At 42.1% G+C, this 72,089-nt stretch overlaps 3 protein-coding genes across 8 annotated transcripts in view; 2 read left to right on the forward strand and 1 right to left on the reverse strand.

Moving 5' to 3' along the window:
* Positions 1 to 271: 271 nt before the first annotated feature.
* LOC117559332 (sodium/hydrogen exchanger 3-like) lies at positions 272 to 26,575 on the forward strand. The gene is made up of 16 exons (XM_034236054.1): positions 272 to 717; positions 6,915 to 7,217; positions 11,367 to 11,527; positions 12,299 to 12,377; positions 18,897 to 19,074; positions 19,383 to 19,603; positions 19,690 to 19,892; positions 21,071 to 21,160; positions 21,248 to 21,318; positions 21,407 to 21,536; positions 22,967 to 23,112; positions 23,510 to 23,633; positions 24,040 to 24,213; positions 24,455 to 24,509; positions 24,620 to 24,706; positions 25,257 to 26,575. Exons 1-16 carry the CDS (start codon positions 435 to 437, stop codon positions 25,535 to 25,537), a joined length of 2,586 nt encoding a protein of 861 aa, XP_034091945.1. The 5' UTR covers positions 272 to 434; the 3' UTR covers positions 25,538 to 26,575.
* Positions 26,576 to 31,100: 4,525 nt separating this feature from the next.
* Positions 31,101 to 56,238, reverse strand: olah (oleoyl-ACP hydrolase). Of its 3 annotated transcripts, none has more exons than XM_034235974.1 (7): positions 56,085 to 56,238; positions 55,248 to 55,381; positions 54,440 to 54,578; positions 54,260 to 54,359; positions 53,837 to 54,006; positions 31,933 to 32,015; positions 31,101 to 31,382 (listed from the first exon to the last, which is right to left on the reverse strand). In XM_034235974.1, exons 1-7 carry the CDS (start codon positions 56,105 to 56,107, stop codon positions 31,240 to 31,242), a joined length of 792 nt encoding a protein of 263 aa, XP_034091865.1. In that variant the 5' UTR covers positions 56,108 to 56,238; the 3' UTR covers positions 31,101 to 31,239. The 3 variants fall into 3 exon arrangements, with proteins under 3 accessions (XP_034091865.1, XP_034091866.1, XP_034091867.1); XM_034235975.1 differs by having other exon boundaries at positions 55,248 to 55,378; positions 56,085 to 56,157; XM_034235976.1 differs by having other exon boundaries at positions 55,248 to 55,425; positions 56,085 to 56,126.
* Positions 56,239 to 57,466: 1,228 nt separating this feature from the next.
* Positions 57,467 to 72,089, forward strand: part of ago3b (argonaute RISC catalytic component 3b) — a 31,253-nt gene continuing 16,630 nt past the window's right edge. For all 4 annotated transcript variants that reach the window (XM_034235984.1, XM_034235985.1, XM_034235986.1 and 1 more), the window contains exons 1-4: positions 57,467 to 57,637; positions 57,809 to 58,098; positions 71,219 to 71,402; positions 71,543 to 71,663. In XM_034235984.1, coding sequence (XP_034091875.1) covers positions 58,080 to 58,098; positions 71,219 to 71,402; positions 71,543 to 71,663 — 324 coding nt within the window. In that variant the 5' untranslated portion in view covers positions 57,467 to 57,637; positions 57,809 to 58,079. The remainder of the gene's footprint in view (positions 57,638 to 57,808; positions 58,099 to 71,218; positions 71,403 to 71,542; positions 71,664 to 72,089) is intronic.

Raw genomic sequence — 72,089 nt, forward strand, 5'->3', positions numbered from 1 at the left:
TTGTTTGTAAAAAGGACTATTCACATAATACAAAGTTTCATAAGTTATGGTGTTTTTCAATACATTTTGTAGAAAAAGTGTAAAATTGGTGAAAACCTGCAATCACAGCCAATAGAGAAAGGATAAGAGCATCAAATCTTCCATTGAGTAATGTGGCCAAACTAGCTGACCTGGGTACAGAGTGGGAGGAGACAGAGGAGCATCAGAATGGGCTGAGCCTCACCTGCTGTATAACTGTATCTTCAGCAGAGGAGAGCACAGAGAGGCCACAGTGCTCAGGTCAGAGAAGGATGTGGATGTAAGACTGAACAAAAGTGACCTGAGAGGGAAGGAGGAGACACATGAGAGGAGTGAAAGACTGAGGTTGACCATAGCACCTGTGTCTATAGTCTAAATAACCTTTTCAGTAAGTGTTTTTGCAACTTCCCCCAAACATGGGAGCTACATGGCGATTTGCTCTTCTTCTCTGCATTGTCCTGATGTTGTCCAGAAGCCTCGCCAATGAAGTCACAGGATTCAATGCTGGGACCACCTCGAGCCCCGGGCACCAGACGGACTCCGGTCATGGGACTGGAGAAGAGGACAGTAGTCATGGAGAGAGTGGACACGAAGGAGAGCCCATCACTACTCTACCCATCGTGAGCTGGAAGTGGCACCATGTCTCCACTCCGTACATCGTGGTCCTGTGGGTCCTGGTCAGCTGGCTCTGCAAAATCGGTCAGTCCCAGCAAATATTGTCCATGGAGGGGTTCGAACCACAAACTGTTATTAGCATATTTAGTGTGGTTGTGATTTAATTCGAGTGATATTGGATGATAGATTAGTCTGTCAGTGGAGAATGAACATTTTCAAGGTTAGGGTGGTTGATGGTAGCTGTGGGAGAAATACTTCTTTCAAGGAGATCCTTAAATTAAAGGGACAGTTCCAACTTAAATTAAAAATAAATGTTAATATGTACTCTAACCTGAGTATTTCTCACTTGCTTTATGTGAGTTGCCGATTGTTTGAGATCTGGCCGGAGAGATGTTTGCCTTCTTTCAAATATAATAGAACTATATAGCATTCGGCCAGTTGGGCTCAAAGCAAGCAGGTCTCACATCACAACCTGGTTACTCAAGATAAATCATTGACCTCATTGTGATCACTTTCATAGGAACTTCTTTTCTTCCACCAAACTACGCCCGCCCACTGTGTATTTATTCAATATTACCATTTTAAAATGGATACAATTATATATAAATCAATATTTTGGTTTCAAAGAAAACCCTCTTGCATTTTGGCTGAGGTGTTTCAAATTAAAATGCTTTGAAGAGACATGGACGAAATCCATTTCTGAAATAATGAATTGGACGAGAAAAAGCTTGACCTCTATTAAACTTCTCAGCAGGTGAAGCCAAAGTACTTGTGTGTCTAGAACACTGTCATTAGCATTTCATGTGTTCACAACAGAGGCAAATGGGTTGTTGCAGTGTGGACAATGTAAATGCCGTTATGTTGACTTGTGTGTTTGTGTACACCTTCACTGACATAAATATGGGACTGTGGTCGTCTGTAAAAGTTGCAGGAAATGAATGGTGTTGATAACCAAACAATGATATCTGACACTGTCTTCTTTTTTAGTTCGCAAGTAGTTACAGTCGTTAAGTCTGTGTTGGAAGATTCTGTGTTGCAGCACCTCTTTTCACCCTCTGTCTGAAATCAGAGCCCAGCCTGCTCTGATTGGTTAGCTGGCCGGCTCTGTTGTGATTGGTCAACCGCTTAGAGATGTCCCGCCTCACGTATGTGTTAGAGCGCTAGCTAATAGAGTGTTACACAGTGTGGGAGACTATTTACATGCACACAAACCTATATAACACAGTACAGGAAAGGAAAAAAAACAAAAGAATAATAGGGCTATTTTCTCAAAACTTTAATTATGTTTAGAACTTTGACATGCACATTTGGTTTTAAGCGTGCTGTGAATTTCCAGAAGAGCATAGTTGTTGATGTTTGAGGAACTTTTTTTGAAAGGCACTTTAAAAAGAAAGAGAAACTTTCATAAAGTACATTTGTGTAAACTCAAACAATATGTGCACAGTATAAATGTTGACTTTATACTTACTCACACAAGGGCACACAATGGAATCAGCTTTCTTCAGATCTTATTTCCTCTTTCCAGAGTCACAATGTTGGCTTTCTTTCATCCTCCGCATTGCTCTGTACTCATCCAAGAACAATGGACACTAAACGCAGGTTTGTTTATCTGTTATAGATTGGAAGTTTCCTCCTTACTTTCACTATCTGCTCTGATCTCATTTGACTCATTATACAACATCATTAAATCCTCTTTCTAAAACATTTTTGCTTTAACTTAAAAATAATTACACATTTGACATTCCTTAAATGGAATAGCATCACACTAAATCACACATACACTTAAGCTTTTGCTTTGTCCCAAATAACACATTTTCATAACAGCCCAACAAACAATAGCACAATGATCCTTTACTCTAGCTTTACGTACAGATTACAAATGTTGATCCCTTTTGTGCTCAGTGAATTTCTAGTTGAAGTGTTGAGAAAACTATTCTCCTTTTTAAATCTAAATGAACACTTTAAAAAACCTCTTCAGATGGAAAAGGCACAATGCTGAAAACAGGGCAGTTTGTTTTACTAACTTGTGAAAATATATATTATATTTCTCAAATATTTCCATATGAGAAACTTGAGATGTTTTCAGATAAACTCATTCACACCTGTTTCTGTGTGAGAGCTTATATCAAATCATCAAACCAGTCCATCTAACCAATGAGACTATTGTCCTTTGTCCTCAAACAGGATGGGACACCTGGCCTAAAAAAACATCCAGTAAAGTAATAAATGCTTGGGAATTCTGGGAATTAGCACAGTATGTACTTGTACTGTATGTAGTAGTTTTAGTAAACTAATATACCTTGACTTTGGAGAGGGTCATTGGAATTTATAGGAAAATGCTGTTGGTATTCTATAGGTTTCTTATAGTCTGCTCTAATCTCATGAAAAGATGAAAACCAACAATGTCCATCTCTTCATACTTTACACCTTCCTCCCCCGTGTGTGTTTCTCAGCACCAAGCCCACTGAGTTCTGCTGAAGACATAGATCTTTAATAATTTCTCTCTAATAGTTACATTGGATATGTAGCAGTAGACAAAAGTTCCTCCTTTAATATTTTATTATGAAGTGGTGCACAATAGCACAATGTAATGACCACCAGTGTTAACATTGGTTCCCTATGTGCCGCCACATTACTCACCCAGTAGAGCTGGTAACCCATGTGGGGCTCACTCCACACCGTGGGGGCCAGTGTTTTGATTCCATTCTGGGGACCATTTGTGTGTTTCCCCCCTCTAGTGGCTTAAAAAATATAATAAATAAATATTGGTTACCTATTTATATATTACGCCTTGCTTTCTCTTTGCAATTCTCCCTTCTGCCAGGTAGGAATTGCCAGTAAAAGATATTATGGATAGTTATTTTGTATTCCCTGTTACCTTTTACCGTTGCCGAAGAGTATTAATGCAAATGCAGTTGAAATAAAAATAAGGAGGAAAAAAACAAATTGAGTTTGCCCTTCGTTGTGGTTTGTGCAGTGGTGAACCGTCAGGGCCTTCAAGGTATTCAGTGAATACCCTGGAACACTCAGATAAAACAAACAAAAAATCGATTTAATTATATAAATCAAATGTAATAAAATGTATATAAAATGAATAAATGAGAATCGTATCTGCGTTGTTGATCTGTAATATTACAGTGTTACGTTGATTTGTTTGTCCTTCTCGGACCATGCACTACGCATTGCAGTGGTTTTGTGTTAGAAAAGAAAGCAACCAATCAGATCTTGTTCTGGGTCTCTGGGTAGAATATCCTTCAACCAAGTTATTCTATATCCTTGATAGAAGTGGCGAACCGTGTCTATCACAACTGGACCTTCTGTAGACACACACACCCCCCGCCGGAAAAAAAAAATGCAGCCAATCAGCGTCGTCAGATCTGATGGTCCAAGGTGTGTGTGTCTAGAGAAGGTCCAGTTGTGATAGACACGGTTCGCCACTGGGTTTGGGGAAGTTAAAAAGGTCATCTGTTTCCACCTTAAACAGCTGGGTACAAGTAATGTGCGGGGTCAACCCACATCTGGCTGCTCCTGCTGTTTCAGGTGAGCTTAAGTCTTGGATAGAAATCGATAGAATCGTAGCTCCATTAAATCATAGACTCTCACGTCAAGAACTGGGAGTCTTTAACCAGGATTGAGTAACATCAGCGTCAATCATTGCTTGAGATGAAGCCCATGGAAATGTTACTAAACACAAACACACACACAGACAGGTGTTGGCTTAACATCAAATGACCTCTGCTCCATGACTAACTCCCTCAATGCCAGTGAGACACACACATGACAAACTTGAGTTTATCTGAGACCGGAAAGACCAAACAGAGTAATGACTAAATGTTCCAAACGTGACTGAATAACCAGAAACCTTTCTTGGACATCCGTTACTCATCCCTTAACCTTCCAGCCTAAACACACACACACACACACACACACACACACACACACACACACACACACACACACACACACACACACACACACACACACACACACACACACACACACACACACACACACACACACACACACACCACACACACACACACACACACACACACACACACACAACCTTGGTCATAGAGGCTTCTGCACTCTTCTGAACTGCCTGCACACTGCTGACCACAGACTGTGGAAGGACACAAAGTCACAGTCTGAGATAGAAGGATAGAGCACTAGAGTAGTGAAAAGATAATAACTGATAGTAAACTAGAGTGAGTGAGACAGAGGAAGCAGAAAAAAAGGAGGAATCAGAGGTGTGACACACTTCAGTCTGGCCTTGGGACAGACAGTTCCCCTCCCTGACATCAGAGATAAAGGACTCATTTGTTTTGGTTCTCTGTTTTTTTATTAAATTGGTCAAATGCAACGCTGTGGATATGTACACCTCTGGCTGCTGGGGCCAGTGTTGCTCATCTTCCTCATCTCAGGAGTCACAAAGGTGAAGGGGGACGTGGCGCATCAAGAACCCCATCCAAAGCCGCCATCTGAGTTCAAATCAAATCAGACTGAACACGGCCATGGATCCAGCGTCATCACAGGAATTCCCGTCGTGACTTTTAAATGGCACCATGTGGAGACTCCTTATGTTATTGCGTTATGGATATTGGTGGCTGGTGTGGGTAAATTGGGTATGTAAGAAACAGTTGAAATGTGCTAGAAAGTGTTTTTTTATGCAGGCTGGTAAATATGGACTACAAGTAACCGATTTCCAGCTTTGTAAGAAATCTTCTTCTCCTTTACTTTAGTAAAAGTAGTAATACCACATTGTAGAAATACTCTGTTAAGTAAAGGTTTTCTTCATATAGAGTGGATGACATTGCCTTAAATGTTCCTCTATACCACTGAGCTGGACTGTAATACATTTATTTTAAACTTTATTGACTTTCACTTCAACATTGTACTTAAGTACAGTATTTGAGTACATGTACTAAATGACATTCCACCACTGCCAGTTCCTGATATTTTCTCATCTCACAAACATAACAATGAAATAGAAAGCAAAGCTTCAAACTTAATATCATACATAGTTTAAATGTTGCAGTTTGACAGATTCCTTTGAAACAAGATGATGTTGAGCTATTTTTAACCAGCATAATGTCAAATAACTACAATGTTCCTTTTGTAACATACTGTACCCTGTAATACTCGGTTCTTCTGCATGTTAGCCTAAGTTTTAATTATTTGTATCATCTCGTCATGGAATTTTGTTTTGTAACTTTCTATATAAGGAGCAAATATGTTTTTGCCTTTAAGTGCCATAAAAATGTTTTAACTTAACGGTTTCTTTATGACAAATTCCTGACATGATATGTCAGGTATCAATCAAAGCTATTTGTATTCACAGTAACACTTAGCATAATAAGGGCTATATGTGAATGCGTGTGAGTGGATTAACAAAACCAAAACGTCTAACTTTAGTTTTATTTCATGTTCATTTAGAACGCCATTGTTAATAATTAAAATATGATTGAGAAATTGTTTATTAGGATCTTTAACAATGAGAAAGGATGTCTTGGGTAAGTGTATTTTTTGTAATTGCAGCATGATATGTCTCTAATATTGTAACGAACAGTGTCCCTTCCTGCAGAGTGAACATGAGTGTGTGTTATCAAAGCAGCAGGTTGTTCCTGAGAACACAAGAGTTCTGTTTTTACTGCAATAGAAATTCCACAGATTGCCAGGAAGAGTGTTACACCTTTTATAACCACCTCATTGTATACTATTTGCTCTTATTGAACACCACAAACTGTATCTAAGCTGTATCATGTTTACACAGATCTCACTTGCTCTGTAGGCTCAAGCACAAATACAAACACTGCATCATGTTAGACCTTCATCCAAATGTTCCATAACTTCAAATACTTTTGAATGGAACATATTGGCACAACAAAACCGGAGCTCTGTGGACTGGAAGCAGAAATCGTTTTGAAATGGGTCTCCTTTTATGCTTCAGTTAGTTTGATTATTAAATAAGCTTTAGTGACACTTTGACAGACCATTAAGTTTACCTTAAGCAAAAGTCTGTGTTTAGTTACTTAGAGGGATTAAGAAACCTTCATACGCGCCACCATGATGGTTAATCATATGCCCAGAACTAAAAGTGGACCCTTCTCAGTCGAGTGCAACAGTTGATCATTTGCAAATATTGAAACCTCACAAACCGTTGTGTTTTTATGGTGTATTTATGATGCAATGAAAGAACCGAGAATCAATTCTATTCATTTTTCTTGTCAATAATTCATGTCTTCTCTTTCCTTCTTTTCTCTTTTCTTCTCTTCTCTCAGTGATTGAGTCCAACCACCATGTGACCAACATCATCCCTGAGAGCGCCCTGCTCATCTGCTTCGGCTTCGTCCTGGGGGGGATTATTTGGGGTGCAGACGGGGTGCAGACCTTCACGCTGACCCCGAACGTGTTCTTCTTCTACCTGCTGCCTCAAATCATCCTGGACGCAGGCTACTCCATGCCCAACAAGCTGTTCTTCAGCAACATGGGGGCCATCCTGATCTACGCCGTCATCGGGACCTGCTGGAACGCTGCCAGCTTGGGGCTGTCGCTGTGGGGGTGTCACATGGGAGGAGCCATGGGTAAGAGACACTCCAGCTGTTAACATGTAGGGGCCTCAAATGCTTTAAGTCACACTGAGTTTCATTTTAAGTGGGGTGGAAGATAGGAAGTGGTTATTGATAGTGACACAATAAGCTAAAGAGGCAAGAGTTGTCCTCTGGGGAGGGGCGGGGGAACAGAGGGGGATACATGATGCAAAGATACTGTACGAGGGGAAATGGATAGATGCATGCTGGTGTTATGAAAACAACAGGAAGTTAGCAATTAGCAATTCAATGACCATACATCTGCTTCCAAGTTTTGGACTCCAGAACTTACTGGAGGATCATCACATTTTCAACTTGGATCAAGTATCATAGTATAGATATGAATAATTAGGTGTGCTACTTGCTAATTAGGGACAGGAGGGTAGTTAGGAAAGATTACAAGAGGAAAGGGAAAACACTAAACAGAAAACACCAAGCATGTGCCACGAAGAAAGAACAGTGACACAAATAATCTGAAATAGTGTTGTAATAGTTAGTAACACACCTTGTGAACCACATTTAATTGCAATCCATCAAATAGTTATTGAGATGTTACAATCTGGATGAAAACTGTGGACTGTCAGACCTACTGTACTTAGCCATCCATAGAGCCTTGCTGCTTGTATGACTATGAACATTGAATTAATAGAGGGCAGGGATTGATTCAACAAGCCCCGTCATTGGATTTTAAGGCAAAAAACAGTTTGCAGGCATGGATGGAGTCCTGAATGGGCACCTAGGGGCCAAAGAAGCAACATGGATAAAGACATTGGGAAAATAACCACGAAGTCACACAAAACTACAAAAAGATGCATAAGAACTACAAAGACACACTAAAAGATCTCCGTAAATTGTAGGTATCTTGCTCCTATGTAGGACCCAGAGGCCAAGTGTCTCACAGTAGGCCCAGGAATGTAAGGCAAGGCAAGGCAAGTTTATTTATATAGCACTTTTAACACAAGGCAATTCAAAGTGCTTTACAAAAAATGAAAGACATTAAGAAAAGGGCATTTAAAATCAGTCATTTAAAAGAAAAGCTAATAAAATAAACATTAAAAGAAAAAATACATGGATAAAAGTTACAGTACAGTTTAAGATATGAATAGTTCAATTAAAAGCAGCGACAAAAAGAAAAGTCTTTAGTCTGGATTTAAAAGTAGTCAGAGTTGCAGCGGACCTGCAGGTTTCTGGGAGTTTGTTCCAGATATTTGGAGCATAATAACTGAACGCTGCTTTACCGTGTTTAGTTCTGACTCTGGGGACAGAAAGCTGATCAGTCCCTGAAGACCTGAGAGATCTGGATGGTTCATAATTTAGCAGGAGGTCAGTAATGTATTTTGGGCCTAAACCATTCAGTGCTTTATAAACCAGTAGCAATATTTTTGAAATCTATTCTTTGACACACAGGAAGCCAGTGTAAAGACTTCAGAACAGGAGTGATGTGATCCACTTTCTTAGTGTTAGTGAGGACTCGAGCAGCGGCGTTCTGAATCAGCTGCAGCTTTCTAATAGATTTGTTAGTGAGACCTGTGAAGACACCATTGCAGTAGTCGAGTCTACTGAAGATAAAAGCATGGACAAGTTTTTCCAAATCCTGCTGTGACATTAGTCTTTTAATCCTAGATATATTCTTTAGGTGATAGTAGGCTGATTTAGTAACTGTTTTAATAGGACAGTTGAAACTCAGGTCAGAGTCCATGACTACACCTAGATTTCTGGCTTTATCTGTTGTTTTGAACATTGCACACTGAAGCTCAGCGCTAACTTTTATACGTTCTGACTTGGCTCCAAAAACCATTACCTCAGTTTTATCTTTGTTTAATTGGAGAAAATTCTGACACATCCAGTCATTGATTTGTTCAATGCACTTACTCAGTGTTTGAATTGGAGCATAGTCTCCTGGTGAAATTGTTATGTACATTTGTGTGTCATCTGCATAGCTATGGTAACTTATTTTGTTGTTTTTCATTATCTGAGCCAGTGGTAGCATGTAGATGTTAAAGAGAAGAGGCCCCAAGATGGAGCCTTGAGGAACCCCACATGTCATATTTGTCAACTCAGATGTGTATTTACCTATAGAAACAAAGTTGTTTCTGTCCTTTAAGTAGGATTCAAACCAATTTAGAACTGTTTCCGAAAGTCCCACCCAGTTTTCCAGTCGGTCTAGTAATATGTTGTGGTCAACAGTGTCAAACGCAGCACTGAGATCTAATAATACTAACACTGAAGTTCTGCCACTGTCTGTGTTTAAGTGGATGTCATTAAAGACCTTTACAAGAGCAGTCTCAGTGCTGTGGTTTGGACGAAAGCCTGACTGGAACACATCGAAACAGTTATTTAAATGCAAGAAATTACTCAACTGTTGAAAAAACAACTTTTTCAATGATTTTACCTAGAAATGGGAGGTTTGATATGGGCCTGTAATTGTTCATTACTGAAGCATCTAGATTATTCTTTTTTAAGAGCGGTTTAATGACTGCAGTTTTCAGGGCCTGTAGAAAAATACCTGAGTGAAGAGATTTGTTTACTATATGAAGTAGATCTGAGGCCATGCAAGGCAAAACATCTTTGAAAAATCCTGTTGGAATAATATCAAGGCAGCAAGAGGAGGATTTCAGAAGTTGTATAATGTCCTCTAGGTTTTTATCATTAATCTGATGGAATTGTGTCATGGTGTTTGAATTGATGTTAGGTGGACATAGGGACAACACATTTGCTGTTCCTGATGCAGAGGCACTGACTGCTTGTCTGATTTTCTGAATTTTGTCAGTGAAAAAGGCAAAATCATTGCACGCCCTGGTGGATAGAAATTCAGAGGCTACTGACACTGGGGGGTTAGTTAGTCTGTCGACGGTAGCAAACAAGGCACGTGCGCTGTTTTTGTTTTTGGTAATGATGTCAGAGAAGAACGATTGTCGTGCGTTTTTCAATTCCAAATTATAAAGGCCAAGTCTCTCTTTATAAATGTCAAAGTGAACCTGGAGATTTGTTTTTCGCCACCTGCGTTCAGCTTTTCGACATTCTCTTTTTTCTGCTCTCACGGTCATGGCCTTTCTCCATGGAGATATTTTCTTGCCAGACACTTCCTTTACCTTAGTTGGAGCAATGGCATCTATAACATTTTTAATTTTTGAATTAAAATGATCTACTAGCTCATTTACTGAGATGTTAGCAGGGGCAAGTGTGGTAGAAAAATTCTGAGTAAACATTTCCCTAGTATTTTCAGTTAAATATCGCTTTGTGGTTACCTCTTTTTGAACATTTTTGTGAACAGAAATAGAGCTCTCAAAGAAAACACAGGAATGGTCAGACAGTGCAACATCAGTCACCACAACCTTAGAGATATTCAGACCCTTTGAGATAATTAAGTCCAGAGTGTGCCCCTTATTGTGCGTGGGCTCCGTCACATGCTGAGTCAGTCCATAGCTATCAAGAACACAAAACAGTTCTTTAGCCCCTCTGTCCTGGGGGTTGTCAACATGGATGTTAAAATCACCAACAATGACTAGACGGTCAAAGTCAATACACACTATAGACAGCAGTTCAGTAAAGTCATCAAAAAAGCTTGCACAGTATTTGGGTGGTCTATAGATATTTAGGAACAGAGCTCGAGAGGAGCATTTCAGCTGAAGGGCCACATATTCAAAAGAATCAAAGTTTCCATACGATGTCTTCCTGCATTGAAGGGAATCATTGAACAGAATAGCAACTCCACCCCCTTTCTTATGCATTCTTTCCTGACTCATAAAACTAAAGTTGGGAGGGGTTGATTCGATAAGTACAGCTGCACTGTTATTTTGTTCAATCCAAGTTTCTGTTAAAAACATAAAATCGAGATTGTGCTCAGTGATAAAATCATTGATTAAAAATGTTTTTCCTGCCAAAGACCTGACATTTAATAAAGCTTGTTTAAGTTTGTTAAACACACTATCAGTCATGTTTTTTGTAACAAGCTGTGGCTGACATGGAATCACTGCTAAATTAGATAAACTCACACAAACGTTTGAGCGCTTCCTGTTTCTAAGATGATTCACCGCTCTTAATCTATTACCTATCAACACAGATATCGGCAATATTGTAGGGCAATTAAAGAACCTGATTTCTTACATATAAAGCCACATGTGGTGTATCTCTGTGCTGCAGGCGACCTGGACATCGGCCTGCTGCAGTACCTTCTCTTCGGCAGTCTGATCGCGGCCGTGGACCCCGTGGCCGTAATCGCCGTGTTCGAGCAGGTCCACGTCAACGAGGTGCTCTTCATCTTGGTGTTCGGAGAGTCGCTGCTCAACGACGGCGTGACCGTGGTTCGTATGCTATACGCTTTAGTTTTGTATTGTTTCTTGTGAGTTGTTGAGGTTGTGAGTTTGCTGAGACATTCATCATTGGAAAGTACACTTCTCAGATTTGAATGCAAACAGTGTGCACTTCAGAGTGAGGACCTTTACCCTGACTGAGGTCTTGTCACCTCGCCTGAATCACTCTGCTCTTTAAGGAGGTTGATCTAATAGGACATTTTGCTTGTATGCGTTATAAATCATTAAGTTCCTTTCTATACATTGCTTAAACTACAATTAGAACTGAAAAAGAATAACATAGTGTTACTTTAAACTTAACACACCTTACTGTCAATAATCCGAACCAAAATACGAGGAAATACCAGCAAACTACTGTTTTTTCCCCCAGTTCTTCAAAGATTAAATTATATTATATGGACATTATTACTCAGGAGTGTAAACACACCTTTATTTGAAGAAAATACGGAACACAATCTGTGAATTGGGAGGGACAATATCATCTCATTTCAAAACACTATTATTTCTTAACTTTTAAAACAAGGAGTCTGGTAAATGTATCTGCATAGAATAATATCACACAAGTACAATAAGAAGGGCTCAAATCACAGAAAACAAGGAAACCATGTGTACAGCAATTCAAAGACAGACCATTATAAACAAATTGCATATAAATAAGAGGAATAAATAAGGACAAGTAAAAGCATTTCAAATGAATAGACGTGGATCAGTCCGGTAATTATTCTATCATTGATTTTCCTCATTTCCTTCTTCTTCTCCTAGGTGCTCTTTAATGTCTTTGATGCGTTTGTGTCGCTGGGAGGACCACAAATTGATGCAGTGGAGATCATTAAAGGAATAAGTAAGGAGTGACATTTACTTACCGTTTAGTATGGAATAATGTATGTGGGTGTGTGGTGTGTAGATGGTCCTAAAAAATGTAATTAAATGTATTTAATTGATCTAAAAATGAGGCCTTAATTGATATTAACTTAAATTCTAAGATTGAATTGTTTATTTCTGACATTCATTCATTCATCTGACAAATCATTTACAAAATGCCTCTCACATTAATGTCACACAGATTAGTTTAGCCAACACATTTTCTGCTATGTCCAATTCTTTTTACCATTTGAAGTAGATTTTTTGGACCAACAAAGTCATGATTTACATTAAGTGTGTAAACAAAGAGAGTCACACACAGCTGATCACCTGAGAGCTGCCGAGTTTCATAAAGACTATTTCAAAAAACAATGGTCTGATTTTATCATTGCACAACAATGAACTCAATGGTTATAGGTTATATATAGTAATATTAAACAGTAATAATACAGTAAACTATTAACACTGTACATATTCTTGTTTGCCCGTGGTGAGATGACGAGGCTCCATTAAAAATAAACCTATTGTTAGTGAATTACTGAGTTTCGGCACGTTAATAACGTTTTAGTGAAGTTGACTACAGCAAATTCATATTTGTTAGTGCTTTCATGTCAATTTGGCGAACATATGATACATTAAATGATCGTGAGGATCAGGGCCGGCCCTAGACTTTTGGGGGCCCTAAGCGAGCTTTGGCTTGGGGCCCCCCTCACTCTAGCGCGTTCTCACTACACACAACACGGAACCAACTTTTGTCTTATGATGTTAGCATAAGCACACATATTGTATAAATAAGCATGTAAACACCGTGGACCTAATACTCCCCCGGGAAGATTTTTTTTTAAATATTGAAGTTAAAAGCATCAATCTGGTGCACTTTGAGAGCAAAATTAAGAGATCTATGCATACATCTCTCAACACCCATATGAAACATTATTTTTATTTATTTTTGCTAGGGGGCCCCTAGTGGCTGTGGGGCCCTAAGCGGCCGCTTATGTCGCTTAATGGGTCGGGTCGGCTCTGGTGAGGATGTTTGTTTAAGCCGGGCTGCATTTCCTGATGAAAAAACAAACCGATTGTTTTTGTAGTTTGTAGTTGTAGTGGTGTGGATTAAACAACATTATTTTGTTAAATACAAACATGGGGATGTTTTGTAAATGATTACATGCAGAGCCGGCCCGACCCATTAAGCGACATAAGCGGCCGCTTAAGGCCCCACAGCCACTAGGGGCCCCCTAGCAAAAATAAATAAAAATAATAATAATAATAATCTCAGCACACTGTCGCCGTGATAATTATGTTTAATTAATTTTGTTAATATGCCTAGATTGCCTACTCTCAAAGTCATGTATTATATTATAGAGTCAATAATATAATACATTAACTGTGCTTTACCTGAACCTCATCATGACAATAGAGAGGACGGCAGGATTGTAATTTCCCGTGTTCAGTGAATGCAACAGAGGCAAGACACCAGACCAACCAGAGAGTTGCATGGAAATAAACATCTGTCTCATTGGCTGACTAGCTGTGACAATGTTTAAACTGTCAGTCAGACTCAGAGTTTTTGAAGATGGACATAAGAAAACAATTTCTTAAAAAAGACGACAATTCTCAAGTGGTGGTTCACACAACAACCCCAGAGCCACCACTTGAGCCAGGTAAACAAGGTATGTAAATGTCAGTAAACTTCCAAGTTATGCGAACATATAAGCAAAGCATAAATTACAGCTACGTTGACGTTACTTTGAATCGCGGGGTTAAGCTAAACCGTTAGCAAGTAGCTATAGCTAGCCAGATATATTAAATAAACAATTTGTCATACAATCTAAATTTAATGTTTTTTAGCGTTACCTGGTGATTTCAAAGAAAGCTCTCTCGGAAATGTTGACTTACTGTTCGACATGAAGCTAGAAGCTACCTTACAGTACACAGTTGATCCTGAGTCCTGTCAGTTAAAGTGTTTCATCGTTAGTTTAGCTAAGCATCAACCTAGCACTGAAATAAATGGATGTTATGTGACAGTATTTCTGAGAAAAGGCAGCTGAAATGGTGGCATAGTTGCCACTACTTTACGTGTCGACAGCATGTTTGAACGTATTTCAGGGTTGCCAACTTTGGGTACCTGGCTGGAGTGAGATTTTGATATCATGGGTTTAATCAGTGGCGGCCGGCCCATAGGGGCGCTAGGGGCGCCGCCCCACCTCTTCCCACATTCCAAAAAAATAATTAAAAAATATATTAAATTAAAAAATATATATTTAAAAAATATATATATTTTATATTTTTATTTTTAATGAACAAGGTAAATATCATACAATTGGTATCAGTAAAATGTATAATCTACAATAAAATCTCGTTTAAAATTGTGTTACGATGTCTAAAGTAACCGATAAGTCACATGTTTCCTGCCTGGCCTTGCCCATGGCATTAGTTTATCATTACCGGGCGGAGCCCCCGAGACAAACAGCATCAACCAGCACGTTGCAAAAGTCTCAATAGTAAACTGTGCCGCCGAAACATAATTTCAGCCAATCAGCGCCATCAAATATTTTGGTCACGAGGGCGCTCACGTTGGCGCCCACGTTGCTTATGTGACGTGAGTTGTTTTTTAGACTCGTGAGTGACCAAGGTGATGCAGTATTTGGATGAGAATGGTGTGCAGGTGGAGTCGCCGGACCTCGGTCCGCACCCAATTCCGTGCAAGAGCTACTCTCCAATCCTTTCCAAAGGAGAAGTTTGGGAGATAAATTGATACTTAAAGACCTTGGACCGGACCAACCCGATTTGTATATATCACAGCAAGCTCGTGAAAAAGACAAAACGTATCAACGAGGCTAGCTGGATGCAAACGATGCAAACAGGTAAATACTATCTTTTGTTTCCCATGCTTGCTCTTCAAACAGCCGATACGATCTGTTCAGAAACTAGACAAAAGTTAAACAAGTACAAACCACAGACTGTCTGTGTCATGGAGAATACAGTCGCTGGTTTATTTATGTCTGTATAGGCCGTTGTGGTGAGTGTGGACGTTCGGAGCATATATAACGTTAGTTTAGCCAAGCTCCATTCAGAAAACAAGCATTCTAAAAGGTTTTTCGCCTGCCGTCTGTCTTCAGACTTGTCAAAGCATTAATTTATGGTTTTTACTAACCGGTATCAGTATGTTGTTACGTCGGCATCATTTAGAAACGTGTATTACAATTTAATCACGGTAAAATATGTTCATTTTGTTGTAGTTGTAGCTCCCGAGCCAGCGCGTCTTGTTTGAATGATGCGAGTAAACACAGCTGGCAGCCGCGGTGAAACTCGAGCGACTAGAGCGATGCGATAGGAGCGTTTAGAGCGAAGCGAATATTCGCATCGCGTCCGGTCTGAACGCAGCATTACGGAGCGTCCACACAGCAGCGTGCATTGACGCTTGGAGATGGGCGTGTCTGAAGCTTGGGGATTTTTTGCGAGCAACGCGACCAACAACCAATCACATGAATCTCCCGCCCCCCGACATACAAAGCAATAGCAATGTTAAAACGAAGTAAACTGGATATAAAATCCCCAAACAGGCGAAAACCTACCAGTTTCATCCACTGTCTCTGCCACCTCCCTCCATGCCTCGCTCCTCCGGTTTGTATCCCGGTAGATGAACAGAGACTGATCATTCAGCACCGGGTGATTCACTACCGCTATAATGAATTTTCCCTCCATTTTTTGGAATATGAGGAAATGACCTGCGTAGTCTCTCCCAGCATACACGCGGTTTGATTGGCTAGCGCTTGTACTGGTAGATTTGCATAAACGGGATTTCATTGGCTGACGCCTCCGTCGAGGCGTCAAAAGTTGAACATTGCTCAACTTTTGAAGCGAGCAACGCCAGCAACGCTCCACGTCGCTTCCCAAAATGCAGTTCGGCTAAAAGTGACGTCACCCCATTCAAAGTGAATGGGCAGAAGCGTTGTAAGCTTCAACGCACGCCTCTGTGTGGACGGGCCGTTAAAGCGAGCTCCGCGCTGCATTGGAAACGCGCCATTACATCACCAGAAGTCCTAATTTAAGGGGTCATTTCTCCCAAAAAAAAATGTTTTACTCACTATATCAAAAGCCCCACCAACATTTTTTTCCACCAGCCGCCACTGGGTTTAATTACACATATGCGCACTAAATGACTGCTATCGTGTCAGTAGCGGGACCTTAGCATATATATAGGATATACAAATACACAATATTGGACACAGACCATAAAGGGCACAAAGTTTCATTCACTAATGAAAGTCAAACACATGTTTGTTTCCACTGTTTTATTGTGTGCATACTGCCTGTCGCGATAAGCAATTAATTGACTTATCGTAGGCTACGATAAATAAAAATGAATTCGATAACTTTTCTGACCTCGATAAATTGCCATTTACATGAGGATGTGACTAGCAGTTTGAAAGGATGTACTTGAATTATTGTTATATATTATCATTATGTCAGTGGTCTAAAATGGTCATACAACGGTGCCGACAATATTATCGTTTATCGCAATAATTTCCGGGAAAATGTATCCAACACAATTAATTATCGTGAGAGGCCTATACATGAAACACACACACACAAACAAATCTACAGACTTACTCCAAACTGCATATTATGCCCTGAGTCCCCTGCAGTTTTGCTTGCAGAAAGGACTGCTCCACCCCCAGACAAAATGCCACACCCATATAATTCCCTCATTTTATTGGACACCAGCATGTCAGGTGACATTGTGTATATTTAAAAAAATTAAAATATTTAGAGGGCCAGTGTGAGGTCGAAAAAAGTGGTTGGTTGCCTGAGGGCAACAGTATGCCATAGATAGAGGGTTAACACACTCTCACTCTCATATACTCTTTGACTCTATTTTGGCCTAGTAGAACGTGTAGTAATGCACGAGTCAACACGTTCCATGCTCTCTTGATAAATCTGATGTACAAATTAATCTGTCGATTGAATGTTTCTCATAACTCTGTCATTATGCTGCTTTCAAATCCGTGTCTCAGTGCTATACGATACCAGTCACCTCTGTGGAAACATTGGTATAACTGCCTTTTTTAATTTATATTTGAGTGTTGTATGTCTTTTAATAATGGACCAAGAGTCTCTTTAAATAAAGCTGATGATGATGAATAAGCAGCAGACTTTTACTTTTTTATCATTTCTACTGGATCTTAGTATGTAGTAGTATCATGCGCAATACGGGTCCGGGATTGACCAACCGGCTCCCACTGCTCTGCTGTCTGTTAACGTTGTTAAGAGTGGTGGGGGCGGGGAGGGAGCGGATCTAAAGCTTGAGCAGCTGTCAACTCAACATTGTAAATAACCAACCAAAAACGATCGCCGGTTCATCTTGTTTTTGGCGTGAGAATAGTTTGGGCAGCGTGAGAGCGTGACATTGAGAGTGAAAGCGTGTGTCACACGCCAGATGCGTGAGAGTTGGCAACCCTGCGTATTTGCAGCAATAAATGTGGCTGTTTGGCCACTGACGTTGCCATAACAACACCTGAATTTAAATGTGCAACCTCTTTTTGTGACAGATTTTTGCATGAAATTATAATTCTTCTGAATGATATTCCTATTGACAGCTAGTTTCTATGTGAACATTATGAGATGGACAGCCAGAGAGAATAAATGAAAAACAGTTATGAAATACTATATGACAGTAAAACAAGAATACAGTTTAAAAGGGGAGTGATTTGTAAAATATCCATAAAGAAAAATCTGTTTACAGTTCTCTTTCATATGGGTGTTGAGAGATGTATCCATAGATCTCTTAATTTTGCTCTCAAAGTGCACCAGATTGATGCTTTCAACTTCAATATTTAAAAAAAAATCCCGGGGGAGTATTAGGTCCACTGTGTTTACATGCTTATTTATACAATATGTGTGCTTATGCTAACATCATAAGACAAAAGTTGGTTCCGTGTTGTGTGTAGTGAGAACGCGCTAGAGTGAGGGGGGCCCCCAAGCCAAAGCTCACTTAGGGCCCCCAAAAGTCTAGGGCCGGCCCTGATTACATGTCTCTTATTTAGCACAGAATATGATCCTATCCGTAACTTATGGATCTTAACAAAGATCCGCGGTAGATCTATCAGCTGTTTATTTCACATGAGTTCCAGTGTGGCAGCTTTCTAATCACTGCTCCCCCATGATCCATTGCCGCTGGTTTCATTATAATTTATAGAGGGGGGTATCAAGTCATGCGGGGGGGTTTCCTTTCAGCGAGGATCGAGTCTGTGCTGATCACTGCGGTAGGGACGTCCAAAATTACATCTGTATGTTATATTAAACATTTGGGCAAACGTTTCCCAACCGTATTGATGTTGTTTTTCAATATTGGTTATCGTGAAGTTGGTCGTAAATGTAATGTTGAGTGGCATTAAATAAGTCTTAACACGTTTTAAATCTAACTTTCCTTCCTTGGAACCCTGGCATGAAGACACGTTTGCAGAACATAACTTTTTACACCTCTCTCTCTCTGCAGTTTCCTTCTTCGTGGTGGCGTTTGGAGGTTCTCTCGTTGGCTTTGTGTTCGGCCTGCTGATCTCTTTTCTGACCAGAGGCACCAAAAACATCCAGATCATCGAGCCTGGCTTCGTCTTCGTGTTGGGATACCTCTCCTACCTGACCGCGGAGATGCTGTCCCTGTCGGCCATCCTTTCGTCAGTTTGTTTTATTACTTTTGTGTCCATGTTATTACACCCTCTGGGCGAATGAATCATGGTTCCCACAGGTCCTGAAAGCCCTTATATTTGTGAATTAAAAGGGAAAAATCAAGGCATTGAACCTTTTTGAAAATAGACATAGGCTTAGGTATTTTTTAGTGAAATTATTGAAATGATGCTGGGTAATCGAATTTGAGGAAATTGGGCCCATAAGAACTTATAGGAACCCTGATTTATGGAAGGAGACATTTATCCATAAAACTGTTTATTTATATTAAATGTATTCCTGTGTTTTTGGTCTGTAGGATCGTCTTCTGTGGCATGTGCTGTCAGAAGTACATCAATACGAACATGGACGAGCGGTCCGTCACCACAGTCAGATATGTGATGAAGGTGTTAGCCAACGGATCAGAAACCATCATCTTTGTATTCCTCGGCATCTCGGCCATTGATAAGACAATCTGGGTGTGGAACACGGGCTTCATCCTGCTCACGCTCTTCTTCATCTTCATTTACAGATTCATCGGTGAGATTTGTATATTTTGCTGTCAGCAAACAGTACGATATCTTATATCAGAGGTCACAACCAGTCTGTATGTGTGTGTGCTGCAGGGGTCTTTGTCCTCACCTGGATCCTGAACAGGTACCGACTGGTCCGCGTGGAGTTCATAGATCAGCTGATCATGAGCTACGGTGGCCTGCGAGGCGCTGTCGCATACGGCCTGGCTACGATGCTAGATGAGGCCAAGATAAAGGAGAAGAATCTGATGGTCTGCACTTCTCTAATCGTCGTGTACTTCACTGTAATTCTTCAGGTAACTATTTGAATTTTGTCACCAAGCTAAAGAAATGTATTGGCACCTAGTGTTCTACTTCTCTCTATCTTTTAAAATGTAATAATGGGCACTACAATTTAAATTTGCAGAACAGTTTGCGTTTAGTTGTTCCCTAAGTCAGAACTGATAGATTTTCTCAACATACTTACGGTATACGGTGGCCGACAAGTGCAAACACGCTACAACGGCCCAAAACATTTTCATTAGGACAAACGGCTGCAGTTTCAAGAACGATGCAAATATAAAAACACAAATGTGCCAAAAATCATGCAAATGAAGAAACATCTTCACCAACGGGTATTTAGAAAACAATCATCAACTTGACCAAACATGCGCAGCGTTTACTACGAGCACTGCATATAAAAAAAATCACTCAAACTTAAAATGTACGTTTTATTGGTTTATTTTAACAATGTGATCACATGATTCTTTCGATATTATTGCAGATCTGCTGTAAGCTAGCTAACTTAGCTAACCTATTCATTTCAAATATACTGACAAAACACTTACAAATTAAAGAAAGCAGACAAACTCTGCAACAGTGACAGGTGGCCAACTTTATAATTCCTGAATCCTTGCTATGCATCACTTTGTTTGTGCAGCACTTTTAGTAAATGATGCGCATGTTTCGTCAAGTTGATGAATGTTTTCTAAATGCTGCGCGCGCATGTGTTATCCATTTGGTGAAGATGTTTCTTCATTCGTATATGTTTTGGCGCATTCATGTTTTTTATTTGCATAGTTTTTAAAGGAGCAGCAAGTTTTTCCTAATGGAAGGTTTTTTGGCCGTTGTATCGTGTTTGCACTTGTAGGCCACCGTACTTACTGCATGTAAAACTGATCTTTAACTTCAAAACGTAGTAACTCTGAAGGAGTTTAAAGCAAGGGTGAAATATTTTCAGTCCAGCAGGTCTACAGTATGTGCAAATTAGTTTTTGATCATTTTAAATAAAACTTCTATGTATTTTTGGGTTAATTGTTGAAACTCGATGTTGTTTCCATTTTTTGCCTGGTGTCCCTTTTAAGTTATATATATATATACGATCTCAAAGGGACACCTGATTTAGTAAAGGCTAAATAAATAAAATAAATAAAGTGTTTTTGTAGCTTTCCTCCACAAACACAGCTTCATTTGGCAATCTCTCTTTCTGTTGCAGGGAATAACAATGAAGCCTCTGGTCAACTGGCTTAAAGTAAAGAGGGCTGCAGTGACTGACATCACACTCGTAGAAAAGCTCCAAAACAAGGTAGAGCTCAAAGTTAAACAGCAACGAGAATAATAAGTTACATGGCTGCACTCCAGCTGTTAAAGAATCTCTGCTCCTGTTGTGCAGGTGTTCGATCACATGCTTGTCGCAATAGAAGATATCTCTGGACAAATAGGACATAACTACATGAGGGACAAGTATGTAAAGACATCTGAAAATATGACATTAATAAATTAGATGAACTGTTTACGTGAAGCTTTAATCATTTCCTGTTTCTCTCTGAAGGTGGAATCACTTTGAGGAAAAGTGGATGTCGAGGATTTTGATGAAGCCGTCGGCGAGGAAGAGCCGCGACTACGTCTTCAACGTCTTCCATCAGCTGAACCTCAAGGATGCTATGAGCTACGTGGAGGAGGTGAGGAGCACAATCAGTCTCAAGCCGATTCAAGTGTAATTTGTCCAGGTGGACACATTTTATTGTCATGATCTAATAACCCATGCGACTCCATTTTTTAAAAGTTGCTCTGGAGGACAAAATGTCAAACAACAGCTATACCATTATATTTTTCAATATTTTCAATTTTCACTTAATGTGTTAAATCTTTCAACCAACTAAAGTCTTAATCAAAGCCTCCAAATAATTATACCTTTTCATAATGTTAACCTTTTAAATGCAAGTTTGTTTTCAAAATACCACTGTTGATTTTGAATCATTCTGATTTTTTCCTGCTGGAAACCAGGAAAAAGCAAACATTAGTATGCATGAATGGATTTCAGTGAAGACATCTGTTGTTATCTTTTGTAATCTTGTTGCAGTTCTGACAGCCGCGGCGTTATGGGTGGGCCTACTGGGCCTACTGGTCCTAGGCCCACCCTCTGGCAATGGGCCCACCCATTCATTGATCAAAAATGACTGGGCGAAAATATAGTTTCCAAAATGTTTGATCAAAATTAACAATTAAATAATAAAATAAGAGCAAACATGTGTTTCCCTTTAAAAAATAAATCAAATTAAAAGCAACATTAATTAACGTAATCAGGCCGAACTCATAGTCGAAGCGCGGGAGCAAACACATCGTAGAACGTCTCGCGGCCGCGCGCAGACAAAGGAGGACAGTGGACTGGACAGACACAAAAAATATACCGCGCTCACTAACGATGTCACAAGAATCGATGTTCAGGTTTTTTTTAAAGAGCAAGAACAGACACCGGAACCACCACATTCATCATCCTCACAGCAGGTGCCACTCATCTCAGAGAGATGAGTGTGTTTAATGTTGTGCCCACTTCGCTGCCCACTGGTATGACAAGTACACATTCTTGGAGTATAGCATTAGCAAGGACAGTGTGTTTTGTAAAATGTGCCAGCATTTTAGAGAGAGAGGCGGGGCCGGCGGAGAAGATACATTCAGTCGCCATGGTTACAGGGACTGGAAACACATCGACTATGCTCTCAGTACACACGAATGTCATTCTAGGCATAGCCTATTTTTATTAGATTATTAACAAAAATCGCGAGAAAACATTTGAACAGGCCCAGCCGAAATTACATTGGCCCACCCACAATTGAAATCCTGGCGCTATGGCTGAGTTCTGAGTGTCTGTATTTGTCTTCAGTTCATCATTGACAGACTTTTAATAGGAGCTGAGGTTGAACTTCCCAGGATTTGGGAAAAAATAACCTACAACATTGCAAAAATGTATGCCATATGCATTAACACAGCCGTAATGATTGGAAAATTCTAAATGAAAAAGCCAGAAATGTCCGTAGTAAGGCACAAGGGTAAAAAAAAAACAGACGTAAGCTCTAGTGCTGATCTAAGTTCTCTCCTCTCGATGTTGCAGGGTGAACGTCGAGGCTCTCTGGAGTTTATCCGCAATGAAACTGCCATCATCGACTTCAAGAAGAAGTTTGGTGATGACTTCTCAGATGTCATGCCTGACATCACAGCGGACACGTCAGACGATCACGGTGCAATGTCTCCTATGAGGTGAGCAAATAATTAGCCTGATTCACACATCAATCACATGAGAAGGCAGTCTATAAATACACCAACAAGTTCAACCAGAAAAATAACCTAATTACAAAACTCTTGAATTCCTTTCATTAGTTTTATTCAGTTTAAATACATGTAAATATAGATTATTTATAAGTTGAAAACTAGATTTGGATTGAATATCTCCTTACATAATATCTGCTTAGACACTGCTCCCTGGTGACTAAAAACAGTCACATCATCTTTTCTCACCCTTGGAAACAAACCATACACGTAGGAATGATCTTGCACAGACCATGCAGATCTAAATCTCCACCAGATTTGATGAGAACCATAAATGAGTGCTGTACTTTTGTGTGATAACAACTGACATATTTTATTCCTGCTGTAGAAGAGACCCTGTGCCATCGATAAGCCTGGAAATGCACGAGCAGACCATGAACGGTATGAGGGAGTCAGAGGACATCAACACTCACCACCTGCTGCAGCAGCACCTGTACAAGGGCAGGAAGCAGGTAGACATACTCAGTCTCATTACTATACACTGCATTCATAACAATAAAAGGATACTACAGCAATAAAGTATTGCACTTCCATATTGCTCTATGACTCACAAGAGTACATATTTAGTTTTTAAAGGAAGATTGGTCAAAATGAATGCTTCAGAGGGCAAGATATCCAGATTTTAAGTCACTGCTAGCACCAGGAATGGGGTAGCCTTAATTTCCCATAATGCAACATAATGACATGCCACTTGCCATATAATAACCCACTTTCCTACAAACCCTGCCTGAGTTTGTCATGATCAGTTATTCTTTAAAGTGAGAATGATCAAATTGTCAAGTAAACTGAACTTGTTTTTTTATTTTGTGTAAAATCCCTTCAAAAAAATCGTATTCTCTCTCAATTTCTGGCGTGCAGCACCGCCACAGATACAGCCGGAGTCACTTCAACACCAACAAAGATGAGAATGAGGTGCAGGAGATCTTCCAGAGGACCATGAGGAGCCGTTTGGAGTCCTTTAAGTCCACGAAGATGGGCGTCGCTCCACCAAAGGCGATATCCAAGTACCCAAAGAAAGACCAGCAGCAGAAGGTCATTGCATTACATACATGGGATTTTAGGCAATTGCCAAAAGGGCTAGGTATTGTTGCTGTTATTAATAAAAAAGGACAATATGATTATATTTATTAAAGAATTCCAAAAATGTACACTAAATGCAAATACACCCAGCCCTAACAGTACAAATGTGCGTTTTATTGATGTACGTTTCACATTTTGTAACTTATTTTCAAGTTGTTATTTAAAGATAAACTGATTATTCTACCTCCTGCAGATGCCAAATGGAAAATCAAGGGACAAAAGTAAAACCAACTATTCTGGTGATGAAGGTTTGTTTCTGTTTTCATTATAAAGGAACTTGTTATACGCCCTGGAGCCAAAGCCCAAGTGTTTAATGAAAACCTTCTTTTTGAAAAACTATTTTTAATGTTCTTTCTAGATTTTGAGTTCTCAGAGGGAGACAACGCCTCTGGCTACGAAGCTTCAGGCCATTCATTCCCAATGAGGGTCACCTACAGGGCAGGAGGTCAATAAATCCATTATCTATTCCACTTATCTTTAACCTGTGATGGAAGAACTACTAAGAGTACCAATACAACTTTTTATAAATAAGCTATTACATGTAAAATAAATTCAGTCAAATTCGTATATATACTGCATATATATAAATATTTAAAACAGAGCAAAGAATACTTAGAGTATTGTTTTTCAAGAGAAAATACCCCATTTGAATACAGTATATACGACAATAATAGAATTTGAATGCATCTCCAAGTCTGGAAATATGTTACTGTTGTAAGTTTGGATTAGTTTAAAATACTTGTACAGTTAGGTATTTTAGAGTTGTAAATAGTTGGATAAGAAGGAATTAATAAAGTTACACTGCATGAATGTTTAAAAAAGAAAAAAAAAGTCTTATAAGCTTTGCAATTTTTGTTACATTTTTTAGAAGTTAACCTCTTGTGGGCTTCAAACTGTTGAGGGAAATCCCTCTTTGGTAAAAGTACCATTAACTCCTTTTAAATATATCTCCCCCAAACCCTGTCAGCACTAATCAGTGTCTCTTTCTGGTGCAGCTGGAATAGAGAACCCGGCCTTCATACCGGACCTGGACCCCCTGGCCCCGGTGCAGACCCCCCCCTGGCTGTTGGAGTCGGAGCTGGACAGCAGCAGGGTGGCCCCCTCGCTGCGGGCTCAGGTCCGGCTGCCGCGGGGGCCCAGCGACCTGCGCCGCCTGGCCCCTCCGCGCATCAGCACCCGCTCAGACAACTCCTTCCTGCAGGCCGACGTTCCTCTCACGCCTCCACCCCCAGCCACGCCCCCCCCACCACCATACTATTATGATGGCTCCATGTAGCAGCCTCCAGGAGACTCAGAACCTGACCTCAGACTTTGCACCGTCTACTCTCAAATATTGACTAGGGAATGTTTTATTTTCCGGCCAGATGCTTAATCTCACTCCTGAGTGTTTATACGAAACATTCACAGTCCCACAACCTTTGTGCCCCCCCCCCCCTCAGCCCCTCAGCTCCTCAGCTCCTCCTGTTGCTCTAACTTCACCGTCCACTGAGCAAAGGGAAACTGCCTGTAAAGCACAGACCCCGTATGCACTGTGGTTATTCAGCAGCACTTCGTAAATCAGTCCCTATGGAGTATCTTATCCGTGAATGTGATGTAGAAACCTTTTTTTAAGAATATAGATATTTATAAATTGTGTGTTTATAAAGTGATCATTTCATTAGAGGGAAATTAAGGAAATTCCAGCTCTATCATTTAAAATGTAGTGTTTTTTCCAATTTATCTCAGATCTACGGAAGTCCTAAACGGCCATGGTTCAAAAATTGTATTTCCTTCGTTTTTTCTACAATCATGAATTCATTTCATTGTTCTCTCACAAGTTATTCATGTCATTATCTGGAAATAAAAAAAATAGTTTTATCAAAATAATAGGATCATTTGCAAAAAGATATCGAGATAACAATAACTTTCTCGAGAACGAAAGAAATACGTTTAATGCTACACAACATATCTCGTTATCTGGGGAAAACATTTGTTTTTTGGGGAAATTAACATAAATAACTTTCAAACTTGGGAATACAATTTATTGAATTTGTTATTACAGGAAAACATGGTTTATAAAATGTTTGAAGATGGCTGTTTAGGGCTTCCATACAGAACAGTGCCTGAGGTTGAACTTGAATAACACCATTGTAAAAATGTCACATGTATGATAAAGACATATTATATTTATTCACACATCTGTGCCTAAGCAAACTGACAAATACTGTATATTATATATTCCTCCAGCACAGAAAACTTTTACTGACTACTTTGAATTGAATGCATTTTAACTATAGATTTGAAAAAATTAAAATCAAATATTTGTATAGTCAAATTGTGTATATGTGAAATAATTTGTCAAAAATGTATCCACAGCTGATTTGGTAAATCAATAATTAGGGATGCTCCGATCGCCAATTTCGGGGCCGATCGCCGATCCGATCGAGTGGGCGGGGCCTAAATGGAAGATTTAAACATCACTTTAAATCTTCCATTTAAAGTGATGTTTAAAACTCAGTTAATGGGGCTCATTCACTGGAGCTTCCACAAACAACAATCAACTTAATTATTACATTCAAATGATGTACATTATTCAAGTTTACATTCACTTTGGATAATAACACGGGAGAAATTAGCAGAAGCGCTCTCTTTTCCTCTCTCCCTCTCTCTCTCCCCCCTCTCTCCCTCTCCTGACAGCCTGTCAGTATCTCATGCAGCTCACTGATCCAGTAATGAGTGACCCGACAATGAAGAATACATATATTTATAATAACTAGTTTAGCTTGTTCCAGAGGTAGATAAAATAGCTAAGTGTGTTAGGTCTAACTCTTACGGTACGTCCACACAGCAGCTTTTCAAAAATCTTCAAAATCTTGGAGCTGGGCGTGTCTGAAAGCTTGGAGATTTTTTGCGAGCAACGCGACCAACAACCAATCACATGAATCTCCCGCCCCCGACATACAAAGCAAAAAACCCCGGGGATTTTATGCGAGCAATATATATATAAACTCCCCAAACAGGCGAAAACTTACCAGTTTCACCCACTGTCTCTGCCACCTCCCTCCATGCCTGGTTCCTCCGGTTTGTATCCCGTTAATAGTTCTGGTCGTAAAGAACCGGGTGATTTGCTACCGTAATTTCTCGTTTGGAATATGAGGAAATGAACTGCGGTCTGGTTCTCCCTGTGTGTGTGTTTCGCTGCGCTTACCTGTCCGGCGGGCGGAGCTGCAGGATTTCTGCTTCACACACGTTGCATACCGCTATTTTACTGTCTTTTTTCGGACACCTTAAAATAATGCCAGACCGGTGAAGCCATTTTGGCGAGCTTGTTTTGCCGCACACAGAGAAAAGTGTCATGTATTTTACGTCATGCGATCGGCTCTCGCGATCGGCATGTTTAGAGAGCACCGATCGATCGGTAGAGAGTGAGTATCGGCCGATATCGATCGGTGACCGATCGATCGGAGCATCCCTATCAATAATCATTGATTCATTCATTTATCAATACAAAAGCAAAACATGGGCTGCTATTCTCTTGATAGGGCCCGAGCACGGAGCGCTAGGACCCGACGGCGTCCTAGCACGAAGTGCGAGGCACCTATTGTTATTGGTGGTATTATTATTTTTAGTCGCCATCTTTCCTGTTTTTGAGGCCTTTAGGATACTTCAAAAGTTGTATAATTTTTCACGCCAGAACCGGTAAAAATTGCATCATTCTGGAGTCAATGGGTTAATATATTCCAACTTGCTCGCTAGCGCCACCTATCAAAATCCCATTTTGGAATACATTTACAAAGTCGCACCGTAACTCCGAATGACCTGAAATTTCGCACACATATCCGGGTGGACCTGCTCTACAAATAATCCTCTTGGAACCCTAAGCTCCGCCTACATTTTTTTAAATTTAAATTTGCATAATGTTCAAAACAGTTACATATTCACTTAAATTTCAATTTTCAGTTTTTCAACACTAAACTTCGTATACAGCATCATTGGAGGGTCAGACACATTACCCTAGGAGATGAGCATGTTCAAACGATAAATATTTCCGCCATGAATTAAAACGTGCTCGCAAAAAGGCGGGGCTTAGAAATAAATGCTCATAACTCATCAACAATGTATCCATTCACCACAGATTTAGGTAGAAAGGTTCAATCTGTCTTGGGAAATAGGCATACCAAATAATTTTCATTTACGACTATAGGGGGCGCCAAAAACATCACCAATTTATAACTCAAGAGCGGATGGACGAATTATTTTTTTTTTTTTACACATACTCGCAAGGTAGGAACTCAGATTTAAAGTGTCGCAACAAATTCAGAATGTGGGCGTGGCCTCTACATTATTTTTAAATTGCGATAGCATAAAATGAGCTTCGGACACAAAACTTGGGACACACGTCAGAGCCCAAGACTTTTTCGAAAATGTAAAAAAAAAACGTACATTTTCAAAAAAACTGCTCACTAGCGCCCCCTATTGTGTGGTAGTCACATAAAGTTTCTCAGAACTTCACGAATTTTGGCACAGACATTCCTCATTGAATTGCGGATATATTTGTAAATAGATTCCATTAGCCCCGCCCCCCAGGAAGTCGGCCATTTTGAAAGATGTGCGGTTTTCAGCCATTTTAAGCTTTCTTGCGAACTCCTCCTAACGGAATGATCGGAAAAATTCCAATCCAGGACACGTTCAGCCCCTATCCAATATGATACTTAATTGAGAAGAAAATGTTTGATGGCTCAATCGTGGAGGTCGTAAGCTAACAGCGAATACACCATTTTTGACGATTTACATGTCGCATATTAGTCCAAACTACTCGGATATAGTTATTCCGATATTCACGAAACACTGTATACACATTGATATTATGATTGCACACATATTTCAAATTGCCTTCCATTAGCCCCGCCCCCAAAAAAGTCGGCCATTTTGAAATATGTGCGTTTTTCAGCCATTTTAAGCACGTTCTTGCGCACTCCTAGGGGAATGATCGGAAAAATTCCAATGCAGGACAGGTTTAGCCCCTATCCAATATGATACTTAATTGCGGAGCACATTTTTGAAAAATCACTCGTGGAGGTTGTAAGCTAACAGGGAATACACCATTTTTGACGATTTACATGGCGCAAATTGCTCCAAACTGCTCGCATATAGTTTTTCCGATATTCACGAAACGCTGTATACACATTACTATTATGATTGCACACATATTTCAAATTGCCTTCCATTAGCCCCACCCCCCAGGAAGTCGGCCATTTTGAAAAATGTGCGTTTTCCATGCATTTTAAGCACATTCTTGCAAACTCCTCCTAGGGGAATGATCGGAAAAATTCAAATCCAGCACAAGTTCAGCCCCTATCCAATATGATGCTAAATTGAGAAGAACATTTTTGATAGCTCAATCGTGGAGGTCGTAAGCTAACAGCGAATACACCATTTTTTACGATTTACATGTCACAAATTACTCCAAATGACTCCAAACTACTCGCGTATACTTTTTCCAATATTCACGAAACGCTGTATACATATTGCTATTATGATTGCACACATATTTCAAATTGCCTTCCATTAGCCCCGACCCCCAGAAAGTCGGCCATTTTGAAAAATGTGCGTTTCTCATGCATTTTAAGGACATTTCTGCAAACTCCTCATAGGGGAATGATCGGAAAAATTCCAATCCAGGACAACTTCAGCGCATATCCAATGTCATGCTACATTGAGAAGGAATAGTTCTTCGCTCAAACGGGGAGCTCGTAGGCTAACGAAGAATGTACCATTTTTGACCAATTATATGTCAGATAAGCTAATGAGACCTGCCTGTCTGCCTGGCACATCAACTCTCTCACACACACACACACACACACACACACACACACACACACACACACACACACACACACACACACACACACACAAACAGACACACACACACACCTACTGTTAGTCCAACAACGCCCTTTGCTGGCGGCATATTCATTACAACAGACACCTATACACTCCCTAACTGCTCTTTATTTGTAGATATCTCCTAAAGCCTACAAATAAAGTGTGAAATGTAGGCTTGTTACATTTATTATTGAGCGATATATATTATACACACTGTTCTGCTTTCTGCACTGACCACAGCAGCTGTTCTCACTGTAAACATTGCGTCACAATGAAAGCAGTTGTATTGAAAAAGAAATAGCCTAACATCCAGGAGAGATGTGATTAGTGAGTAAACAAACGGTAAACGGCAGAAAGTCTGATGCACATTTGATCATCTCAAATAGCTTATAATCACAACGGAAACAATTTGCAGAGCTGTGCTTTGTTGATAGAAGTCCAGCCATGCGTCACACCTCTTTTAAACATCACTGTTGGCTGAAATCGTCTCCGGAGAATACTTCAGTGTACCCTCGGTTATAGCTCCTCCAGAGAGACTCCTCTCTCCGCTCTCCTCTCTCCTCTACATCTTTGTATCCTCGGTTACGGCTCCTCCAGACAGCTTCCTCGATAATCGATCCTCGACGTCTGGGACGCGAAAATTATAGAAATTAGAAACGGCTCATTTCCCAGGACTCGCGCGCGTCTGCTTGACGCCGGGACGACCGGCTGCCCTCCCCGACAGGCGCACGGACGCGAGGGCCCGCTCATCACTGCGCGCACAAGTGCGACCGCAGTTTTAATTTATATTATTATCTGTAACTGCTGATAAAAAAAGCTTTTTGAGCTTAATCTGGCATATTTAAATCCAACAGATAACTAGAATTAACACATCATATAAATACCTAATTCGTGAAATTAAGGTTATTTTCTTTTTAAACGGCGCGACTCTTACCCATACATTAACAATATTAGTAAAACACTTTACAATTACGTTTTAATGAATCACTCTTTAATATTTACCAAACATTCAGTCAAATTCATTTACCACACAATATTTCTCACTTCTCATATGTATCCAGAAATATTTTTTTATACAATTATTTAATAAAAAAAAGATTTACACAGATTTCATTATAAATAGTCCATTTCTGATGTTTCCACCTGCTTTGTGACGTAGTCTAAGATGATCTTTTCATTCCCAGAATCCTTCAGGTAGAAATGGGATCCATCCAACATCCTGATGGTGAAATCTCCTGAAGTGATGCTTTTCCACGCTGTGGATCACATTCATAACTATAATTAGTGACATAATGAACCTGGAAACAAGTACATTTACAATCAGCACATACAGCATGACATTTGTTTGCTTATTGTCTAATATGCATGCAAACAATATTAGCTTTAGTGTCACTGCAGGCTATTGTTAATGAAGATGAAGTGTATTTATTCTATTCAAAAGGGATAGTGCATAGTTATAAACCACAAAAGTGTCCATATCAGATTCTAGCTTTAATTTGCATTTCAGAAGATGTTCAGATTAAAAGGCACAATAACAAAACATAAAGAGTAAGCATAATAGAAGGTAAATAACAAAGAACACAACATATCACATCCCAAATGTATGCTCGTCAGACAGAAGCTTGTCAAGTAGACCATAAAATAGGTTTGTGTGTGATTTTAAGACTCTTGTTCTGTACATGTGAGAATTAATCAGTAATATTTCAATATTCCGATGCAGAAAACCAAAAAAATCTGCTACATTTTATAGCTAGAATGCATTCCTGAACCAAATGTTCTATTTCTGCAGGACGTGAGAGGAATGACCTTGTAAATCATGAGGAATGTCGTCCTTTCCATCAAAACAGGTGAGCGGGCAGGAGAGGAATGGATGTTCTGGCTTGTTGCACCTGCAGGAGAAATAGCAACAACACACATTACAAACATTCATTCTGCATCTGGATCTGACCTCTGAAAAGTATTTCTTATATCTCGATTAAACCTCCCCAATTGATGACGTCCAGTAAGAGCATTAGGTTTGGATCTGGCATTATATTAATTATCTTCCCATTTGCATTCCATTTGAAAACAGAAATGTAACATTGGATGAAGCCAAAATTGTTGTTAACATTTTTTTTAACATATTACAATTCAAAGGGGGTTGGGTATGGAAGCAAACAAGAGACAGAAGTATTTGAATTTTATTAGACACCAAATTTATAGCATTGGAAATAATGACTTTGAAAATCATGTATCTGAATGTTTTTGCTCCGAATTTACCTATGTGAAATAAAAATGTAAAAATTAAAGTGAAAACAATTCGAATGTTCAAATTGAGATCCCAAAACTTCAAGTGAAAAAAATTTGAAGTAAAACAATTCGGTGTATAAAATTCGATGTCCAAAATTGCAATGCAGCATCATCCGGACTACTCATACAGGATAAGCAGTGGCGGCGCCAGGGTATGGCTGGGGTAGGCTACAGCCATACCAAGAAATGGCTTAGCCCTACCTTAGCCCGACCATGAAAAATTATGTTAAAGTAAGCATGTTGAGAACACGGATTGCGAAAATCTACCGGTCGTGTCCACAACACACAAACTGATCCTGCTGTAACAACAAGTGCACGTTACTGACGCAATATGGTTGAGACCATTCGGGCTTATGCTAGAGGGGTGCAAGGAATAGTCTAAGTAGTGGGGGAGTTTTATACACTAAAGGTGTGGACCAGGGGTGCCCAACCAGTCGATCGCGATCGACCGGTCGATCGCGGGGAGATTCCCAGTCGATCGCGAGATGTGTCTAAAAATAGAACAACAACATTCTGTTGTATGTTAATGTCCTGAAACATAATCTTCCTGTCCAGAATAATGCACTTGAACGCATCAAAGCTTTGTGATTGGCCGGCGTGACCCCATGTGTCGGGGCGTGGCTGGTGGGCATTGGGCAGTATTTCGCTGACGTTGTCCGTGTCAACAGGAGTGACAGTCCGCACACACACAAGACCGCAATTATGGCAGAAGCAAAAAAGCCCAACATAGGCCTATATAATTTTCACTCCGAGTGGGAGGATGATGATTTTTGTATCTATTCCAATTCAAAGTCCATCTGTCTCATCTGCAATGCGAGCGTGGCTTTACCGAAGAAGGGTAATTTAGGAGCGGCATTTCAAAACAGTGCACAAACGCTACGAGACGGAATTCCCTCCTAATTCTGCCCTACGCTCCAAAAGGGGAGGGGCCTGAGAGCACAGCTAAATGCACAGCAGTCCATTTTCACCAGGCCCAACAACAAGAGCAAGGCTGCTACCATAGCATCTTATCGTGTCAGTCACGTTCTTGCGAAACACATGAAGTCTTTCAAAGACGGCGAAGTTGTGAAAGAAGCTTTCCTGGAGGTTGCCGACGCGCTTTTGGGGAACAGTAAAAATAACAGTAGCATTTCAACAGGTTTTTGATATAATAAAAACTCAAGTTAGATACTGTTATTAATCAGCTGTACGTTTTAGTTTGTTTGAACTTATTCATTATAATTATTGTACACAATGGTATAAGAATGCAAACATTCAGATCTGTTCTGTTTAAATTGATTATAGTCTATTATCAATTCAGGTTAAGAAACTAGTGTTGCTTGCATCCTATTTTAAAAGCATTTATTTTTATACTCTACTAAAATGCAACAAAAAAAGGGTTTGATTCTATTAATTGTGTCTTTTTTTATTGCACTTTGGCAGCAGATTCCTGTGCAGCTTCAGATCTGAGTTGTCTTATTAGTAAGCCTAATTTATACTTTTGTAGCAACACTAATTTTATATAATGGCACAGAAAGGGTTCAGTCTTTTCTTTTTTTCCTGTGTCATATGTGGCAGCACTGTTCAATGTTTCTTGAAAACATTACCCACTGTAGTATGTGACGTTTGAATAAACTCCAACTCTGTATCAACAACAATTGTGTAACTTCAGTTAAATACATGTGTAGATTAGAAAGAGGTAAGATAAAGGATCTGCAGTATTTTATGAAGTATTCATCGTACAAAGGTCAGTTTTATACAAGTAGAAGTGTGTATTTACCTGGTAGTAGGCTAGGCTGTCAGTAATGGCTATGCCTCTCTATTTGGACTGGTAGATCTCGGCAAACTGGCAACTTTAAAAGTATCTCTCGGTTCAAAAAAGGTTGGGCACCCCTGGTGTAGACATTCTCTCGCGTTATAATATCAGCGCGGCCGCGGTCAGATCAAAATGCCTCCGAATGCAATTTGAACAGACCTACAGCCAATCAGAGCAACGAAACGTTGGGTCTGCTGCGTCATGCATTACTGATTCGTCACGTTCACAGTGAAAAGTCCCCAAACTCGCGCCGAGTAAATATGCAGACAGACATCAGAACTTCTAGGATTAATTGTATATTTCGGATGGATAGATTTGTTCTTAAACGCCCTCGCATTGAGGTACAAGTCGAGCAGGTGCCAGAGTCACACGACCCACCTGAAGAGTGAATAGTGAGTTTTGAATATATTTTGTAATAATGGGTCATTTGAAAAAGTGTTGTAGTATGACAATAGAGATACAGGCTACCTGTTGTGTGCTGTGTCTGTCTCTCTCTCTGTTTACCTGTGTCTCCCTCACTCTCTCTCTCTCCCTCTCTCTCTCCCTCTCCGTGTCAATTCTATATGCCAACTTTTCTTGTTTCTGCTGCTGCGTAGCATGTTGTAACAACGTGGAATTAGCAGAATAGGCGATTGTATTGTTTTAACTCACACCTGTTGCTCTCGATGTAATTTAGCTGATAAAAGGAGACTAATAAAAGCTAATAAAAGCCTCACGCGTGCGTTTCACTGTCAAGGGGTGCGATATAGCGTGTATGTAATTACATTACAAATACTGACTTGAGCCCCACCACTGTATGGTTAGCCCTACTATAGATTACCCAACAAAAATACTCTGGCGCCGCCACTGAGGATAAGCAATCAAGCCCTAATGCAATCAAACCGACTTCTGGCCCATCAGAGCACGGCTTTTTCAGTCATGTGATCACAACAACCCAGGAGAAAAATGACAGAGAACTGAGGTTACCTACTGTAACCCCAGCTTCTAGAAGTTCTATGAGTAAATGGCGTAGCCCTCAAGGCTATCGCTATTGGGTAATCCCCCTGCGCCCCCGCGCAGCACTGAAACACTTGTAGTCCACGCCCACCCGCAAGGTGGGCCCCACCCTCGGGCTTCCTTCAGGTATAAATAGGAAGGAGGCCCGACAATCTGCTTCCATCCAAAATAACTTTTCTTCAGCTATTCGTGGAGCCAGTGGGGCCCAGCACTTAGAGGGCTACGCAATATACTCATAGAAGCTGGGGTTACAGCAGGTAACTTCAGTTCTATTTCGTATATGGCTTCGCCCTCTAAGGCTATCGCTATTGGGTTAAGGGCGAAGCATGATGTAGTCTGCGCCCCACTGGGTCCGCCCGGCACTAGAAGCACAGACACACCTGCTCAATAACACCCCCTGCCTGTTGGGCCATGCGTAATGGCCCATCACCGTCCCTGGAACATAGCAAAACATGCCTATCTTCCCTGATGGGGTGAAGGCTGGGAACAATACATACCAGCCGCTGTGAGAAAGTAGAGACGAACGTCCCACCTTGCCCAGCGATCATAGAGGGGGAACAGCAGCTCTCTGCGTGTCAGACAGGTAGGAGAGCGCTCAGCTGGATCCCTTACGTCACTCACTCTGACCAGGCACTCCGTACAAAGTGTGTCAGAGGAAAAAGGAACATCCCTCCTATAAGAGGGAAAAAGAGCCGCTCTCCGCGTGCCGAGAGGCAGGCGAGGGGCACACAGCTGGATCCCTGACGTCACTCACTCTGACAGGACACCCAGTACAGGGTGTGTCAGAGAGGAATGGGAGACATCCCTCAAATAAAAATGAATACATGAACAGGGGGAAGACCAAGATGCAGCAGTGCAAATATCTTCCACTGACATTCCTCCGTGCAAAGCCGTGGAGGAGGAAATTCCTCTGGTGGAGTGCGCTTTGATGTTCTCCGGGGGATCCACCCCAGAGGAGACATATGCCTGTGACACAGCCTCACACAGCCAGTGTGACAGCCGTTGTGCAGACAGAGGTTGCCTGATCGAGCGCTCTCTATAGTGCACAAACAGGCGCTGAGAACGGCGCCAGGCGCGCCACATAGCACGACAGAGAGCAATTCCAGCACGTTTATGTGGAAGGACATGTGAGCCGGCCACTGTCCCCCCACTGCCTGTGGTTTGGAGTCTCCTCATGTGCAGGAGACCCAGGGGAATCACCACGTGACCGGCTGCCATCATGCCGAGCAGCTGCATCACAGAGAGTGCTGTCACCACGCTGCGGGGTGTGACGCGTCGAAGGAGAGCTGTCAGTGTCTCCACTCTCTGCCGTGAGAGTCGCGCTCTCATGTGGGCTGAGTTTAATTCCACACCCAGGTAAACAATACTCTGGGAGAGAAGAGGACAGCTCTTTTTCCAGTTTATTACGAAACCCAGCTTTGACAGATGTGATATGAGCTGTACCGTCTGTAAAGCCTCCCTGGAGCGAGCCATCAGCAGCAGGTCGTCCAGGTAAAACAGTACTTCATCCCACCTATGTGTAGCGGCTGCAGTGCCGTCTCTACACACAGCCAGGGAATAACCGAACGGCAGACGGTTGTACTGGTACGATATTCCCTGGAATGAAAACCGCAGGAATTTCCTGTGTTGTGGGATGATGGGTACGTGGAAGTATGCATCCTTCAGGTCTATAGAGGTGAACCAGTCTCCCTGGTGAACGCACTCTAGCACCCTTTTTGATCGTCAGCATGTGAAAAGGCCTCGTTGAAAGCTGATGGGCTTATTGTGACCGTGTGTATGTGGCGTATCTAGGACAGAGGAATGCCGCAAGCTCTGTGGTTTAATAACTGAAAAGTTATAACCACCAGGCCTCTGCAGCGAACCCTGCTGCCTACTAATCAACAGATTGGAGGCAGCTGGCTTAGTTCTGCAGTTTATTAACCGATAGATTAAAACCTGCAGGCTTTTGTAACGAACCCTGCTGGCTATTAACCAATAGGTTATAGGCAGCTGGTTCACCCAGAGTGGGGGATATGTGAGACACATTTAAAACTGATGACTCAGACAAAAGGTTGGGAAATGCTTTCTTTCTCTTTATGTCCCTCACAATCCCCCCCAAACCGTCAAGGCCGGCTCTGCTTCCTCGGCGGCTCTCGTGGAGCAGACGACGAGCGGGAATACCTCACTCCCCGTTGACCCCCCACTGGTGGGGGGGCGGAGGCGCGGGACGGCGCCCCTGCCACCGCCGACGGACGAGTCTGACGCCTCGGCTGCGGTTGCTGTGGGCGTTTCTCCGCCTGCCGCTGTGGCCGGGTTGGCCGCTGCTGCTGCTGCGGGCGCTGGTGCCGCTGAGACTTCGCCGCAGGCTGGAGCCAGCCAACGTCCTGGCGGATATCGTCCGCCTGCTCGGCCGCAGCCTTCATGGACTCCACCATGGCTAGGAACTGGGGTCCAAACAGCCCGTCCGGGCTGATCGGAGCGTCCAGCAAAACCTTCCTGGCTGGCTCTGTGACAGCCGCCTGTTGCAGCCAGAGGTGGCGCTGGATCTGCGTCATCCACGCAGCGATCCTCGCCTGGGAGACAGCCATGGACGCGCACAGCGTGAGCGCCATGCTGGCCGCCTTGCTGATCTCCTCCACCTCCTCTGGTGCCAAGGTGGTGGATCGCTCCACCAGCGTCACCACTGAGTTGGACAGCAACGCGATGTTGTTTGCCGATGCCTGAAACGCACACTGGTCCGCCCGGTCAGCCTGGCGGGCGACATACTGGTCCTTGGGGGAGGCCAACGTAGGGCGCTGTCCGGCGATCAAGTTGGCCTGCTTAACCCCAAAGAACGCCGTCAGGCTCGGCTCCAGAGCGGGGGTGATTGGGAAACCATCCTCTGTGAATCCCTCCACCTTAGTGAAAGGAACAAAGGTGGCCACCGGAGCCCTCAGGGTCCTCGGGTTCGCCGCCGCCCCCCTCCTGGTACCTCCTAATGGCGGGGAAGCGCGGCCAGACCGGATCACTCCTGCCCGTCTGAACCCGGGAAAAAACTCCGGCCATGACGTCCAGAGCCACCCTCTCCCGACCTAGGGGAACGCAGAGACCTCTGCAGGCTGCCGCCTTGCCGATGACCACCATGATGCCCCCTAACGCCGGCAGCGCCGTGGCAACAGAGAAGGGAACCGCGTGCTCGGCCGCCACACCCGCACCCCGCTCCGAATCCGTCTCCCCCAGGCAGGATTCGCACATTGCGTGCTGGTCATAGCTCATGATATATCCCGAGCCACACAAGGGACAATCACGGACACAGTTGTTGCTCATGATGATTTTCAATTGCTGTAATGGGCGAAGCCATATACGAAATAGAACAGTGGGGCTCGCCACTCGGGTAAGTAGTCAGTTTGTGCTCTTTATTTTACAAGCAGTGAGGGCTCGACAGCAGCGACGTGCAGTCAGGGGAGGCAGAGCCTCACCTGTCATACTCCAATGTAATGGGAAAACAACTAAAGAAAAACTAAATAGTAATAATAATAAAATGTCTCCACTGATCTGTTTTGTAAATGTGATTTATGTATGATTCCAATCGCTTTTTATAGTCAAAATCAGCAAATTTGCCGAGCTCCGCTACAACTACGGGTAGCGATGAGAAGTGAGGCAGGGACGAGCTCTGCCTCTCGTAAGCCCACAGTAACTGGCTGGAGCGCGGGCACTAATTTAGCGCGGGCACTTATTTTGTGAGCGCGCTCAAGCCAGTTACTGTGTGGGGTAAGTTGAGGCCTCAGAATGCGTCACCCCACAGAAACTGGCTGGAAAGCGGGCCCTAAGCACATGCCTGCACCATCTCACTGTATGTCACCAATGTAATGTTTGTAGATCCCTTTATTACATTTATCCTCGCCATCCATAGTCTCTAAATAACTTATTTCACGTATATATAGGATATTTAGACTCGCTGGTCTCATCATACAACGGCAATGAAAAAAGCACCAGGAGAGGCAGCCATAACCTCTGCCGCACTGAAGGGGGCGCAAGTGAGCCCACAGGTTCTTGTTGCTACTGTTATTCTACACAGGGACGGTAGACGCGAACAACAAACTTGACTTTTGAAACTAGAGGAAGATAAGGAGGACTTTTACAAAAAAGTAATAGAGATTGTTGTCCAGAAGGATAGCATGGACTTCATCTTCAAATCAAGGTAAGACCACAATTGTAATGCAAATGGCTCTTACTAAGAAAGAACAATCCAATATTTAAATTGTCGGTAGGCCTATCCTTTTGTTGAACGGTCTGTTTAAAATGAATTGAAGCATCAGACTAAAAAAGCTTTTGAAAATAACCGAATATTTCGATTAACGTCAAAATATAATATTTGTAAATCTGACTCTGAAAGAGTCAGTGCCTCACCAGCCATGAACCTCACCGCACGTCACTGCTCGACAGCATTTGTATCTTACATTAGCTAGCTAAATGAGTGAAGTAGCCTTGTGCCTTGCTGTTAGCAAGCTCCGTAGTTATCATTAATTGAAGTGAATCACAACGTTACCGTGTCCTTTTGTGTGTGTGTGGGGGGGGGTTTGACGGTTTGCAAAGTAACGTAACGATCACTTCGGTTAGATAAGTCAAGTAGACCATGCTACACTATACGAAATACTCTCTTACAAAAGCCCTGCATTTAAACATGTTAATATTACTTTAGTAAAAGTATGCTAGTATAATTAGGAAAGTGTTGTTAAAGTATTTAAAGTAGACACAAGTTATACTATTATATTATATCATTTGTTTTATTGTTATTACCGATGCAAGAGTTGACTGTTGTAGTTGGAGCTCATTTTGAACAATGACCTAACTATTACTTCCATAATGGTTTAATGTGCTGATTATTTTCTACATTAATAGATGTAGATAGATTAACTCTCAAAATAGTAGGACATGCTGTCATAATTACCCAGAGTCCGAAGTGACACCTTTACAATGTTAAAGCTGTTAGATAAATGTAGTGATGTAAAAGTGGAAAAGAGATAATGTTTTTTTTTTTAAATGTTACTAAAACAAAATCTCTTGTTTTGGACTGACCGTAATAATTCAAGAAATAGTAGATACATAAATACACACACATCAATCAGTGTGCATTTGTTGTGGATGGAACACAACAAATGGTGCTCTTACCTGTGATGCCTCCTCCACACATTATAACCGGACTGTATCATTCAAACTATAAGTAACTGTTGGGGAAATATTTTCCAAGGCCCATAACTTTGACCCAGTTTATCAGTTCAAACTGTCCTGACTGAGCACACGCACCTCGTAACCTTGGCTGCTGTGCTCTCAGTGTTCTGTCTCCCTGTTCCTGCCTGTTGGTGTCAGCTGATAGAGGTGTTATGATTCTATGTTCCTGCCTGTTGGCGTCAGCTGATATGATTTTATCTTGTTATGCAGCATGTTGATGCTCTCTGAACTAGCTAAATACATGGGTCTGGGGTAGAGTTCTTCAGAATTGACGTGGCAACTCTCCCGTGAAGTCAGAGCCTCTGGCTCTTGGACTTGTGATGTGAATTCTCAGGCCGAAGCTCCAAATAAACCAGGGGTGGCCAACCCGCGGCTCGCGAGCCGCATGCGGCTCGAGAGCCAGTTTCATGCGGCTCTTCAATTCATATCGAATTTTATGTGTGAGTGTGGGGGAGAGACACGGACTCCTGACAGTTAGACCTGATATTTAGTAGGTCTGTTAAGTATTGAATGCTGATAATTCGGACGTAATTTGACCGGTCAAAGTTGTTTGGGCACGGATAAAATCGCTCCGTTACTTTCGTCCCGGCTCTCCCTACGTGTGTATGTGTGGTGTCAGGTGTCAGTATGAGAGGATGACAGCGCCGCCGTCTAATTTTGATCAGGAGCGAAGCGGAGGGGTCTAGATCTGCATGAAGGGTGTTATTTTCCCATTATCCCGCTTATTACATGGCCACATTCTCAACAAAGTAACGATATGACTCCCAATATTAATTGAAATGCTTTTATAGATTTAGAAAATGTTTTTATTGATTTAAAAAAATAGTACGCTATTATTTATTTAAAATGACATGCATCCGCTAAGAGAAATATCCGTTGTTACTGTTTGAACGTAGCAACGGCAGGAACTGCTTGACAGCGGTCTGTCTGTTCTGGATTAACAACGTGTCACGTGTTCTGAATTGACCAATCAGAATCGAGTATTAAACACTATCTGACCATGAATTGAGTTTGATCCTAAAATGGCAGGGAAGAAATGCACAGCTAATCGAAAATATGAAGACGAACATAGGACGTTTTTAGTAGAGTGGGAGAGTTCATATTTTTTTATCGAACGCAATTGCAAGCCATTTTGCCTTATATGCCAGACAGCATTAACCCATTTCAAGGCTTCAAATCTTCAGCGTCATTTCACCTCACTCCATGCTAACATCGACCATGACTTCCCAAAAGGTACGGAACTTCGCAAGCAGAAGATAAACACCTTGAAAAGTCAGGCAGAAAAGCAGACACAGTTTTTCAAAAAAAATAACGAAGCACTCGGAGACCGTAACACTTGCATCTTATCAAGTTGCTTGGAACATAGCACGAGCTAAAAAGCCGTACAATGAAGGGGAGTTTGTTCAAAAAGGCCTCAGTGACGTGGTTGAAATCTTGTCTCCAGAAAACAAAAAACTGAAACAAGCGGTATCAGACGTCCAACTGTCCCGCCACACTGTTGAACGCAGAATATCGGACATTAACACCGCCATCGAAGCGCAGTTACACTCTGATCTTCAAACATGTGAGTTTTTCAGTGTGGCATTGGATGAGTCTTGTGACATACAAGACAAGCCTCAGTTGGCAATATTTGCACGATCAGTCTCAAAGGATTGTGTTGTAAAAGAAGAACTCCTTGATATTGTGCCATTAAAAGACAGAACCCGTGGCATCGATGTAAAAGAAACAATGATACATGTGTTTGTGAAAGCAAATGTGCCCAAGCAGAAACTAACTGCAATAGCCACAGATGGAGCGCCATCAATGGTCGGATCTGTGAACGGGCTTGTGGGGCTGTGCAAAGCTGACAACACATTTCCCGAATTTTGGAATTTCCACTGCATCATTCACCGGGAGCAACTTGTGTCCAAATCACTGAATTTAGACAACGTCATGAAGCCTGTGATGGAAATCGTAAACTACATCCGCACGCATGCTCTTAACCACAGGCAATTTAAGAATCTCATCGCTGAACTCGACCAAGGGCTTCCAGGAGACCTGCCGCTGCACTGCACTGTGAGGTGGCTTTCTAAAGGCAAAGTGCTGTCTCGCTTCTTTGAGCTGTTGGATGCTGTGAAACTGTTCATGGAACAGAAGGACAAGGATTATCCGGAGCTCTCAGACCCCAAGTGGATTATGGATCTGGCCTTTTTGGTCGACATGCTGTGTCATCTGGACAGACTGAACCTGGATCTGCAGGGAAAGTTAAAAATGCTGCCTGACTTAGTGCAAAGTGTATTTGCGTTTGTTAACAAACTGAAACTGTTTAAGACACATCTTCAAAAGGGAGAATTAGCGCATTTTCCCTCTCTGCTAAAAGCAAGCGCACAAGCCACCGGTGCCACCCGGAAAAAGCAAACAGCCCGTTATGCAATATTGATTGAAACCCTGCAGGAAAACTTTGCGACCCGGTTCCATGATCTACATGTGAAAAGGCCACAGATTACGTTCCTCGTCGATCCTTTTAATGCTGAGACGGACTGTTTGAAAGCCCCGCTAGTCAAGCACGAGGCGGTGGCCGAGTTGGAGATGATCGAACTTTCAGAGGATGACCGACTGAAACCTGTTCTGATGGAAGGGACCCTTGAGTTCTGGAAAACTGTGCCGATCGAAAAATACCCAAATGTCAAACGGGTTGCGCTCAAGCTACTTTCAATGTTTGGGTCAACATACGTCTGTGAGTCTGTGTTTTCTACCCTGAAACATGTGAAATCCAAGCATCGATCTGTTCTGACTGACACACATGTGAGAGAATTGCTTCGAGTGGCCCACAACGGAATACAAGCCAGATTTGAGGAGGATTGTTCAAAGCAAGGAATGTCAGAAGTCTCACTAATTTAAAGTAAGATAACAAACCTTTTCAATTTTGTTTACTGAGAGTTTGTGTGTGAGTGCACACAATGTTCATTGCTATGTTGTTATGTTAACTGGCCTCTGAATACTGGTAGGAGAGGTTTAATTCAATTTCTGTCAATATTATGGTGTGTGCCATTTACAATAAATCTGTCTGAGCAGAGCTGTGTGTGTCTCTGTGTGTGTGTGTGTGTGTGTGTGTGTGTGTGGTGTGTGTGTGTGTGTGTGTGTGTGTGTGTGTGTGTGTGTGTGTGTGTGTGTGTGTGTGTGTGTGTGTGTGTGTGTGTGTGTGTGTGTGTGTGTGTGGCCTAGCATTACTATACTTGTGGGGACCTACATCTGTTTACACAGTCACGTGTGGAGACTCGCCTCCCTTATGGGGACAAATTGGAAGTCCCCATGAGGGGAATCATTAATTTTAGGGTGAAGACTTGGTTAGGTTTAGGGTTAGGGTTAGGTTAAGGGTTAGGCATGTGTTGGTTATGGTTAGGGTTAGGATAAGTCTCCAGGAAATACATGTAAGTCAATGTAATGTCCCCTGAAGTGATGTATACGGTGTGTGTGTGTGTGTGTGTGTGTGAGAAGTTTTATATTTTCCTTTTATCTGTGAGAGAGAGAAGGGAGGAAGAAAGTGAAGGAGCACAGAGAAAGGCTGAGAACAAAAGAGAGATTGAGGGAGGGGGGGTGCACGTGCATCTGTGACTGTGTTTGATGTGGCTCTTTGCAGTAACATAGTCAAAATGTTGGCTCTTAACCTCTGACTGGTTGGCCACCCCTGAAATAAACCATCAGTGTTTGAATTCAAAGCTCCTGCTCTTCCCGTGTCTCTTTCCTGAGTCGGTGACTCCCACTGCATTGCTACACAGAAGTTTCCCTTACAGTAACAGTTCTAGCTACTTGACTTTAGACAAACAATTCAAAAGACAAAATCAACAATTTATTGGAAGACCAATCTTTATTTTACGGTGCCTCTCCTTTTGTTTGTATTATTAAACCCTGTCAATCTAAAAAACTGAGCAACTCAACAGTTAACTTTATATTTCTTATTGTCCAAAGCATCTATTACACTATTTGTTCCCCTCTCATATTCACAGGATGGATGATTAGAGACTTTGGGGGAAACCTCAGCTTTATGAACGTCCTGTCTGTTGGTTTGGCCAGAGAGGGCTGAGGGTCTTTCCCTGCGAGGAGGACCAGGCCTGAGGGAGGAGGACCAGGCCTGATGGAGGAGGACCAGCACCAGCTGCACCTACAGAACTTAGCCCATGCTGGGCATAGCTGTTACCACCTGCACAGGTCTAGCCTGTCACTTTATTTGACAAAATGTGTTTACTTAATCAACTAACAGATTAACATTTTGTGTAACTTATGTATTTTATTTCGTTTTTATGTAAATAAAATTGTGATGGTTCATGCTTGATAACTTTTAGTTCACATTTCTCTGATAGTGTTACGTTATTATGAGAGTGCTCTGTTTGATTCTGAAATTGTATATATGGGCTGTCAAGTTAACGCGTTAATAACGCAAAAAATAATTAACACCACTAATTATTTTAACGCGATTAACGCATGTGTATTTTTTTTCCTCGGCCGCCCCGTAGTTTCAGAGCGCATCGAGTTTAAAATACCATCTACAAGCTGATGCTGACAGCCTCACTCCTGCTGCCCGCTTGTGGCAGACCACACTTCCACGCTCACCGGCAGGCACCGACTGGCTATTGGGCGGACCGGGAGGGTGTGTGTATGTGTGGCCCGAGCGAGCGAGAGAGAGACCTTACGTGCATTGTTGTTGTTAGCATCTGGTGTTAGCTAGCTGCGCTAACGGATATAAGGAGCTGTTTAAATGAAAACAGAGGAGCGACATTTCGCCACAACTGCGCCGAGCACTTGACTTGATGCAGGAAGCCAGACAGTGGGACATTGTACGAGAAGTCAGCACTCAGCACGGATAGTGCGCGCAACATGATCGCAGCGTCCAGGCAGCTCCCGTTCGAGCATATGCCTTGAGTTGCACATAGCTCCAACGATCCATCACACACACACACACACACACACACACACACACACACACACACACACACACACACACACACACACACACACACACACACACACACACACACACACACACACACACACACACACAATTTGTATTGTATTATTGTATGAGAGAGGTTCCAGGTTGAATTGAGGCGAATATTTGTAATGTTCAGAGGTTGTTATGTTTAATATTCATGAGCATATTTGTCATTGTTCAAATGATAATAAACATTAGCATAAAGCATATTTGTCCACTCATATGTTGATAAGAGTATTAAAAACTTTCCTCTAAGGTACATTTAGAACAGATCAAAAATGTGCGATTAATTTGTGATTAATCGCGATTAACTATGGACAATCATGCGATTAATCACGATTAAATATTTTAATCAACGACAGCCCTAATATTTATATAAATATATACATAGGCTATATATATGTGTGTGTGTGTGTGTGTGTCCGCATCTGTAGCCTGTTATTGTCTCATTATACCGCACTGTGAATGAATCAAAGTAAATATATAAGTCGTCATGAACACATCTGTCCATCAGACAGAGGGCTGCTGTGCCTCCTGTCATCATTAATGGACGTCTCTTTAAAATGACCGCTCAGAGGAGAGGAGTTCTCATTTCTCTAACCGCCTGCTGCTTCCCCTCCTCTCTCCTCGGTTCCCCTCCTTGGCTCTTCCACTCGCATCTCCTGTGGGTGGGACTAAGTCTCGAGGAGGGGAATTAGTGAAATGAGAAAGGGCCTAAGTGTCTCTTAGTGAATGTCCTGCTCTTAAATCTCATCACATCAGCTTTTCCTTTCCCTCTTGGATGTTCTTCTGGACCCTCGGAGAAAGAGAACATGGTGAAGCAGTCCTGTCTCTCAGGCCTGTCCTTTCCTAACAGAAAAATCAAAAAACATTATTGCAGAGCAAGTGTGTTATTTAAGAAAGAGGTGTGTTTGTTTGTTCAGGGGCTATAAATATAATGATTTTTTTTATTTGAATGTGTTTTTTAAATCCAACAGTGTACTACAAAGATAATCAGATTATGAATAAACCATTCTAAATTCATCAAAATTGAAATAAATGTATTATTAAAATAATATGTAACTGTTATCAAAACTTAGTGCAACTGTAGAAGCTTGCTATGTTCGGTTGTCTCACTTTTAATGTTTTTTTACAGTCAATATGCAGAGACAAAGGGTCGCAGTTCTCACTATGTTCAATAATATTTGAAATGTGAAAGTTGAACAAAAAAGTGATGTTGCTTGGTAAAATGTAAATGTAACCTTTTGCTAACAAAGTACTCTCAACATCACTGGTGTGTAGGTCATCTAGTATCAGGTCATAATCTTATTGTTATACTTAAGAAATTGCTGGATATCACAGTCCTTATACTGTATCAGTTTGATTGAGTATTATTGTGTAGGTCCTTTTTATTTTACTGTTACTTTGGATGTGTTTCTCATGAGTCAGTCAAATTAATTTGTTTTCATATGCCATATTCATATGTATCACACACGTAAGGGTAAGACACAAACCTATTTAACAAATGCAATGCAATGGATAAGCTTAATTTTCACTGAAGTCACAGATAACGTCATATCTAATATTTAAACAAATCATTTCCTTGTCACTAAAGCATTGACTACGCTATTCATCGTCCTTAAATGCAGGAATTAAGTTACATGTTCCGTTCTACAGCCACGATAAGGTTGTTTCTCAAGTGTGATGATAATACAATTAAAAGAGGCATTGGTAATAATATTAAAACGAACAATGTTTGGGTCGTTCGTCAGATAGACGGTTAGCTGTAATAAATAACTAGTTCAACAAACCATATTACAATATCTAAGGGAGCGTTATTTCTGGACCATCTTGAAATGTGACGTTCATATTTTAAAGATACTGTGGTGACACGTTATTGGACATAATTCACCTTGCTTATTGTGTTGCCACACGGACCCTTTAGTGGGGAACACCTGTAGCTTTAGCTACCATTCCTGCTAGCTCATCAGGCAGAGCAGTGCATGTGTTAACCTCTCTGAAAGTAATGGATAATAAAGATTGGAACTCCATACTTAATACACCGCCTCCGACTCTCTTTTCACGGCACTACACTGGTGACCCTGACTTTTCCGAGAAAGTTTCCGGAAAATTAACGAACATGGCTGAGCGCGATGTTTTCATAAAGCTGCCGGAATTCTGGGAGCACGCCGCGGAGGCATGGTTCGCACACGTGGAGGCACATTTCGCCTGCCGACAGGTCCGTGACGGGGACCTAAAATACTACCATGTGGTAGCAGCGCTGGGGAGCTCCACGTCGTCCAGGTTGGTGGGATTCATCGCAGCCCCCCCACATCATGGCAAATATGAGGCGATTAAGGCCCTTCTCCTTAAGACATTTAGCTTATCTGCTAAGGAGAGGGCCCGCCAGATACTTGACATTCAAGGCCTAGGAGACAGCAAGCCATCCCAGCTAATGGAGAAAATGCTAAATCTGCTAGGGGGGGAAGATCCCCGGATTTTATTCACGGAGATTTTCCTGCGTCACTTGCCTCCCCGGGTACAGACGGCGCTGGCCAACACGCCTGTCACGGAGCCCCGTGCTTTGGCTGAAGAAGCGGATCGTTTTTCCTGGCTACGCAACAGCCCGGGGCAGAGACGTTAGCCGCGACGCTCAGCGGCCCACCGGCAGTCAAGAAAGCGTGGCGGAGGCCGGACACGGCTGTGGCTAGCCGGCGTGGAGACGCCGGAGAGTGCGTTTACCACGCACGTTTCGGGACAAGGGCGAAGAGATGCATCGCTCCGTGCAGCTACAAACCCCCGGGAAACGGAGGGGCCGGCGCTCAGTAGTGGCTCTGAGCGTCGGCGGCACGTGCAGGCTCCTCTTCGTCAGCGACAGCGTTTCGGGGAGCCTGTTTCTGTGTGACACGGGCGCTCAACGGAGCGTAGTTCCAGCGTCGAGTGAAGACGTCGCCCGTGGGGGGCACGGACCGCGATTGACGACGGCTAACGGCAGTCCCATTCGCACGTACGGCGTGAGGCCTATGTGTTTGTGCATCGGAGGACAGCGTTTCAGCTGGGATTTTGTGACCACGGACATTTCTTTTCCCCTCCTCTGAGCGGATTTTTTGTGTGCTCATGGACTCTTAGTGGACGTTAAGAATAGGCGTTTGGTTGATGCCTTAACGTTTTCTTCCCTCGTGTGCACACTTGGCAGCGCAGCGTACGACGGGCTGTCAGGCTCGCTGTCAGGTGCAGACACGTTTCTCAGACTGTTGGCCGAGTTTCCAGACCTGTCGCTACCCACCTTCTCTGCGCTTACCACTAAGCATGGCGTGGAACACCACGTCACTACCGGGGGGCCTCCTGTCTACGCCAGGGCCCGGCGGTTGAACCCTTCTAAGCTGGCTGTAGCGAGGGCGGAGTTCGCAACCATGGAGCGCCTGGGCATTGTCCGCCGCTCCGACAGTCCTTGGGCTTCCCCCCTGCACGTCGTTCCCAAATCGAACGGCGGGTTCCGCCCGTGCGGGGATTACCGCCGACTCAACGACGCCACTACGCCTGACCGCTATCCGGTGCCGCAACATTCAGGACTTTTCGGCGCATCTGGCCGGTACGGGGGTGTTTTCCAAGGTGGACCTGGTGCGTGGATACCACCAGGTGCCCATGCACCCCCTGGACATTCCCAAGACAGCAGTGATAACGCCTTTTGGACTTTTTGAGTTCCTGCGGATGCCTTTTGGACTCAAGAATGCCGCTCAGACGTTCCAGCGCCTGATGGATTCGGTGCTGCGGGACCTGCCGTTTGTGTTTGTTTACCTCGACGACATACTCGTCGCCAGCGCTTCAGTGCAGGAGCACCTGTCCCACCTCCGAGCCCTTTTCACACGGCTCAACGAACACGGATTAATCATCAATCCTGCAAAGTGCCAGTTCGGGGTGTCGGACATCGATTTCCTGGGGCACCGCGTCACCAAGGGCGGTGCGACACCTCTACCAGCGAAGGTGGAGGCTGTTGCGGCGTTTCCTCGCCCGCTCACAGCCCGGTCGCTCCGTGAGTTTCTGGGGATGGTGACTTTCTACCACCGTTTCATCGCCCGGGCCGCACACATCATGCGGCCGCTGTATGAAGCGTTGAAAGGCAAGACCCCCGTCCAGGAGATCGACTGGACAGCAGAGGCGGACGGCGCTTTTGCTGAGGTCAAGACCGCGTTGGCTCAGGCGGCTTTGCTGGCACACCCATCATCTACGGCTCCCATCTCCATCACCACGGACGCGTCAGACTACGCGGTCGGCGCAGTGCACGAGCAGTGGGTGGAGGGCGCTTGGCAGCCGCTCGCCTTTTTCAGCCGCCAGCTGACGCCTAGAGAACGCAAATACAGCGCCTTTGACCGGGAGCTCCTCGGACTTTATTTGGCCGTGCGGCACTTCCGTTTCATGCTGGAAGGCCGTGAATTTACGGCGTTTGTCGACCACAAGCCGCTCACCTTCGCCATGTCAAAAGTGGCGGAGCCTTGGTCGGCACGTCAGCAGCGGCAGCTGTCCTACATATCGGAGTTCACTACGGACATTAAGCACGTGGCTGGCAAGTTGAACCTGGTTGCTGATTGCCTCTCCAGGGTCGTCATCGGTGCCGTCCAGTTGGGCCTGGACTATACTCGCATGGCGGCAGACCAGGTCACAGATCCCGGCGTCCAGGCCCTGAAGGTGGAGAGCGCGGGGCTGCGGTTGGAGGACGTGGTGTTCGGCGACGCGGGCATTACTCTCCTGTGTGATGTCTCTACGGGCCTGGCGCGGCCTGTCGTCCCTGCCAGCTGGAGGCGTCCTGTGTTCGAGGCTGTGCACGGCCTGTCACACCCCGGCGTTAAACCTTCGGTGCGTTTGGTAGCGGCGAAGTTCGTTTGGCAAGGACTGAAAAGGGACGTGAGGACTTGGGCCAGGGAGTGCGTGGCTTGTCAACGCGCTAAGGTGCACCGCCACACGAAGGCCCCGTTGGAGCGTTTCCTGGTGCCTGAGAGGAGGTTTGATCACGTCAACATTGACCTGGTTGGTCCGTTGCCTTCCTCTCAGGGGTTTTTCCTACCTCCTCACCATGGTGGACAGAACGACCCGTTGGCCGGAGGCGGTTCCGCTCGTTTCGACATCAGCCGCAGACGTTGCCCGGGCCTTCATTGCAACGTGGGTGTGTCGTTTTGGCACCCCGTCAGACATTTCCTCAGACAGGGGCTCTCAGTTCACGTCCGAGCTCTGGAACGCTGTGGCAGGCGGTTTGGGGGTTAAGCTGCACAGGACTACCGCTTACCACCCTCAGGCTAACGGCCTCTGCGAGCGCTTTCATCGCTCCATGAAGGCGGCCCTCAAGGCCGGCCTTACGGACGGTAACTTGGTCGACAAGCTGCCCTGGGTGATGCTGGGCCTGAGGACCGCACCTAAGGAAGATCTGCAGTGTTCTACAGCGGAGATGGTCTACGGTCAGCCGCTGAGAGTTCCGGGGGATTTCCTCCCAAATGCATCGGCTCCCTGGTCGGCGTCGGCCCAGCGGGCTTTCCTGCGTGACGCCGCTGAGGCCTTTGCTCCGATCCCTACTACTCAGCACGGTACTCAGGTGTCCCAGGTTCCCGCAGAGCTCCGCTCGGCGGAGCACGTGTTCATCCGGCACGATGCGCACAGAGGCCCCCTGCAGCCCCCTTATGATGGGCCTTTCCGGGTCTTGGAGCACGGGGACAAGCACCTGGTGGTCGACCTGGGTGGCAAGGCCGAGCACGTCTCGGTGGACCGGGTGAAGGCTTCTCACCTGGACTTGGACCAGCCTGTGGTGCTGGCTCGACCTCCGCGACGGGGGCCGCCCCCCGGCCTCGTCCCCTGTCACGGATTTAAGACCTGTTGTTCCGGTCCCGCCCCTTCCGGGGGCCGCACAGGCGGGAGTCACTTTTCCGACTCCCGTGCTCAGGAGTCGTGGGGGTCGGCGTGTCGTTCCTCCCCGCCATGCTGATTTTGTTTATGTGTGAATTCTGGGGGGGCTTGTGTGGTGACACGTTATTGGACATAATTCACCTTGCTTATTGTGTTGCCGCACGGACCCTTTAGTGGGGAACACCTGTAGCTTTAGCTGCCATTCCTGCTAGCTCATCAGGCAGAGCAGTGCATGTGTTAACCTCTCTGAAAGTAATGGATAATAAAGATTGGAACTCCATACTTAATACACCGCCTCCGACTCTCTTTTCACGGCACTACAATACACACATTTCATTGTGAGGTTGATTTAATATACACTAACGGCCCGTCTACACTACAGGCGTCGAAAAAGCTTGAAGCTGGGCGTGTCTGAGGCTTGGCGATTTATTGCGAGCAACGCGACCAACAACCAATCACATGAATCTCCCGCCCCCGACATACAAAGCAATAGCAAAGTTAAAACGAAGTAAACTGGATATAAAATCCCCAAACAGGCGAAAACCTACCAGTTTCATCCACTGTCTCTGCCACCTCCCTCCATGCCTCGCTCCTCCGGTTTGTATCCCGGTAGATGAACAGAGACTGATCATACAGCACCAGGTGATTCACTACCGCTATAATGAATTTTCCCTCCATTTTTTTGAATATGAGGAAATGACCTGCGTAGTCTCTCCCAGCATACACGCGGTTTGATTGGCTAGCTTGTACTGGCAGATTTGCATAAACGGGATTTCATTGGCTGACGCCAGCTTCGAGCAAGCATCGAGCCTCAAAAGTTGAACATTGTTCAACTTTTGATGCCGATAGACGCTCGCGATGCTTGCAACGCCTTGCCATGCTACCCACAATGCAGTTCGGCGAAGTTTGAAAATATCCTACGTCACCCCATTCAAATGAATGGGCGAAGCGTTGAAAGCATTTTTTGACGCCTGTAGTGTAGACGGGCCGTAAGCCTCTCTTCAACAATACGTTGACGTTAGCTAGTCTATTTTATGCTATAGTAGAGCATAGCGAATTTAAACGAACCTTAACAATGCATACAGTAACCTAACTAGCAAACTAACTATCTCACGTACAAGGATGACCTTATTTTAGCAACCTCACACAGAAGCCTTTTGGTATACAGTAGCATCCCACTTAATGTTTTACACTCTCGGATGCTACGCACAGATGGAGCAACCGATTGCTCAAATGCTAACCCAACTCTAAACATTCATTAACGTTAGTTTAATAAAAACACCAGTAACATAACATAGGGTTGACTTACCGAAGAAACTGCATTCATGGACGGTCTGTTTTAACCGCAGATAAATCCTATATTTGCATGACGAATAGTCCACCAGGAACCAACACAACAAACACGGCCGAGTTCAAGTAGTGTTCTCCTCATGAGCTGAGCCCCTGTAGCATCACGGAGCTAATGGAGCTAACGGAGCTAGCAGTGAGACAGAGGAGCTAGGAGCAGCAGTCCCGTTGTCATGAAGGGGGAATCTAACTATATACAGAATATGTTTTTGTGGATCCAGGCTAGAAACACATGTTCATTTTCTGATGTTAAGTTGGACATTTTAACATAGGGTCTACGGGAATTGCTCCCATCTGCATCCATCGCCTATAGTTTGCAGCATTGGGCTTCACCGCACTGTCCCGGGGTTCGCCGCTTGGCTCTGATAGGCCAGAAGTCGGTTTGATTGCATTCGGGCTCGATTGCTTATCCTGTCTGAGTAGCCCGGATGATGCTGCATCGCAATTTTTGACGTCGAATTTTATACACCGAAATATTTGACATCGAATTTTAAGCACCGAAATATTTGACGTCGAATTTTTTTCACTTGAATTTTTGGGATCTGAATTTGAACATTCAAATTTGTTTTAACTTGAATTTTTACATTTGTATTTCACATAGGTAAATTTGAAGCAAAACAAATTCAGATGCATGATTTTCAAAGTAATTATTTTCAATGCTATAAATTCAGTGTCTGATAAAATTCAAATACTTCTGTCTCTTGTTTTCTTCCATAGTTGGGGGTTGTTAATATCGCAGAGAGAAATAACGTCAACAGCCATAAAAGAAAACCTTTTTTTTTAAGAAATAAAAATGTTATATAAATCAGTTTATGAACTATAAATGCACAAGCCCTCTGTAAAAACGACAGAACGTAGATAGGATAGCAATAAAACTAGAAAGTTGACTTTATGTAAATGCTACTAAACTGGAGATGTCTGGCTCAGAGTGCAAACACTCCTAAAGATATGCTACATTTCATACATTTAGCAGACAATGCAGGTGAATAGTGTAACATGTGTTTAACTAAAACATGACAATGAAACTTCCCCTGTTTGGTACGACTCCCTTAGTATTTTTAAAATATCAGGAAGTTATGTTGAATTATGCAAATGTAGTCCGGACACTTAAATATGTATTTTGGATGCTAGACTGAAAGAACTGTCAGCCCAAACTCTAGGAATTTCAGAGCATGAAAAAAAGTGCTTTGCCTTTAATCTCTCGCCTCAAAATGAATGGTTGAGAAGAGATCAGTAATAAAGATGTGCCCCACCTGTAGTTCTCCACAACGTGCAGGTCGGCCTTCAGCGCAGGGAGGAAGAGCTTCAGAACCTCCGGGTTGGCCAGCAGCTCAGGAGGAGTTCCTCCAATCGAAATCATCCACTGCAGGAAATCCTCATCTGATAGGTCGCTTCTCTTTGGGGCTTTGATACGCGTCTCTGACTTAAAGACAACATATGAATTGTTAATCAGCAACACCAAACAGGTATCTTCTAATATATATATATATATATCCTAAGAGTTTACATAAATATAAAAGGAGCCAGATGGTTTGGGCCGTAAATATCCTGTAAGTTTTACTCACCTGTCATTAATGATTTCATGGTGTCTTCAAACGTTTTGCCTCTTGTATTAACAAAGTTAGTGATACTAAGTGGATAATCCTGGATTAATACATTTAAATGTATTAACTTACGTAAGGTGCCGAGGCACCAGACAGGAAGATGTGCACAGGTTCCAGGTTATGCACTCTCTTCAAAGCTTCTGCCACAGCAAAACTGGTGAAGGCACCAAAACTGAAAACAGATCAGGATAGATAGATATTAAGAGAAAACAAGTTGTGATATAACTTATAAATCCTGTATTGGTGACATACCTGTGTCCAAACAGAGCGAAGGGCTTCTCTTTCAGCAGCGGTACCAGCGCAGCAACGACCTCGTCCACAACCTGCTGCAGGCTCTGATGGAACGGCTCTCTGGATCGGCTCTCTCTGCCGGGAAGTCTGACAGACAACACTGAGGGTGATAAAACAAATAGTTGGAACATTTCATTGGAGGGTTCTGCATTTGTTCTTATTTATTTATGAAGCTTTTTTAAAACCCTCCAACCTATCTGGTGCAAACATGTACTTTTTGTTACTGGGCCCCATACTGTATACTTGGAATAAACATCAAAAAGACTTACATTGGTCTCATTAATACTGCTGAGACAATTGCATTGCTTTTTTGCTAAACCTACTGATAACTTTCATTGCTTTCTAATTTTCTTTTCTTTTTTATTACAAATATATCCATGTATTCTTCTTATATTGCTTTTTCCTTTTAGCTGTGTCTTTATTGGTTGTATATACCAAGACACCATTAAAAAAGAGTGTTCTCCCTCAATGTGTTTTCTGAGGTTAAACATAATAATAATACAAACAAATATATCAATAATAATAATGAAAGAAAATGTATGTCTTGTACAAAGCACTGTTCAGTAAAAAGTACAATGTGTTATCACAGTACAAGGATATCCTTTTAAAGTTCAAGTCCCATTCCCTTTTTTTACGTTACCTTTTGTTTAACCAATTATATTTGATTGTACATTAAAGACTACACTGGCAACATCAACAAGCATCTGATAAGTTGTGAATATAGTGCTAACAGTAGAGATAAGCAGGGCAAAGTGCAGCAGCAGGGTACCTTCTATGGAGCTGTGGAGGACGTTCCCCCAGCGAGCGTAGTGTATGGAGCCTCCACCCGCCCAGGGGAAACAGATGAGCCGGGCCACAGCGTCTGGCCTCTTCCTGAAGCAGCTGATCACCTTTTCCATTCTACTGCAACACAAGAGCAACATCCAACAGTCACTCACGAGTCACATCTGCTGGGAGTTGGTTTATGTTGAAAAGGGGAAAAACACGTAATATTGTTGCTGCACCACCAACAAAATACTGCTTATTATGGGTAACTATAGGCAGAGGTGGGATGTAACTAATTACATTTACTCAAGTACTGTACTTAAGTAGAGTATAGAGATACTTGAGTATTTCCATCTTGTGGTACGTTGTACTTTTGCCCCACTACAATTCAGAGGTAAAGTGTGTACTTTAACTCTACTACATTTATTGAATACGTTTAGTTACTATGTAGATTTTGATAATGATGTGTGATATTATAACTCTTAAATCAGACTTTAGTTCCACCTGGAGTAAATTCACAAGCTACCCTGCAGTATACAAAGTCATTCAAACTAGCTGCACCTTTACCAGCTTTGAGAACACTTTAATTATCAATCATTATAAAACATATCATATATATTATTCTGAAAAGGACCAATCTGCACAATGAATGAGTACTTTTACTGTTGGTACTTTAAGTATATTTTGATGCTAATACTTTTGTACTTTTATTTGAGTAACATTTTGATTGCAAGACTATTACTTGTAATAGAGTATTCCTAGACAAGAGTACTTCTACTTTTACTTAAGAACAAGATCTGAGTACTTCTCCCACCTCTGAGTATAACAATGGTAATCATACCTGTTTGTTGCAGGCAGCTCCATCAACTTCTCCCAGGAAAGCTGTGCTAATTCTTCATGCTATCACTTCCTGGTTATTTTTCTTCTATGGTACTTCTATGGAGCTGTTGTATAAAGTTTAGTGTGTATTCTGGAGACATCTACAGTATGGAGTGTGTATGTCCATCATTATCAGTAGGCTTTCACTGAGCTATTAATTAATAATTTCATAATTTGTAATAAGATAAATCTTATATAACATATATCGATAGGACAGGATACAACAACAATACACGCAGAAATGTAACATCATTCATGACGTAAATAGATGAGAAAGTTTCCCGGAAGTGACGTTGTTTTCTATAGTTGGTATTTCCCTATGGTATTTCCTGACGGATTTCCCTCGGAGGTAGAGGAGGCAGCAACAGCATGGTCAAGTTAGACACAATTAAACAGGCAAATACCGAAAATACCACAACCTTCCCTGATAAATTGATAGTATTGATCTGCATTTACTTTTGAAGCAATACAAAATACTTAGCGAAAGTAGCAATACAAATAGCCTACACTAGTATTCAGGTCTTCAAAATAAAGGCATTTTCAGAAGTACTATCTGTAAGTCAGGACCATTTGTGCAGAATGGACCTTTCAAACATGTGTATATCAATATGTACTTTTGTATATTATTTTAGTGTACTAACACATTGAAATGCAAATTATTGGTTTGATTTATCCAGTGTTACAGAATTGGACGACATCAAATATGTATATATTAATTTAATTTTTAAGGACTCTAAAATAATTAAATAAGAAGGAATAATTACTGTTAAGGCGGGTTGACATTCAAATAAACATAGCCTCATTTCAACGATACATGCATTTAGTTTATTTTAAATATTTTTACTAGTTTACTGTATATTTTTTATGTAAAACCTTAATAAGAAAAATGTGATGGAGTTAAAAACCAAATATAAACATTCAAAGTTGAGGCGAGTAGCATGAAGTAGGCCAGTTTATAATGGAAGTACCTCAAAGAGTGGATATTTGACTTATTTACAAGGCTTTGACAAGGCCCTACATCACTTATTCTTTGTCAGCAGCTCAACTTTTCTTTTTAATTATGCACCAAAACTATGGGATTACTTACCAAAGGGATGCCATCTCTCCTTTTGATTATTATCTTCAACATGTTTTAATGCTCTTATGCCTGACTATTTTAATTTCTATGTTATACACATTTTTTTCTTCTTAGCATACTCTTCTCTTCTTGTTTTTATTAATGTTTTGGTTTATTTTCTTGATATCAAAGCACTTTGAAATATGCTATATAAAATTCAATAGGACAGACTTGTGCTTTTATTTTGACAGGGTATTCCGGATGTCTTCATTTCATATTCTCGCTAGCTTTACATTAGTGAGCAAGAGGGCGGTGTAAGTGCAGATTTCAGACCGGGTACTCGCCAATACCGAGGAGGACGCCGGGGCAGTGAACCCCTTATATCTGTTTGATAAAGAAGAACAACTCCAGGATATTCAAGTTTACCAACCGGGACGACGGATTCAGCCAGTGACAGGGTAAATATTCATACCGGTGCTTTGTGTCGAGTTGCCAGTCAGTTGCTAGTTGTCGTCGGCTAAAGCTAACTGTCGCTGTTAGCTTAACCACCGTCAGTTAAATTTAACCAACTCCGAATAAAGCTGTCACAAACAATTCCAACTCCAAACATGACGTCGTTTTTCTTTCAGATACAACATAAAGAACTTCCAAAGACGGATTGGGGTACATTTTGTACTACTTTGAGCTGTCATTTTCGGTAAGGCAGTTCGGTGGGGAAGAATACTTCCAGCCGAGGGGACCCCTCAAGCGGCCCGCTTACACTCAGCAGAGACCGAAGCCTGGGGAGCAGGGAACCGCGGAGCCGGAGTGCGGCGTGTCGGCCAGCGGGTAGCCGAGTCCTAACCTGTGCGGGGAGAAGTAATCACTGGGCGCCGGGTCATCCGGACAGAGACCTCATGAATGGAAATCGGAACAACAGGTGGGATCCCCCGACTAACCGCCATGCTTAATTTGGTGTTCAGGTGCTGCACTTGAGTTATTTGCAGACAGTGTGCAGGCTAGACACACGTTAGACCCCCATGATTGCACATTTGGGATCGGCAAGTTGATATCAGCATAGGTTGTAGATGTACTCAGATCTTGTAAATCAGTCAAATTAGAAGTACCATAGTGTAGGAATACTCTTTAACAAGTACAAGTCCTGCATTCAAAAATGTTACTCGATTAAGAGCACAACATAATTAGCATACAACAAATACTTAAAGTAACAGAAAGTAATAGTACTCATTATGCAGATTGGCCCACTTCAGAAACATATATAGTAATGGATTATAATGATACATGTGTCACAGCTGGTAAAGATGGAACCTGTTGAATGACTTTCTATACTGCAGATGTAACTTAAGTCATATTTCAGTGATGACTATATTTCATATCATTATTCCACAAACTGCAAAGTACTGAAGATATTAATTAAATGTAGGTGAGTAAAAGTACACTTAACTCTGTATTGTAGTCCGGTAGAAGTACAGAGTAGCAAAATAAATTAAATACCCAAAGTATACAATGTCCTCCAAAGTGTACTTAAGTACAGTACTTAAGTAAATGCACTTATTTACTTTACACCATTGGATATAAATTGTTAACACTGTGGCAGTGGTGGAAAGTAACTAAACCATGTACTTAAGTACCATGTTGATGCACTAGTACTAGATTATTTCCTTTTTATGCTGTTTTATTCTAATTTAGAGAAAACTATTACTTATTTGATAACTTTAGTTACTAGATGATTTTCATAAATATATTATTGATAAAACATTTAAATTAACCTTTCAATTATGTTGTAGTATTATACATTAAGCTGAGGTTTACAAAGTAATTAATTAGAAACAGCTCCACCTTTAGCACTTGCTAAATTAAAATTATAAACGCATAAAGAATCACTAACTATAATCCAGTTATCCAATCTATATGATTCTACAGTACTTTCACTTCTGGTACTTAAAGAAGAACAATACTTTGATACATTTACTTAAATAATATTTTAATTATATGCCTTTTGCTTGTATCAGACTATTTTTGCTCTGTAGTATTACTACTTTTCTCAAGTACACTAAATGCAATGTAATGTAAAAGTACACAATCTGAATACTTCCTTCACTGTGCACTGCACTGCATCATGGGCACTGGAGGACAAGCAGCTCAGCTTGAAAACCCCATTCAAATTCCCATCTCCAGCTCTAACAGTCATAATATACTGGCTTTATTGTTACTCAACAGAGTTTTACCGGTCATATTTGCGCCTCGGTGTGCACGTGTGTTTGTAGGTATTCCCCCAAACCAGTCCCGCAGGCTTTTCTGTATCTTCTCTACGTCATTCTCTTCCTAGCTGTCAGTGGCAGGTGGTGATCCCGTCAGGTGTGCTTGAAGCCTGAGAGGGGCTGACTCACTTTCAGTTGTGTGTGTTTGTGGGTGTGTGTTCATCTTTTTTGAAGGGCAGGCTTTCAAACCAGCTGCTGCTATAGTTACCCTAGCTATTGAATAATGTTCAGTTAACAGCTCCCTCTCATAATTACAAATCAATTGAGCGTGGATGGACTGTCAATTTACATTGGTTGCCAAGGGGCACACATTGTGAGAACAAAGCTATCGGAGAGAAACATACATTTAGCAAACAGTGTCAGCCTGTCCAAACCCAGAGACATGTTACATTTATAGTGTAAAGTAAACATAGAAAAGCTGTAAATCCTCATGATTAAGGAGCTGGAAGATAATAATGTTAATCATAATTAGCTTTATTAAAGGGGCCCTATTGGGCTCAATTTCTGACTTTTTATTTGCATTTAGTGTCTCTCCTGGGACATGTCTCCATGCTTTAATGTTCAAAAAGCTCTTTATTTTTCTCATACTGCCTGTGCTGCAGCACCTCTTTTCACCCTCTGTCTGAAACAGAGCCCAGTCTGCTCTGATTGGCTAGCTGTAATTGGTCAACCTTAGAGATGTCCCGCCCCTTAGCCTATCACCTACAATGTGTTGGAGCACTGGCCAATAGAAGCTTCAGTGTTACATAGTAAGGTCACTATATGAGGTCAGTGTTTCCCCTACCATTGTCTTGGAGGGGCGCTGCACCCCGCCAACGGAGCCCTGCCCCCCCCCTGAAATTCAAGGTGTTTAAAAAATGTGTTTTAAATTTGCACCAAATTGCAACTAATCTATATCTACTGTCACTTTTCACATTGAACATGTGCTCTTTATTAAATAAACTAAACGCTTTCATTTGTTGTGAGTTTAGTGTTTGTGACCCTAAGAAACACTGATGCATTAATCAATAACAATAGTCCACAGATCCTCTCTCTGCTCCAGATGATTTAAAAAGTATATATCCCAATGCTGCTGTCTTAGTTGAGGATGTTTTCTACATTTCCTCGAAAGAAAATCTAAGTTGGAATTGTGTGTGTTATTGATGATTAAAACACCTTTCTTTAGTTTTTCATAAAACTTAAGACATTGAAACAAAATCGTTCTACAGAAAAAGCAAGGAGAGGAGGACTCGCTATGAGCCTTTATTTTGTCAGTCATTACCGGTCATTACACACAGAACTAACGGGATCTTCTTAAGGGCAGATGTAGTTAAAATGGATTGATAAAAGTATTAAATAGACAATATTGAAAAATACCTGATAATAAAATAACCAAAAAATACTGAAAGCATTGGAATGACGTGAAAATAAGAAACTGATAGTTAAAATAAAGTTAAAAAAGTTACATTTCATTAAGTTTTCTGGCTGCCCCAAATCATTCACTATTCGCATATAGTCCAATATATAAAAAGTTTGCCAGAATGTATAGTGAGAAATATTAGGGATGGGTATCGAGAACCGGTACTAAGTCAATACCGGTACCTGATTGGACGGTATCGGTATACCGTTAAGCCGCTGGACAAATGGTGCTGCTATCGGTATATGTGTTACGTCTACTTCCTTAGTTTAACTTTAAACCATTCTGGCTGGTTGGGAACCCTCATCCCGTGTGATGTATCCGGGTTGAGACCCCTCTGATTGGCCACTGTAAATGCCACTCGTCATCTCTCTCAACAGCGCTCTTATTATAGAGAACCGCAGTGACGTGTCCTAAAACCCGGAAGTAAGTTAGCATTTTTAGCACTTCCGGTTCCTTCGTCATAAAGCAATGCATTTTCTCCATAGGGTTTTGGAAAATAGCTCGAAATAAGGTCTGTGGTTGACACAAATTTAAGAGATAACTCACGTTTTGTTCTACGATATTAAATACATCAGCAGTGACCCCACTGGTGATTTTTGAAGAGTTTACGTGTCTCAAAAACGATGGTTGTTACCGAGTGGCTGAATAGGACTACAGAAATTGTCGAGGCCGTTGTACGTCATTACGCCTAAACACTCCCGCTAAGTTTGTTTTCCCCCGTGTTCTGCTTGAAAGTAAGTACCTGCCTATCTTTAGTATCTGTAGTATCTTTAGTATCTGTATATCTATATCTGACCATTAGAATCTGTATTTTTGAAATTGTCATTTTTAACACCGTAGTTTTACAAATTATAGAACAATTAATTACCAGTGTTTTCCAATTTTACTCGGCAGTTCGTTTCGTTGGCTAACGTTAGCTAAAGCTAGCGCTACTAGTTAGCTACGCAATGGTTTGTTGCTTTGCTCCGGGTTGCAGCCACAGGTCTTCGCATGAAACGTGCTCGTTCTATCGTTTCCCGGCCAATGTTTTCCAAAGGAGAGTCTGGATTCGTGATATGAGGTAAGCTGACGTTAAATTTTTGTCCATGTCACGGTGACATTTAAATGATGGGTAGTGACTGTATCGCCGTTTTAGAGATGGCACTGCTGAAAAGACTGCAACATAAGTAAAGATAATGAATACATCCTATTAAAACCTGTGTGGCTTATATGATAAGTCTAATTAGTACAAGCAGCATAACGTTTCACCATGTAACTAAAGATTGTAGTCACGGAAATCAGTTTGACATATTGAACTAATAACAAATCACCTCTGGCTGGCAGAGAACTCTCTGCTCCATAGCTTCTCTTGGACGTAAAATCACATGTACATTTTACATTTATATTCAATTTAATATTCCATCCCTCACATACTTTTGTATATATAATAACTTATATTTTGTTTTTCTTGTTATGCTGCTGCAACACAAACATTTCCCAAATTGGGATCAATACAGTAATCTCTTATCTTAATTAAGAAATATAACTATTATAATTAGTGTAGCAGCTGACACCTATTTTGAATATGGATTAATCTACCTTTATTTCTTTAGTTCAATTTTGATCTATAAAAATGTCAAAATAGTGTAAATGTTCACGAGACTTATCAAAGTGCAAGGTTATATCTTTAGATGTTTTTGTTTTAGCCTATGTACTGTATGTCTTAATGCTCTTATATGTGACGGTGTGACTTCCATGAAACTAATATTTTATATCTTCCCAACAGACGAGCTGACAGGAAACCTAACACTCTAACAACCACAACATTACAAAGGCGAGTAAATGTAAATTAAAAACGATTCACAATTTCTTAATTTCTTCTTCTTTCTTGCAGTGAGGTGAAGCTGACCTTGCACTTGGTGCCAGTAAGGATGCTCCTCACGCAGGCTGAATGTTACTCCTTCCTTACTGACACAGAAGCCCTTGATTTGCAATGCTTCACTAATTGTGATTTCCCTGGCTCCGTAGGGACACTTTACCTCCAGACCATCTGGAGATGGCCCCAACACTCCTGATTGGGAGGGCCACAAACCTGACTCATGGACCTGCATCTGGGTTGCAGTGGTGAATGCCCTGACGCCCTCACATTCATTCATAGTCCCCCACTGTACAGACAAAACACCATCAAGGGCCTGTTGTTGCCCTAGCACCCTGGCAATAAGGGAAGCAGTCACACGCTTTGACCTCAGGACAGCTCCAAAGTTGCTGGCAGTCAACCTTCCTTTCCTGAACAAATGCCAGTTTGGGTTGGTTCGCTGACCAGTGTAGCCACCTGAATTGCCCTCTGTTGCTCCTCAGACAATGCCATGCTTGCCACAATTGCCTCAGGTCCCTGATGCCCAACAGATTTGATAATTTCAGGAACAGTAAGTGTTTCCAAGCTGTAGTGTTCCTCTTCTGGCTCTGGGGAGAGAAGCCAAGACATTTCTGATAACCTGCCCCAGAGTCTGTCCCTCAGCCAGTCACGATCTTCGGAGGTGGGCTCTCTTGTCAGCGGGTTGAATTAGTTATTGGTTGGAGGAAATAGCTCCTCCACTGAATGCGTACGTTTAGCTGCCTTTGGCTTCTTCCACTGACAGGGGGTGTCAGTGCAGCTGAAATTGTGGATGGCAAAGATGGCTAATGCAGCCGCATGACTGCATTTCCATTCTCCACATGGGCATTCACATTTTGTGGAGAGAATTCCCTCTTCTCCTGTAGATACCTGTGGTGGTGGGATTGTTTTATTATTTAAAATATATTTACATTTGTAATGCCTTCCCAATTATCCCTTTAATTGTTTATAGCCTATACTGTATGTTTATTTCATGGATATTTCTGTGTTTTCTGGTGTGTAATAAAGATTTAATGTGACACATAAAATGGATTTGTTGATGGGAATTAATGTCACTAATGTGAATAAATTAACTCTAGGTTAACGGTACTCTTGCTATCACTACTCACCGACACTATAAACCTTGTCCCTCATGCTAGCCTTGACAACACCGGTAAGCACACCTTCATCTAGGCTGCACTGTTGTACGTGTCCTGACTTGTAGTGGTTCTCTCCTCTATCTACACTTCTTGTCATCTTTGGAAAACGATATCAGACTGGTCATTGACAGCCATGACTTCTAGTTAAATTCAGTGTGGCTAAAATGAAAAGCTTTGTTAAAATATGCAAGCACGTGGAAGTCAAAGTCAGCTTTATTGTCAAAAATTCTACATGTGTTATACATCCAGAAATATCGTTTTCCACAGTGTGACATGTATACATAAAACAAAACAAAAAGGGCCTAGATAAACGTGGTATACATTAAACAAACAAAAAAGGGCCTAGATAACCGGGGTATACAGTTTAAAATGTTAATAATATATTTAAAGTGTTCAAAGTGCAGTTTCAGTGCAAGTCAGTTGAAACTATCTTAAATTGGCATGACGTTGAAGTCGTGCGACCCTGCTGCTGTACTAGCTTGTAGTTCGTTTATAGCATAACGTTAGCATTTTGCTTCTGGCGACTAGATTTATGATTCAAAAATTATAAAAGTAGGGTTGACATGTGGAGATTATCCGGCTGAACAAAACGTGATCCCTCTCTTAAATGTGTGTCAACCACAGACCTTATTTCGAGCTATTTTCCAAAATCCTATGGAGAAATTGCATTGCGTTTTTGACGAAGGAACCGGAAGAAGTTTACTTCCGGGTTTTAGGACGTGTCACTGCGGTTCTCTATTGTTGTGAGACTCCCGCAGGCATGGCGGACAGAGCGAAGCGATCGAAGGTCTGGGTGCACTTTAAAAATGTAGTGGCGATAGTGCAAGGTGCAATCTATGTACTCAATTAGTTGCTTGTAAAGGGGGTAACACAAGCAACTTAATGAAGCATTTGCAAACGAGACACTCATTGAATCTAAAACGGTGCAGCGTGCGTATTTGACAGCCTAAACCAGGCATCCTCAAACTACGGACTCCGGTCCGGATCCGGACCGAACCACCACTGTCTCCGGACTCTGAGCAAATTATACTTTTCATATGTATTATCTCTCTGTATTATATGTGAGACATCGCCACAACGCATTCGCAACGAGTCAAAATTCTCCGCTATGTCCACTGCAAACAGCGCTCTGCATGTCTGACTGTTCCACTGTGTTCCACCTGTGTGTGTCAACGCTTTGGTCCAATCACATTCAGCATCCAGTCAGCATTTGTTTCCCCCCAAACAATATGCGAATCAGAGGCACAGTAGGGCGGGTCTTCGCGGAATGCGGGTGGGAAAAATGTTTGTGTCTCTTTCAACCTGTCTAAGTCAGAGCGAGAATAACAAAATAAATAAATTCAGAGCAAGAGTTAACAGCTCATCTAGTTCCATCTGTACTGTAGCTAGTAGCCTAGTTTCACCTACCGGGGTGGCAACTGAAACCCTAAAAATAGGCCCTGCCACCCCAGTTGGCAGCTTTGTTTTGAAAGAAAAGTTGTGGCTCATCGGACATTTATGAGAGAAAGTCTCTAATGTCCGAGTGCAAGTGAATGCAGCACAAGATGCACGTCATGTAATCCCTCCCCCGGTCCTGGCGCGAGCGTGGACATACGATTGGCGGCGATTTCATTTTGAACTGGACGGCGCAAAACGAGAAGCATTCGGACCCAAGCACTGAAGGAATGAGGTATTTGCGGTCTACAATGACAGAGAAGAGACTGTCAAGTTTGGCTGTACTCAGCATTGAATCAAAACGCACTAAAGCTGTTGATCTTAATACGTTTGTGAGGCGTTTCGCTGAACAAAATGGTAATCGCCGCAGCTGTAATAGACATGTCAACTTGATGCTCTGCTCACGGATGAGCATACACAACTATTAAGATGATGACGTTACGTGTGTAAATATATTTTTTTCTTTGAGGGGGTCTGCCCCCAAAAAACTGTTTTAAGTCCTGAGAAAGTCAAATAAGACGGTGTGTAAAACTACACTGCCCAGCCAAAAAAAAGTAACCACTTTGATTTAACTAGACCAGTAGGTAAGGACTTTCCACTGGATAATAACTGCAGTATAAAAGAATGCATGACTGAAGTGATGGAGACCATGTTGAAGGCAAACAAAAAGAGGAAATAACAGGTCAAATCAAGCAAATCCCCCTCTCAGATTCCACAGCAACCAGAAGAACATAAATACTGGCTGGTGATTTGATTCATCAGCTTTGTGATGGAATAAAAAATGCACAGTGCATTTCCTTAGCTGTGGGTGAGTCCACTGACACCACTGACAATGCTCAGTTGCTGGTGTTTGTGAGTTTTTATGATGAGGCAAAGGGGGAGTTTGTTGAAGATGTGTTGGGCCTGACGAACCTCAGTGGACACACAAGGGGGCAAGACATTTATAAAGCAATAATGGGAATGCTGAATGAAAGAGGGTGCAGCTGCCTTTATTCATAACTGTGCAGCTCTTACACTGCGACTCTGAGGGGTCAAGCACAGACACAATAACAATGAAAACTGCTGCATACAGATTATTTTAGTTTTTGCAACCTCGTGTTAAGAATCTTGTTGCAATTGTTTAAAAGTTTGAATGACCGTAATAAACGGACCTTTGTCTTATTGAAACATTTATTTTGGACCTTTAAGATTTGTATTTGAGTACCCCTGGCCTAAACAATGTGGTTGCTAGCGATAGTGCTAATAGTGCTAGCTGGCTTCAGCCGCGCCGTGTGTAAATGTGACCTGAGCGAAGGCTCGCAGGCAGGTTAGCTGCTGCGCACGGGTAATATGGTTCGTTTACCTGAGTGAAGTCTTGCAGGCAAATCACCGTGTCTTTTTTTTAGTTTATTAACACTGACAGTGTATTCATGTGAGCTCCTACACCTATAATAATTTGACCTTTCATTGAATGCTTTATAAACCAGTTAAACTTACAGATGTCATTGTGAATTAGAAAACTGCATTTAAATGTTGTTAAAGGTCAACGTTTCAATGTATGGTTCAGCAATTGTTGGTCGTTTACTAGGAATTGACATATTTTAAGCTCAAATACTTTGTTCTATGTTTAAACCTTCAGACACATTTTGACGTGTTTCAGTTCAGCACATCATTTATTTTGTGATGATTTAAAAGTACAATCCAGAATAATATACGTACTCGCCTTTATCTTTTTGCCATCTTAGCCTTTTTACCAATTTCTTCATATCACAGTTTTGCATGATGTCACTGTAGGACAATGTTTTAAGGATCTCTTGTCGAGCTAGGTTGTCAGTTTGAAATGTCTGGATGAAGATGTAACTGATTTACAATTTAATGTTAAAAAATGCCTCTTTTCATCCTCTGTCTGAGGGAAAACCCCAAAAAGCATGATAGGGCGAGCCAGGCCCCTTTAAGATATGTTATTTAGTTTTGTCTGCTTCTGAGAAGCTAATGTATAAGTTATACAGTTATTTCTGCAAGAACATTACAATAAAATGACTGTTTAATCTTCACATCTTGTATTCATGTCTATAATTTTGAGCACCAAATTATTGAAAAGTATCGAAAAATACCGATAAGCGGTACCGGTATCGATAACATCCTAACGATACCCATCCCTAATTATGATGCATTATAATACTAGGGATGCACGATATTGGTTTTTTGAAACCGATACCGATAACTTCCTGCTTCTAAAAAAATTTTTACGCCACTAATTATTTGAACGCGATTAACGCATGTGTATTTTTTTTCCTCGGCCGCCCCGTAGTTTCAGAGCGCATCGAGTTTAAAATACCATCTACAAGCTGATGCTGACAGCCCCGCTCCTGTCGCCCGCTTGTGGCAGACAGGAGTATTAGACTTAGTATTAGACAGACATATTTGCATGTCCTCACTAAGCATTATTACATATTAATTTAATATCAAAATGGCCAATTATCCCAAAATGTTGCTGCTAATATAATCATATGCTTGTCAACTTTAACTGATCAAAAAGAAATTCTGAAAAAATACTTGAATTATCTATGAAATTGCAATATTGTCCCTCAGTTTGTTTCAACCCCGTCACGCCATACCATTTACCCTCCTATTAAAATAATGGATCAGTCCAAGTGTGATCTGCATTGAGGGAATTACATCACAAAAGTGTCAGTTTATTCTCTTACCTATATTTCAGTTTTTGTATTTTCAGATTTAAGATTGACAAGCTCAACATTTCAACTTATAATTAAGTACACAAATGACATCACTGCTATCTCTTCAGAGAGCTGAAGGTGACCTGTGCAGCAACACATTTCAATCAATATTTGTCAATACTAAGAGCTGCTAGATTGTGCTGTTGTGATGGAATATGTAAGGAGAATAAGAACATACCATGTGGTCCAGCTGGAGTTTCATCTGCCTCCTGATCCCTGCCTCTGTCCCTCTTTCTGATACTTCATCTTTATTCCTCACATACATTTCTTCTTCTTCACTAATGTCTTCATCTCCTCCTCCTGCTCTGACCCTCCTGGTCTCTTCATCTCCTCCTCTTCCTCCTGCTCTGACCCTCCTGGTCTCTTCAGTGAACTCTCTTTTCCTTTTCCTCTTTCTGTTCGTCCTGATCACTTCTCATATGTCTTTTTGTTGTTGTTGAATCACTCCTATACTCTGGCCTGCAAGAGTCTACTTGTGAAAAGCACTGGTACAAATGCTTGTATAACTTTACGCGATAGGGCCATGTAGCCTAGCTAATAAGTAGCATATCATATAACAAAAGTATTGATCAAGCGCACACAGGCAGCTGTGTTTGGATCCAGTTTTTACAGTAAAGGATGTATCCTGGTTTCATTGATCTGGCCTCATTGCTGTGATGTGTAGTTTACGTGGATTTAATAGTAGGCTACTGCGTAGTTTAGCAAAGTGATCGATCTCCCAGCTAACGCTGTCTGCGTAGTATTTTGTAACGTAACGCCCCAAACAGCGCCCGTCTGTTAAACGCTATCGATTCAAACGGCAGCGTTTTATTAATATTTAGTTTCAAGCTCTCGTCCTTAGTAAAAACAAAACTAGTGGTTAGGGAAATGCTCCCAGGGGAAGCTGACTGGGACAGCTCGCTCCCTCTCTGCAGCGGTGTGAGCCGCGGTCTGTGTGAACGCCGCTCCGCAGTTTAATGCAGGGCCGTAGCTGCGTTTTTAACGGGCCTAAAATTATATTTAAAATGATTCACTTTTAACTAATGTAATGCTTGTTTTGTTGCTTGAGAAGCTTGTGGAAATAGTGTAGGTTTGTTTTAGTACAGTTTTAGGGAAACAAAAGTTAGGGGGGCAGCTGGGGGGGAAAGGCTCTACAGTGGGGGGGCAGCTGCCCCCCCGTAGATCCGCCCCTGGGCGCGAGCGAGAGAGAGACCTTACGTGCATTGTTGTTGTTAGCATCTGGTGCTAGCTAGCGGATATACGGAGCTGTTTAAATGAAAACAGAGGTGCGACATTTCGCCACAACTGCGCCGAGCACTTGACTTTATGCAGGAAGTCAGACAGTGGGACATTGTACGAAAAGTCAGCACACTCAGCGTCAACATGATTGCAGCGTCCAGGCAGCTCCGGTTCGAGCATATGCCTTGAGTTGCACATAGCTCCAACGCCCATACCACCGACGACATGTTTGTTTACTGTCCTGGCTTCACGGCCGCACACCATTTACGTCACAGCCAGGCATGAGTTAGGGAGCGCTGGATTTGTGAAAAACTCCCCTCTTCCTAAACCACTAATTATACCACAGTACTGGCAAAACGGGAGGAGCCGAGTGAAAAACAAGCGCCCCTCATCCCAATCCACCCACACCGCAGTATTTTTTCTTTTTTTTCACCCAAAAAATATATTGTATTTATCGGGGCTATTAATACTGGTATCGGGTTTATCGGGATGACGTCATAATTCCTAATATCGGACCGATAATTATCGGGCCGATAATTATCGTGCATCCCTATATAATACCCTTTATAGTCTACTCAGTGTCCCAGAATCATGAACATTAGTGTACAACTGATGGTGACTAAGCAAACATTATATACATCATGAAGGAAACGTGATGTAAAACAATATGTCTATAATGTAAGCAGAGCAGCCTACAACACAAACAACCACATTGTTTTATTAATTTGAGAGAAATTATGCTTTTATCACAGAAATACATGTCTGTACATCATATGGATAAACTAGCAGCTGTAGATCTTGAAGGTTTACATTATGCATCAACAATAATGTAATTAGTAGTACACAAAAATCCCCAAAGTAGTGTCATAAAGGTCTTTTTTATGTTGCTCATGAGCTTACTTTATAGTCATCCATATATAATTCCTTTTGAAGTGAATAGGGAGTGGCGAGTGATTCTAGACACAGCCTTGGTGACTGGAGCTCCAAGAAGATCAGACAAATCTGTTGTGCTCCCGTTTGCCTCCTCCATGTCTTTAGTTGCCATGGAGAAACTGTAGCAACACGGGCGACATCACCATAGGAACGGCACAGGGGAGGAAGCGACCTGAGGATGCATCAGCAGAAACAGAAGTGTCTCTGAGTGATGCTTGGTCAGGGTCAGCCCCGGGGCCTGACTGCTGCTCTGTACCACTCATTTCACGGCTTCATTCATCAGGATTTATTTTTCAGTCACACTTTTGTACTTTCATTACAAGTTAAACACTCGGAAACAGAGACTCTGTCATGTACATGTGTGTGTGTGGATCCTCTGAGTCACATCTATGGAAATAGTGTGGTTGTGTGATTTTCTCTTCACCGACTGTACTTTCCACTTTGTGTGTGTGTGTGTGTGTGTGTGTGTGTGTGTGTGTGTGTGTGTGTGTGTGTGTGTGTGTGTGTGTGTGTGTGTGTGTGTGTGTGTGTGTGTGTGTGTGGTGTGTGTGTGTGTGTGTGTGTGTGTGTGTGTGTGTGTGTGTGGTGTGTGTGTGTGTGTGTGTGTGTGTGTGTGTGTGTGTGTGTGTGTGTGTGTGTGTGTGTGTGTGTGTGTGTGTGTGTCCACTCCTCCAGTCTGGCACAGGCCATGTCACTCAGAAGAATTCAGTGATCGCTGAGCTCTATTTATTTGAAATGCCACGTAACTCCGTAACCTTCTGACATGTACTTTATCAGAATGACGGGGGAAACGGCGCCGCTCTGTTTGTTTCAGTTTTGTCAGTTTGACATGAGGAAATCTTTGACGTCCCAGCACCCAGCGTCTGCTCTTTCCTCCATATTTACCACTTCCTTCCTCTCTGAGCTTGTCTGAAAGGGGAGATCTCGTTCATGATTACTGATCTGGGTATAGCGATTGTAAAAAATGGTGATAATTTTTGAAATATCGAGGTAGATAGTCTAATATACAAGACAGCCAGAGTGCGACATACATTTTTAACCATATTTTGGCATGTGTCGTTGTAGGAGACGTTGGAGCACCCGCTGAAGCCCAAGCACTTTTTGCGTTGCCACGGCGACCTTGCTATGGCACTCTCGGCAAGCCCATCAAGCTTCTGGCTAACTGCTTCCAGGTGGATATCCCCAAGATCGACGTCTATCTGTATGAGGTGGACATCAAGCCAGATAAGTGTCCTCGCCGGGTCAACAGGTAACAGGAAGAGCTTCAGACTGCACACTAGGACAAACAATAGCACTTTATTTATCCCTGAAATGTCTTTGAGCTGTGTAAGATTAGATTCATACTTGATGTTGATTGGAGATGTGGGTCTTCCCCGGGGTCTTTGTCAGGGAGGTGGTGGACTCCATGGTTCAGCATTTCAAGGTGACCATCTTTGGCGACTGTCTGCCAGTTTACGATGGGAAGAGAAGCCTCTACACTGCTAGCCCACTTCCTGTCGCCACTGGTGGGGTAAGACTCTTCACTTCAGTTGATGGGGCCAACAAAGAACTTCACAGTTTAGTTGGGTTGTAACAAATATTATAGCTGTAAGGTTAGCTTCATTCATAATGTTTACAATAAACTTGTATTGTATTATACAATTTGAATGATTGCATTCCAGTGGTGGCTGCGTAGGATTGTTTTTGACTTGTATGATCCAAACATTTACAATAAATCCAGAAAGTAGATCTTCCCAAAATCCAAAACATTTTTATAACTACCAAAATGATCTGCTTCAATCCATATTTGTTAGTGTTCCGCCCTACAAAAACAAGTTATAGTGTTATATTCATGATAGAAAGTTTATTCCCAAAAAATAAACAACTAATTTGATCTGAATGAATACTTTATTAAAATGGTTTGTTTGAGGATGTTTCATTTATGTATAGAGTGATG

The sequence above is a fragment of the Gymnodraco acuticeps genome, unplaced genomic scaffold (genome assembly GCF_902827175.1).
Source record: "Gymnodraco acuticeps unplaced genomic scaffold, fGymAcu1.1, whole genome shotgun sequence".
NCBI classification, from domain to species: domain Eukaryota; kingdom Metazoa; phylum Chordata; class Actinopteri; order Perciformes; family Bathydraconidae; genus Gymnodraco; species Gymnodraco acuticeps.

Excerpts from the sequence above, each read along its gene's own strand:
- LOC117559332 (XM_034236054.1), top strand. The coding sequence starts at position 435 with ATGGGAGCTACATGGCGATTTGCTCTTCTTCTCTGCATTGTCCTGATG. Across the intron at positions 11,528-12,298 it reads TCAACGACGGCGTGACCGTG|GTGCTCTTTAATGTCTTTGA; the intron begins GTTCGTATGCTA and ends TTCTTCTCCTAG. Across the intron at positions 19,604-19,689 it reads CTTCATTTACAGATTCATCG|GGGTCTTTGTCCTCACCTGG; the intron begins GTGAGATTTGTA and ends TGTGTGCTGCAG.
- olah (XM_034235974.1), bottom strand. The coding sequence starts at position 56,107 with ATGGAGCTGCCTGCAACAAACAG. Across the intron at positions 54,360-54,439 it reads TTCGCTCTGTTTGGACACAG|TTTTGGTGCCTTCACCAGTT; the intron begins GTATGTCACCAA and ends ATCTGTTTTCAG. Across the intron at positions 31,383-31,932 it reads CATTCCTCATGATTTACAAG|CGTGGAAAAGCATCACTTCA; the intron begins GTCATTCCTCTC and ends TGTGATCCACAG.